We start from the raw sequence: 72,089 nt of genomic DNA on the forward strand, positions 1-72,089 counted from the left end.
GCAAAACTATAGTAGTGTGGGACTTCAAACTCCCTGTCTCTGAACTTGATAAATCTAACCTCAAAATAAAAAAGAAAGAAGTTAAGGTGAATAGAATTCTGGAAAAGGTAGATACAATAGAACTCTACAGAAAACTGAATGGGGATAGAAAGGAATATACATTTTGCTAAGCAGCCCATGGCACATACACAAAAACTGGCCTATTATATAATAGGGCATAAAAACCTCACAATACAGTGCAGAAAGGCATAAATAGTAAACGCATTCTTTTCAGATCATGATGTAATAAAAATTATATGGAATAAAGGTTCATAGAAAGATCAAAAATTAACTGGAAATTAAACAATCAAATCCTAAAGAATGAGTGGGTCAAATAGCAAATTATAGAAATAATCAGTGACTTCTTTCAACAGAATGACAATAATGAGACCACCTACCAAAACTTATGGGATGCAGTGAAAGCAGTTCTTAGGGGAAGTTTTATATCTCTGAATGCTTATAGGAATAAAATAGAGAAAGAGATCAATGAATTGGGCATGCAACTAACAAAAGCTAGAAAAAGAACAAATTGAAAATCTCCAATTAAATACCAAAGTAGAAATACTGAAAACCGAAGGAGAGATCAATGAAATTGAAATTAAAAAAAAACTATTGAAGTAATGAATAGAAACAAAAAGTTGATTTTATGAAAAAAATCCCATAAAGCTGATAAAACTTTGGTCAATCTGATTAAAAAAAGAAGAAAACCTAATTGCCAGTATCAAAAATGAAAAGGATAAATTCATCTCCAATGAAGAGGAAATTAAAACAATACTTAGAATTACTTTGCCCAACTGTATGCCCATATATTTGACAATCTTAGTGAAATGTATGAATATTTACAAAAATATAAATTGAACAGATGAATAGAAGAGGAAGTAAAACATTTAAACCCATCTCAGAAAAAAGAAATTGAACAAGCCATCAATGAAATCCTTAGGAAAACATCTCCAGGGTCAAACCTATTTGCAAGCAAATTCTATCAAATATTGAAAGAACAATTAATTCCCATACTATATAGAATATTTGGGAAAATTGGCTAAGAAAGAATGCTATCAAATTCTTCTTACAATACAAATATGGTTCTGATACCTAAGCTGGGGAGAGCCAAAATAGAGATAGAAAATTATAGACCAATTTCCCTAATGAATATAGACGCAAAAATTTTAAGTAAGATTTTAGCAAAAAGATTGTAGTAACTTATCACAGGAATAATACACTTTGATCAAGTAGGTTTTATATCAGGAATGCAGGACTGGTTAAATATTAGGAAAATTATCAGTATAATTGATCATATCAACACCAAAACTAACAGAAGCCATATGATTATCTCAATAGATGCAGAAAAAGCTTTTGACAAAATACAGTTCCCATTCCTATTGAAAACAGTGGAGAGCATAGGAATAAATGGAGTCTTCCTTAAAATAATAAGTATAATTTACCTAAAACCATCAGCAAATATTATATGTAATGGGGACAAACTAGATATATTTCCAATAAGACTGGGGGTGAAACAAGGATGTCCATTATCACCACTGTTATTCAATATGATATTAGAAACATTACCTTTAGCAATAAGTGAAGAAAACTAAATGGAAAGAATTGGAATAGGCAAAGAAGAAACTTTGTGTATGATATGGTGATATACTTAGAGAATCCTAGAGAATCAAGTAAAAAAAAATTCCTTTTAAAGTTACTGTAGAAATTATAAAATATATGGGAGTCTACCTGCAAAAACAAACCCAGGAATTACATAAACACAATTACAGAACAGTTTTCATACAAATAAAGTCATATCTAAATAATTGAAAAGGCATCAGGTGCTCATGGGTAGGCTGAACTGATATAATAGAAATGACAATTCTACCTAAAGTAATTTACTTATTTGGTGCCGTAACAATCAAACTACCAAAGAACTATTTTGTAGATTTAGAGAAAGTATCAAAATTCATCGGGATAAACAAAAGTTCCAGAACAACAAGGAAATTAATGAAAAGAAATGCTTGGGAAGGTGACCTAACCATACCAGATCTTAAATTGTATCATCAAATTGAAATCATCAAAACCACTTGGTATTGGCTAAGAAATAGAGGAATAGATCAGTGGAATAGTTTGGGTGCATATGACACAGTAGTCAATGACTATAGCAGTCTACTCTTTAATAAACCCAAGGAACCCAGTTTCTGAGATAAGATTTCACTTTTTGACAAAAACTGCTGGGAAACAGAAGAAGCTGGGCATAGCACTGGTACCATATGCTAGAATAAAGTCCAAATGGGTACATGATCTACATGTAAAGGCTGATACTATAAATAAGTTAGGGGATCAAGGAATAGTGTATTTTCAGAATTATGGAGAATGGAGGAATTTAAGAACAAACAAAGGATAGAGAACATTATGACATTCAAAAAAGGATAATTTTGATTATATTAAATTGAAAAGCTTTTGCACAAGCCAAAGCCACCAAGATTAGGAGGGATGCAGAAAACTGAGAAAGAATTTTGGCAACAAGTGTCTGTGATAAAGGCCTCATTTCTACAATATACAGAGAACTGAGTCAAATTTCCAAGAATACAAGTCACTCTCCAATTGATAAATGGTCAAAGGATATGAAAAGACAGTTTTCAGAGGAAGAAATTAAAGCTACGTATAGTCATATGAAAAAATGCTCTCAATCACTATTGATTAGAGAGGGATGCAAATCCAAACAACTCTGACATACCACATCACACTTATCAGATTGGCTAACATGGCAAATGTTAAGAAAATGATAAATGTTGGAGAAGATGTGGGAGAGTTGGAACACTAATACATTGTTGATAGAGCTATGAGCTGATCTAACAATTCTGGAAAGCAAGTTGTAACTATGCCCAAAGGGCTACAAAAATGTGCATATCCTTTGACCCAGCAATTTTGCTTCTTGGACTGTATCCCAAAGAGATCATAAAAATGGGAAAGGTCTCACATGTACAAAAATATTTATAGCAGCTCTTTTTGTGGTGACCAAGAATCAGAAATCGAGGGAATGCCCAACTATTGGGGATTAACTGAGCAAGTTGTGGTGTATGAATATAACAGAATACTTTTGTGCTATAAGAAATGATGAACAGGCAGACTACGGATAGATTTATATGAACTAATGCTGAGTGAAATGAGCAGAACTAAGAGAACATTATACATAGTAACAGCCATGTTGTATGAGGACTATTTTTGATAGTCTTAGTCCTCAAAGGCAAGGACCTAAAATATTTTCAAAGGGCTCGTGGTGCAAATGCCATCCACATCCAGAGAAAGAACTATGGAGTCCGAATGCAGAATGAAGAAAACTCTTTTCTCTTTTGTTATGTTTTTTTTTTTTTTTTAGTTTTACTCGTGCTTTCTCCATTTGTTTTAATTCTTCTATGCAGCATGACTAATGTGAAAATGTATTAAGAAGAGTGTATGTGTGGATCCCATATAAGATTGCATGCCATCTTGGGGAGGGAGGTGGGAGGGAGAGGGAGAAAATATAAAACTTATGGAAGTGATTTTTGAACATTGAAAATAAATAAATTTGATAAAAAAAAGCAGAATAGGCTAAATGGAAAAAGAAATGTTAAAGCTCACCAAAGACAATAACTCCTCAAAAAAATTACACTTGGAAAAGTGGAAGCTAATGACAGATTTCAATAAACAATAAAACAAAATCAAAGTAATGAAAAGATATAAGAAAAAGTGAAGTATCTCAATGGAAAAAATGACACATATGGAAAACAGATCAAGGAGAGATAACTAGGAACTATGACACCTGAAAGCCATGATCAGAAAAAGAGCCTAGACAACATATTTAACAAAATTAGTAGGAAAAAATGATCAGTTATCCTAGAACCAGATGGTAAAATAAAAATTGAAGTAATTCACCAATCACCTCCTGAAAGAGATCTGAAAATGAGAATGTAGGAATGGGAAATAGGAAAATAGCTAAGTTCCACATCTCCCAGTTCAAGGAGAAAATGTTACAAGCAGACAGAAACAATTCAAACATTGTGGAGCCACTTTCAAGGTAACACAAGAGTTAACAGGTTCTACATTAAGGGATCACAGGGTTTGGAATTTGATATTTAAGAGGGCAACATAGCCAAGACACCTACTCAGCAAAATGATTATGGCACTTTAGGAGAACAATGGATATTTAATGAAATAGAGGACTTTTAAGTATTCCTGATGAAAAGACCAGAGCTGAATGGAAACTTGCCTTTCAAATACAAGACTGAAGAGAAGCCTGAAAAGGTAAATAGTGAAGAGAAGTCATAAGGGATTCAATAAGGTTAAACTGTTTACATTCCTACATAAGAAGATGATACTCATACCTAATAAGAACTTTCTCATTATTTGGGAAGTTCCCAGGAATATGCTTACACAGAGGCCTGGATGTGAGTTAAATATGATGGAATGATAGTTTGAATATAAATAAAAGTATGTTTTCTTCCTTAGAAATATTTGAAAACTGTCTCTTTTATTAAAGGTTCATTTTTTTCTTTCATAGAATTATAGTGCACTTTTCAGCGTAGTTCTTCTGTTGTATAGTTCTTTATCTTTTGAACACAATACCTCATTCCATGGTACCTGTTTTTTCATATAGCTAGCATAACATAAGAAAAAAAAGGAGAAATAATAAAGCTAAAATAGTAAGATATCTTAATTTACCATATTCTGGATAAATCTAACCAAAAATAAAATAATTTGAGAGCTTAACAGAATTTTAGGAAAATTAAATTGATGATTATTGAGTGTAAAAAGAGTTATATGTATTTCTCAGTTATATATGACAGTTTTTTACAAAAATTACCATAAAATTTCACAAAAATGCAAAGAACACAGAACTACTATTACTTTACTGATTACAATATAATAAATTGTACAACAGGCCACTGAAAAAAATATTAACTTCAAGTGGAGACTACATATCCTAATCCTGAAGAATCGGTAGGTTAAAACACATCAGCAGGAAGATAGATATTTTAATTAACAAAAGAGAGAAATAATAGATAAATGAATTGGCTAGACAACTGCAAATGCTGGGAAACCAACAAATTAAAAATCTCAATTAAACACAAAAAATCCCAAGGCATAAAACAAAATTGGAAATAACAACATAAATTCTATTGTTAATAAATAAAACTATGAACTGTTTTTTAAAAATAAAATATACATAGCATTAGGTAATTTGATTACAAAACAACAAGAAGAAAGCCAAATTGCCACTAATGAAAATAAAAGAGAATTTAAAACAAAAATAAAAGAAATAAAGGATATTATTTGAAATATTTTTGTCTAACTGTATGCCAATAAAACAGGCAACTTAAATGAAATAAATGAATATTTACAAAATATAAAATACCAGATTAAAACCAAATATATAAATATTAACAAGCCAATGCACAGTAAGAAGTTGAACTTAAAAAGAAAACATTATCATAACCAGATGTATTATCAAGTGCATTATGTCAAACAAGCAAAGCATGAATACTTGCAATAGTATCTAAACTGCAAAATTAGCAATAAAAGACATCCTACCAAATTTCTTCTATTACACAATTATGATATCTCTCTCTCTCTCTATGTATATATATATATATATATATATATATATATATATATATATATATACATATATATATACAAACACATATGTATGTGTGTTGAGAAAAAGTCAGAATAGAAAAACAAAACTATAGACCTATAGAATGAATGAGATTTGATGCAATAATTTTAAATAAAATATTACCAGAGGCCAAAACAACTTATCATGAAGGTTGTACACTACGACCATGTTGAATTTTTCCAGAAATTTAGAGTTGGTTCAATACTAGTCAAATTAAAAACTGTCATATTAAAAGCAAAATCAAAATAAATTACATTATTATATAAACAAATGCAGAAAAAGCTTTTAACAAAATGCAATATCCAGTTCTATTAGAAAAACACACACTAGAAAATATAATGCATCTCTTTCTAAAAAAGGTAAGTGGTGTATATGTAAAATTAAGAGCTACCTTTATATGTAATGGAGGTAAAATAGAATTCTTTCCAATAAAATCAGGCGCAAAACAAAAATGTCTATTTTTACCAATTTTATTTCACCTAATATAAATATTAACTATAACAATAAGATAAGCAAAATAAATTGGGCTAAGTATAGAAGTAATAATTATCACTTTTTTTTCTTATGACTCACCATTTGCTTTATTGTACAAAATAGTGAATGATCATACCCTGGCTGGGGAAAAACAAACAAACAGTAGTTTAAAGTTTAAACAAACCCTTCCCTCCTGAAGCATATATTTTGAAGGCTTGGGACTAGCAGCTTTAGCCCCAGCATCTTTGGGTTTGGATGCATCCTTGGAATTATTGGGCTTAGGATTTGGTGACCTTGGTGTCAAGACTTGGTGGCCTTGGGGTTAGATTTGGTAGTGTTGAGATCAGATTTACTGATTAGTAAATCAGTAGATACTTTATCAGATTTACTGATCTTGGTGGCAGACTTGGTGAACTTGGGGGTCAGTGGGCTTGGCAGCCTTGGGGTTAATGGTTCTGGCAAACCTTGAGTCATGCTTTGTGATTTTGGGCCCTTGATGTTTGGTGCCATCCCTAGGACCTGAACACTTGGTGGCCATTTTATGGCTAGCATGCCAGACACTGGTCTTGGGGAACTTGGGGCTGAGGAGCATAGCCTTGGAGGCCTTGGTGCTCAGGGCCTTGATGGCATGGGTGTTGTTGGCCTGTATCTTCTTCAGCCCCTTCCTATTAGGTTTCTTGGCAAAAGCACATATTTCTCAGAAACTTGGTGCCAACCCCTTTCAGAGACTCATATCTGTGTGACCTAGGTTTCTTGATGCCATTTCTGTGCCATTTTCATAATTGGTTGTGAGTAGAAGGGTTCTTAGATTTAACCATCTTTATACAATAGCCTGCACTAACAGGCATTCTACCAGGTGGAAGAGACCAAAGGCAAGATTATCTCTTTTTATAGATGATGTGATGATATGCTTGAACTCAAAATTCACTAAAAATTCAATTGAAGCAATAACCTCACCAAACTTCCAGGATATAAAACAAATCATCACTATTTCTATATAATACCAATAAAATCCAGCAGGAAAAGATAAAAAGAGGAATTCCACTGAAAATTTCTACAAAGTATACAAAATGTTTGGGAATCTAACATTCAATATATACATAAGAACTACTAAATCTCCAGGCATCCTGATGAATATCAGACCACTGGACCCAGATGACTTAGGAGATGAAAGTGAGATTGGCCCTCCCTCATCCAAATGAAAATCAACTCCAAACCATGTCATCATCTTGATGTCATGGTCCTTTTTGAGAATGAAGGACAAACACAACCTCTGAGTGAGTAGCAGTTCTTCTCCTTTCCTCTCGCTCTCCTTCTCCCTCTCCACTGGTGTTCTGCCCAGGGGAAGGTAAACTCCATGACCAAAAACTGCCTTTTTTTCCTTTGGGTTTACTGGCTACATTTCTTGTTCAAAGGTCAAGCCTTAAACCCAATTCACTCTGGAGCTCATGAACTGGACAAGTCCCCACCCATCTAGCACAGAGTGAACATAATAACAAAATATTCTTTTTCCCAGGATCCCTGAGGGTCTTCCCCTCCCAGTTCGATTTTTTTTTTCTGATTAAAAGGGCCATCCCTTGAGTAACTTAAAGAAGTCTGTTCATTGAATGGGTGTATTTCACTCAAAGTGAGAATGTGGTATGACCTTAGCCTGAAAGGACCAGGGTCTCACATTGCATCATGGACCATCTCCAGTCTTCCTGATGCATATCAGGTCACTGAACCCAGATGGCTGAGGAGAAGAAAGTGAGCTTGTTGACCTTACACAGCCCTTCCTCACTCAGATCAAAGTCAACTGCAAGTCATGTCATCATTTTGATGTCATGGTCCTCTTCAGGAACAAAGAACAAACACAACATATACATAAGAACTACAAAATGCAACTATAACTATATTAAATAAAACTGTCTTTGGAAATAAAGAACTAAATAATTAAAACTGTTAATTTCTCATTAGAATGATCAGTCAACATAATAAAATGATATTACCTAAATGAATTTTCTTATTCAGTGGCATACCAACAAAACTACTAAGGAATTTGTAGAATTTGAAAAAATAATGAAATTTAACTAAAGGCATTAAAAAGTCAAGAACATGTAGAGAGAAAATGAGAGAAAAAAAACAGGAATACAACAGGACTGGCACTGACAGATCTCAAGCTATAATATGAAATAGAAATTCTCAAAATAGTTTGGTAGTGATAAAAAAATAGAACCATTATCCAGCAGAATAAATTAACTATACAGTACACAAAAACAAATGTAGGTACTACCCTGGTATTTGATAAGCACCAGTACCCCAGCTCCTCACACAAGGAAACACTATTTGCCAAAAACAACTGGGAAAATGGACAATAGTATGGAAGAAATTAGATGCGGTTATTCTATACATTATTCAAAACTAAATTCCCAGTAGGTATATTATCTGTATAAAAAGTCCACGAGGGAAAAATTATCTAAGGATGGGAGAAAAGTTCAATAAAACAAGAGAGAGAGAATCGCAAAAGATAAAATATTTATTTTTGGTGAAGGTATAATAAAAGTTTTTGCACAAGCAAATTGAATAAAAGATAAGATTAAAAGGGAAACAACTGACAAAGAAATTGATATCAAATTTCACTGATAAAGAGCTCATTCCACAATATATAGGGAACTGATTTAAATTTATAAGAATAAAAGCCATATTTTAAATGATAAATGTTCTAAGCATATGAACAGACCATTCCCAAGGGAAGAAACCGAGGCTATCTATAGCTGTGGAAAAAATGCTACAAATCACTTCTAATTGGAGGAATGCAAATTTACACTTTTGAGATTACATTTTACCCTGCCCCCTCAATTGGCAAAGATGACAAAAAAGGAAAATGATAAATTTTGGAAGGACTATGGGAAAACAGGCTCATTGATGAACTGTTGGTTGACCTGTGAATGGGCACAACCATTTAGGAAAGCAAGTTGAAGTTATTCACAAAAAACCTGGGGATGCTACAGATATGGGATGCACTTTCAAATGAGGTCACTTTTATTTCCTTGCTTAACTTTGTTATAAGAGAGTGAGTATAATGAGTGTGTATAATGTTTGAATCATTGAAATGTAAAAACAAAACACATCAATAAAAACAAAAATGAATGAAATTTGGATATGGAAAGAAGATATAGATGACTAAGAGAATGGTTGATTGAAATAAGGAAATAGAACTGAAGATGTATATGTATGTGTGTCTGTGTTCTGTTCCATTTTTATTTTGTTAGTTTCAGTAGGTTTAACTAATTACAATACAGTGTGAGCATTTTGTACCACTCTTCATTTCCCAAGTGTGGTTTCTAATGGTCTGGTGATGAGATGCTATTATAAATATAATTGGAATTTTGCCCCAGGGCACCACTGGGGATGGGGTACTTTCTGTTGAGGGGGAAAGGGTGCTGCTTACTTTCTCCATAGAGACAGTGTTTCTTATCCCTGTGTTGTACAGTGTGATACTGTTTCATCATTTTGTACCATCTTGGGGGATCTGTCATTAGGTTACCAATCTACTGTTGTTCCTTTCCTGGACCTGGTATCTTTCCCCAAATGCCTTAGGTATTAGAAATAGGTCACTCTGGAGGATGAGCTGCGAACTTTCATGGTGTACCTGCATCTGTGATCTATCTACATACTTTATCACTGTCACCTTTACTCCCACTAAACTATCTTGTTTGCTGTCGCCAACAATTTAGTTAATTGAATGAAGAATTTCTGAAGCTCTAGCTGCCATGTTCTCTCTTTTGTCCAACAGTTGCATTACAGATTTGAGAAATGGTATCCCACCTGCTTGTAATTTGGTGTTTCTTCAGGGGCCTTTGAATGGTCTTGAGGAGTGAAATCAGAGTGAAAATGATCCTGGAGTATCCTCCAAGTCAAAGGTAACAGTGGATAAAGGTAACAGTCTGCTTTTTTGGTACTTGTCCTGGACATCTAGAGGATTCTGGGAGTCTTCAGGTTCCAATACTAAATATGTAGCCTAGGTAAGGGAAAGGTGGGGTTAAAACTTATCCAGCACAACCTCAAAGAGGAATGATGACTGCTAAGATGCCTCCCCTCCTAAGTGACACTAACTTTGATGTACTCCTCCTAATTAACTTTTAGCTGAAGCTGTTCTCTCTTAATGATTCTTACACATTCATTCCTCAGTATTTAACCTGTTTCCTTTTGTGTAACTGTTTACAAGGTCCATTTCCATCACTGAATATTTATGTTTAAGATTATTCTCACTCAGGTACATATATTCACACATTTCTAAGCTATATTTTCATGTTACCATCCAGTCTGTTCAGAATAATGTGTACATTCTGTCCTTCACCAGATAAATGGTTTTATTTCTCATGCGTGGCGCACTTGTGCCTGAAACAGTATTCCAAATAAATGCTGTTGCTATTTCTTCTGGTTTTGGGCAGCATCCAAATTGACTACTCTGTCACTCAACTACAAAGGCACCCAAAATAAGTTGCTGGAATCTCTGTCTCATCCTTTGGCAGTCACTGCTACATCTGCTAAGTAAGTGTGGTAGGTCTTGTGGAATTGGGAGGCCTTCCATTGGGGCTGTGATGAGAGGAGAGCCGGTGTCTTATTTTTAGCATCAAAATTAATTTTTGTAATCAGATGATTACTGTTTCTTAAAACCTTGTTTATATTCTTAGCAAAACGCAAGGAAATTGTGGACCCGCTATATATTTACACAAAGCTAGGAATATGTATACAGAAGCAACTTAATTTTTCAATATCTGTTTATGGAAACATCCCAAACTCTCTTTTTTCACTTTCAGACATTTGCTATGGACTAACTTCAAATACATTTTCTTTTCCCACAAAACCACTAGAGCTTTGATTTAAAGACAATAAGATATGAAGATTGTGGTAGGGGAAATGGGCTCTGGCTTTTCTTCCCTAACCTCCTACTCTGTTTCCCTTCATCCCATATAGAAGAGATTTTTCTTTATTCCATTAATAATAATAGTGAGAATTTATAAACTGCTTTAAGCTTTTCTCACAACAATAATGTCACAGGGTGGGGAACCTGTGGCCTTAAGGCCACATTTGGCCATCTAGATCCCCAAGTGAAGAAAGGACCTCACTTAAGTACTTAGAGGGTCACATGTAGCCTCAAGGCTGCATGTCCCCCACCCCTGATTGTAGGCAGTACAACCAGAGCACTATATTTCACACTATTAAAGAGGAGGAAACTGAAATGGCAAGAGGTTAAGTGCTTTCTGTAATATCACAGAGGAAGTCAGAGACCTGGTGTTCTCATGTGTCCTAACAGATTTAAAGCTGGGATAGAACTTAGAAATGATCTAGTTTAACATCTGTTAGGTATTTTCCAATTCCTTAATTTTCTATTTTTACCTGCCTTGTGAAGAGACTTTATAAATGTTTATGCATGTAGATCCTTTTCATTTTCTTTTAAATCTAGAAAAGAAAGTGATTTGATTTATTTAAGCTTAATAGTGGCATAGTCAGATCAAAGGACATGCACATTTTAATAACTTTTTGGACAAAATCCAAAATTGTTTTTTTTCAGAAAAGTTTGAACTTTTGCACAACTCCTCCAGTAGGAGACTAAAGTACATATTTTCCCACAGACCCTCCAACATTTGTCATTTTCTTCTTTTGTCATCCTTGCCATTCTGATAAATATGAGGTGGAACCCAAAAGTTGCTTTCTTTTGCAATTTTCTGATTTCAGTGAATGTGTTAACGTGGTTATAATATATTTTTGTAGCTATTCATATACTTCCTCTAAATTATCAGCTTTTTAAGCTTTAAGTGGGCAAAATAGTTCACAAAATTTTTAATTTTAATTTCAATTGCAAATCCTTTGTTGTTCATTTTTCAATTCCATTTGTTTATTTTTCCCTCTTTTAAAAATAGGGTTTGCCAAATGCTTATCTATTTTTATTAGGGTTTTGAAAAACTATGTCATAGTTTTATTAATGAAATCAATGTTTTCATCCTTTTAAATTTTATCCTCCTCTTTAATGTTCATAATACCTATTTTGTTATTTAGTTGAGCATTGTAGACTTGCTTTTACTCCAGATATTTCGTTTGCAAATTCAATCCTTGGTTTATTTTTTCTCTCTTTTGTTGATTAATCTGCTTAGAGATAGAAATTTTTCCCTCAGAGCTACTTCAGCTGAATTCTATAAGTTTTTGTATGTTGACTAATTATTGTCATTTTTTGGAGGTAAAAATTTTCTATTAGTTTCATGAGTTGTTCTTTGACCTACCAATTCTTTAAAATTTTGTTATTTAGACTAATTTTTTTGTTATATTAAGGGCCGTTTATTGAATATAATTTTATTGCACTGATTAGTAAGTGTTTTATATTTTTCTTTTTATATATATTTGGAGAGGCCTTTTTACCTCAATACATGATCATTTTTGAAAAGTGGTGTCATGTACAGCTGAGAATTATGTAAATTCTTTCTACTCCCATTCATTAGAGATATCACTAAAGATAGATTATAATTTTGAATATTTCTCAGCAGCAACCACTGTGATAACTGCTTTACAAATACTATCTCATTTGTTCCTTACAACAACCTTATGATATACATGCTATTATTTTCCCAGTTTTATAATTGAACAGACTGAGGAAAGGAAGGGTTAATTAATTTAACTAAAGTCCCATACCTAGTAAGTATCTGAGGGCACATTTGAACTCAGTTCAGCCAGACTACAGGCTCAGTGTTTAATCTACTGTGCCATCACCGTTCTCTTAAAGTTCTCTTCAGGTCTTTGATTTCTTTGTTCTTTTTCTTTTAGTTAGATTTGTCTATGTCTGAAAGTGGTACATTAAGGTCTGACATTCTTATAATTTTACTATTTGGTTGTCCTTCCATTTCAATGAATTTTTTCTTTTAGTATTTAGATGTTGTGTTATTAGGTGCATCTGTATTAAATATTGATATTGATTACTCTGAGAAGAATGTAATTTCTCTGCTTATCTCTTTATCTCTACCATATTTATTATATCCTTATCTGAAATCATTTTTTTAATTTCAGCTGAACTATATTTCTTATAAACAACTTTGCTCAGATTCTGTTTTCTATTCCATTGTTTAATAGATGAGGTTATCTCATTAACACTCAGAATTATGATTGTTAGTTATGAATCGTATTCCATCCTGTCGTCTTGTACTTTTCCCTCTCTGTACCACTTCCTTCCTTTTTTATAAATGAAAAGTTTGTATAAGACACTTGCCTGACACTTGTTACCGTATAAATGAAACAACTTGTTTCTTCTCCGTTGTACTTTTTCTCTTTTCCTTATTTTACCTTTTTCATAGTTTCTTCTTTTTTATTTAATTCTCCCTTCACATTTCCCTCCAAAATTTGAATTGTCCAAGAGTGAAATAGACTGCTTAGGTTCCCCTCAAATTAAGTCATCAAGCTTATATTAAGTACCTATTTTGTTTAAGGCTAAAATGGTTCCTATCCTCAAGGAGCTTATAGTCTTGTGGGGGAAGACAATATGCAAATAACTAGGCACAAACAAGATATTTTTTAGAAATTCTGGAGATAATTTCAGGTACAAATAACTAACATTAAAGAGGACCATGAAAGACTTCTTGCAGAAGATGAGATTTTAGCTGAGACTTGAAGGAACTGATGGAAGCAAGGAGGTAGAAATTAGGAGAGAGTTTTCCAGGACTGAGGGACAGCTGGTGAGGGCACTCTAGACCAGAAGATAGAGTATTTTAGGTGAGAAATAACAAGGAGACCAGGATCACTTGAATACATGGAGAAGAGTAAGGTGTAATGAAAAGATTGAAAAGGTAAGAAGGGGCACATTTATGAAAGACTTTTCTTTTTGGATATATTCAAATAAAGGCTGGATAACTACTTGTCATTGATGTTATAGATTCAATTCTTTGTCAGTTACACATTGGACAAGATGTCCGCTGTTGTCTCTTCCAGTTCTGAGGTCCTGTGATTCTTTATTTTTTTATTACATAATTGACAAAACAGCTGAGGAACAAAGGATAATAAATGAGGAACTATTAGCAAAGTTGTAAATAAATTTATTAATTGGTATAGCCTTTAGGGCAAGAGTTATATAGCATAGTCTATTTTTCACACCTAGTACAATGTTCGGTATATAGTAGGAAGTCACTAAATGTTTGTTGATTATAATAAAATAAGGACTGTCCAAGAGTAAAATAATAGGAGGAAGGAGGAATCTGGAAGCTTGAAAATCCATGATTGGGTGTGATTAAACTGCTAATTCATTTGGAGTTGGATTTGGATTGGGTAATTTAGGAGTCATATACTTTTGTTCTGAGTTATGCAGATAATAGGGACAGTCCTCTGCTTGACATTTTTCTGGAGACTTGACCTATGGCATGCCAGTATGTTTTACTGAAAATAAAAGATCATTCTGGTAACATTTTGCATATTCTTACATTTTTTATGGCATATAACCTCCAATTAGCCTAAAAAAGGATCATTAAGACTAAATATGTGTACATTTCCATTAGTGTCAAATTGACTTATGATATATATATATATATATATATATATATATATATATATATATATATATATATATATATATATATATATATTACACACACACACACACATATGAGAAAAAGGCTAAGTTTAAGTATGTAAAGGGGAAACAGCAAGGGTCTGCATATAGAGACAAAATTATTATACTCTGGTATGCCTTCCAGCTTTATCATAGAAACAGTATTCATCTTTTATTCTGGGGGTCTCCGTATATCAGATGTTATGTTAGAAAAGCTTTTGTTTTCATAATTAGAGGAACGTGAAAGATTAGCAAGGGAAATGAAAGATGTATGTACCGTTTTGCAAGATCTTGTACCAACATAAATTCTTCTGACAGGCATCATATATTATAGATGTTCAATAAATATTTGCTGAAGGATCAAAGATTAGGGTCTGAAAGGAACCTTAGAGTTGGTCATGTCTTTTGAAGAGGAAACTGAGATTAAGGAAGGTTAAGTGATTTACCCAAGGTCTCCCAGTTAATTAATGGGAAAACTGGGATTTGCTTCTGGACCTCTGAATTTGACATTAATTCCATTGCATTATACTGTTCCTCTGCACGTTGGAAGTTGAAAGAATGCACAAATGAATCACAAGGATTATTGTTCACATGACACACTACAAATAAGTTAATGTTTGCAACATGCTTGAAAAACATTAAAACATTGTGGAAACATATATTGTGGTTATTATTATTGCTATTGTTACCTCTTTCTCCTCAGTGAGTTCCTTTGACCAGTCTTTGGACAGTTTTTCTATTCTCAGATTCTCAAGTTATCTGGGATATAATTAATTTAGTAGTTCCTTTTAGTGACATAGATTGTAAACCATCCATGCCTGCCCATCTTGTGTCATTCTTAGCCATGTTCTCCTAAAAATCCACCACAAGGGGGCTAACCAGTACATTGGCAGATTTCCTTTCTTTTACCTCACATTTCAGTGGGCCCAGTAGAGCATCCTGGTTGTCCAAGGTCCTTCAATCATGCTGTATGACAATCTTTTCTTCTCTTCCTGCCATAAAACCTCTTGATGACTTTCTGGACTCATGTTTTCTTTAGAGTTCCTTGGTGGTTACATGGCATGACCTGCTTACACCTACCATGCAATTCTTCATGCTTGCCTTCCTTGTGAGGATCATCTTTAGTTCTTCAGAGACAATGATCTTTCCTGTCTTACTTCCATAAAACAATATCTATAACACATTAGTGTGGGAAAGATGGGCCTTTGCTTTCATGAGAAATTTAATTTCAGTGAAAGAGCTTAGCAACTTCCTGAAAGCAATCTAAATCACTTTCCTTTTCTTGTTCCATTCTGCACCCAGATAGTTGTCCATCATCTTTGTTGATATACACACACAAACCCATACCCATACACCCACACATATATACACATACATATATACACACACACATATATACATATACTTAGCATATGTATATGCATAAGTATATTTGTGTATATATAAGTATTTGTAAAATATAGATAATATCTATATACATATATAGTATGCAAGCATATATGCTGAATGTAAGTATATATGCTATGTATAAATATTTATGCATATATAATACACATATTATATGTGTAAGCATGTATGTATATATGTAGGTATACTGCATATAAACATGCATGACAAATATACACATTTACACACATTATATACTTAGACAAGCTTTCTTTGACCTCGTCAGGTTTCATCATGGTGGGCGCATAGCCACTGATGATGTTGGCATTGCATTTTCCTGCAAGTGGCAATTGCATTGTCATGAGCTTGTCATTCACTCCTTTTGGCAGACATACCAGCTTATTGACTAGATTAGTTTTGATTGCAAAACCTATGCCAGCTTCACGGTGCTCTGCTTCACTGTGCCCACTCCAGAAAAAGATGTATCCAGCTCCAACTTCAGTAAGCTAGCCTTCATTTGCTAGCCTTGTTTAACTCGGGGCTGCTATTTGGTTGTGATACCTGTTGAGTTCTCTTGCAACAAGAGCAGTTCGTCTTTCAGGTCTACTAGATTTTGTGCTGTCTACAAGTGTGCATGCGTTCCATGTGCCAGTAGTGAGTGGAATCATTGTTACCGATGTTTTTGTACATTTTTTTTTGTGTGTTTCAGTTGCATGGTGGGATTCCCTGCCTGCTGCAGTAATCAGGCCAGGGTTGGATAGCAAACAATTTTTAGGGCACCTTTTGTAGTCCCCTTCCTCACACCATGAGGTGAGCAGCGTGCTCCTTAAAAGGCTACTCAGACACCCAGGGGGCTGCCAAGTCCTACTGCTGCTTCCAGTAAGAAACTACCCTATGGCCTGGGCCTCCTGTGTGGAGGGTTGTGACTACAGTTCCCAGTGTATCTACTCCTGCTACTTCATCACTTGCCTGTCACCAAAGGACTTTGAGGCACAATAGTAAAATGGAATGGGTGATGTCTTTAATTCGTGCATAAATTGAATTTAAGTGAGGCAGAGTTGCACGAAGTCATCAGCCTCACTCTCTCCTTCAGAGTCATCATGGTCCAGTGGCAGGACTGAGTCAAGATGACAGGCGATGGCTCAGGATGCAGTGGATACCCTTGGCATCTTCAGTGTCTAACCAAGCTCTAAGTGTTCCACATGGCCTGCTTCAGCTGCCTTCATGGCCATTGGAACAAATTGTTCTCATTTGCCCATTCTACCACAGGTAGTCTTCACATGTTTGGGGTAGACACTAATTCACCCACTAATTCACCAATGGGTTTGAGTCCCCTTGCTTACCCTCAACCTGGTCTGACCTATCTGTTGAAATGGTTTACCGAGGTAGGGCCGCTGCGCATACTGCAACTTTTTGGAGCCACAGATGAGAATTGGGTGGAACAGGTGGACACCAAAGGTGGAAAGAGCCCTCAAAAGGGGGAGGGAGTGTTGGTGCATGATTTTCTGTTTGCAGATGATTATACACTCGCTGCAGCCTCTGAGGTTGAGATGCAGTTCTTTGCTGCCTGTGCTAATTTTGGCCTAATAATTAACACCAAGAAAACACAGGTGTTCCATCAGCCACCACTACACCATCCATATGTAGAACCATCAGTTACAACAAATGGAGAAGTTCTGAATGCTGTGAATAAGTTCACTTACCTTGGTAGTGTACTTTCCAAGGATGTTCACATTGACAATGAGATTTTCATGCACATTGCCAGAACTAACTCAGTGTTTGGGAGGCTCTGAAGAAAAGAATGGAAGAGAAGAGGTATTAGACTGACTACCATACTGAAGGTCTACAGAGCCATTGTGCTAACCTCATTGTTGTATGCCTATGAAACATGGACAGTCTACCAGCACCATGATAGGAAACTGAATCATTTCCGTTTGAATCTGAGGATCACCTGGCAGGATAAGGTACCAGACATGGAGGTCCTTGCTCAAACTAAACTGCCAAGCATTCAAACTATGCTTCAGAGAGTGCAACTCTGATGAGTTGGCCTCATTGTTTGAATGCAAAATGTATGCTCGTCAAAAAGACTATTTTATGAAGAACCTACATAGGGCAGGTGATCACATGGTGGTCAGAAGAAGCAATACAAGGACACTCTCAAAGTCACTCTCAAGATCTTTGGATTTGATTGTGTGACATGGGAAACACTGGCACAGTACTGCTCAGCATGAAATGCCCACATCAAAAAAGGTGCAAAGTAGAATTGAAACAGAACAAAGGAAATGTAGAATACACAAATATGGAGTAAACACTCCAAATGTTCACATGGACTATCTATGCCCAGTCTGTGGTAGAGAATTCCAAGCTTGTATTGGCCTGATCAGCCAATTTGTACATATTGAAACTTCACTTTATTAAGGTGATATCATTTTGGTCCTCTTTGAGAATGAAGGGCAACAACCAGACAAGCTCTACAGGTAATCATCTGAACGTATGGGGAAACTGAGCAATAGGCATTCTTTATCAACTTTGTTTTTCCCATGTAGATGGATAGGACAAATACCTTTGTGTGTTTACTGCTCTTTGTTGGGAGGTTCTGCAATATTTGGAGGTTTAATGTAGTCAGAACCTTGTCGTCTGAAAATGGGACCATCTATAGAGAATCCATCTTCAACTTGGACTCTGTACTGTATCTCTTCTATCACATTAACAAATACTTTAATTTCCCCTGTTTTAGGCCTTGATTGATGTTAACTCTCATTGTGTCCTCATATAGATCTATTTTTGTTATTATATCTTTGGAAGGGAACAAGCATTTATTAAGTATCTACTATGTTGTCATCACTAAGGAAATCATCAATTCATGTACAAATGACTCTAATAAATGATTTATATAGTTGGAATAGTAAGTATACAGGGCTGTAGTTGTTGATTTTTTCTAGTATTAAGTTTGTGATTTTTTTCTATGCCTTTAACATTTTCTCCTTCTTCAGATACCTTTGTTCAATCCATCAATATCTTCTAGTTATATCACCTACAGCACAGATCAACTTTTTAAATACTTGATCCAGCTGAGTTGCATTCTCCATCTTTGTTGTTTTTGCTTCTATTCTAAACACCCTGGGGACTGTGAGGTTAGGTTCCAGGTGTGATAGTTCTAATATCCTATTTGTTGAAATATTTCTTTCAGTAAATGCTTCCACGTTTTTGTGTTTAGTCTTTCTGTTTTCATCCTTAAATGCAACTGGCATTTGAAAATGTGAAATGGAGATAAGAATGGTAATGTTATATTATGAAAGGCATTTTGTCTGGAACAGTGGAGGTGATAGTCCCACCGTATTCTTCCCTGGTCACACCAAGTCTAAGGTGGTGCTCACTTCTGCTCACAACATTTTATGGAAGACATTCATAAGTTGACTAGTTCAGAATGCGGTGACCAGGATATCATGCTATAAGAGAATTGTTTAAAGGAATTGAACATGATTAGCTATTAGAAAAGGAATCTTATGGGGAATATGATAGATCACTTTAAATTTATGAGCAGCTTTTTTTTGTGGAAAATGGATTAAACTTATTTTACCTGTTCTTAGAAGACAGAGCTATAACAAAGGGTAAAAGTCACAGAGACAAATGTTTCTTGGATATAAAGAAAAATATTCTAATAATCTACCTGTCCAAAAATAGAATGGGCTTCCTTGGTAAGCAAACCTTCCCTTATTGGAAATGTTCAGTCAGGAACTGGATGAACACTTGTTGATGATATTATTGAGGGGATTCTTGTGCATATGAGGGTAACATTAGATGGCCTCTGAGGTTTCTTTCAACTCAAAGACTCTGTCATCATTTTAACCTCTTTGACCCTTATTTTCCTAATCTGCAAGTGAGAAGGATGACAAAGGTAATCTGCAAGGTTTCTTTGTTCTCATGTCATGGAATTTTAATTCTGTGATTCGAAAATGTCAGAGTGAAAGAAGACTGGTATCCAACCTAGAAGGAAGTAATAACATCAGAATGGACTGCCAGAACCACCATTTTGTAGCTATTTTATGTTTTACATTATATATATACATATATATATACACACATATATACACATATATACATATATACGTATATATGTGTGTGTGTGTGTACACACATATGTATATATGTATGTAAATATACACATACACATTAAGCTGTTGGGAATGGTTGTAGACAACATGCCTTCCAATGGCAAAAATATATAGCTCTCTAAATCCTTGAACTCATTCAAAATAATTCTATCCCTAGGTCTACCAGAGTGATATGTTGGAGGTCATCCAGCTTGGGATCAAGTGAGATAAATTCCCAATGAGAAGATCTATTATTCATAATCCTTCACATTTTCCAGTTGATACAGAAAATTCTTACGAAATATTCCACAGATTAATTATCATCCACTTCTCTTATTCAGTTGGGATTTTCTTTACCATCTATACAGAGGATGAAATCAACCAGTCATGAGGAAGCACAGTAGAGTAGACAAATAAAGATTATTTACCTGTAAAACAAACAATATAGTTCTGATGGTAAAAGGAAGCAAAGCTTATTTTACTGATAAATGGGAAGACAGACAAATTCTTTCTAAAAGAATCTTGAAATTAAATCCATCACACAATATTTATTGAGTACCTACCTACTAGGCACAAAATATCTACTCTCTGAAATGACAACCTCCCTGTGCCTCAGTTTCTTAAGCATGAAATGTAGGAGTTAGACAAAATGGATTCCAGCATTATCATTCTGAGTCTATGCTTGAGATATGCTAGAATTCAGATTGATTTATTATTGGTCTTCAGATTTCGAGATAATGTTCTTTAATAGTTTTTTTAAATAATGTTTCCACAGAAATTCAGGTGACAGAGCTCCATTTACTCTAAATGTATCCTGCTGACATGGAGGTATATTCCCAGACCCCTCTTTCACCAATGAAACACATTTCTCTCTCTCTTCTCTTGTCTATTTATAAGCCAAATACTTCACAGAAGAAAAAGAAATCTGGTCAGATTCCAACCTGGACATTTGGTGAACATAGATTAAAATTGTAATTGTCAGCATAATTGGGGTGTTTAAATTCACTAGCAAAGCAGGTCTTTTTAATCTTTCTCTCTTATTCTAGAGGCAGTTTTGAAAGGAATAGAGAGACCTTTGATAAAATCTCATAAACTTCACAGAAATAAGAACAGCTTTAAATTCAATGTAGAGAATAAAAATAGTTGACCTGAACATAGCACCTTAACATTTGCAAAGCAAGCTACGTATATTATCTCATTTGAACTTCACAATAGTCCTGAAAAGTAGAAGTTATTATCATCCCCATTGCTGTAACAGCAAGGACCCTGGAATACACAGGAGGGCCTCCTATACAGGTTCTTAGATCTGTTTTTCTAAAAGGAAAACAACTTTTGAGGGGTCAACAATCACTTTAATCAAACACACATACCAATAGAGAAAATACAAGCAGAGAAATAAAGACCAACAGTCAGGGCTTTCAACTGTCCTATCATAAGCAATGCATGTATCACAGATCAACAGACCAATCCATGTCTCACCATTACATATATACATAGTTACCAGAGAGAGAAGGACCAACATGTGAGTTTTCAAAGCCATGGGGCTCCTTTGCAGCTACCAGAGTCTCTTCTGGCCAAACAAACACTTCCAGTGAGTAAGCCCCAAAGTAAAACCTCACTTCAATGTATTTATACACTTTTCAGAGTCAGAGGGAAGGACCTTTTGAGCCAGTGCTTTAGTAGAAATTAGCAAAAGGTACTGAGGTCTATTAGTGGGCAGAGAAGATCTTTTTCCCCTATCCACCATTAACATTACAATTGTACATATAGTGAAATTAGGACTGAGAGAGATTAAATGACTTATAGAAGGTCACACAGAGAATAATTGGAGAGGATAGGATTTGATCTCAAACCTGCTTGACCTAGTCTAATATGCTTTACACTATACCGTGTCAGAAAACAATGGATTGGGAGTTAGGCGGTTTAGTTAGTAGTCTGATCTCTCTCACTAAATGTGAAATGGTATAAAATGTTAGAGTTGGAAGGGTCATTCGAGATCATCTCGTTCAATTATCCCCCATTCTCAGCAAAACATAATAAAACAAACCTTTACTTGATCAATCCATCTGCACTATCGTCCTATTTCTCCCTTCTCTATCTTGGCTAAACATTTTTAGAAGCTATTTACAATTGATGCCTCCACCTTCCCTACTCTCATTCTCTTTTTCACTCTGTGATCTGGTTTCCAACTTCAAGGTTCAACTGAAATTGCTCTTTCCAAAGTTACCAATGATATCTTAAGTGCCAAACTGAATGGCCTTTTCTCAATCCTCATCTTGTTTGACATCTCTAGAGCCTTTGATACTATCAATCACTTTCTTTCTCTATACTCTTTTATTTCTAGGTTTCCATAACATTGCCCTTTCTTGGTTGTCCTCCTACCTGTCTGACTTCCTCCTGAATTCTCTTTTATTGCGTCTTTATCCAGGAGTGTCCTCCTACTCTTTGTCTTGGATCCTCTGTTCTTTTGTCACACTATTTCTCTTAGTAATTTAATGAGTTTCCATGGATTCAATTGTCATAGATATGCAGGTGATTCTCAGATCTATTTTTTCAGACATAACATTTCTCCAATCTCATGGGTCTAACAGCCTTTTAGACATTTCAACCTGTATGTCCTATAGATATCGCAAACTGTCCAAAATTAAATACATTATTTTTCTCCATCCTCTTAGCTTTCCGTTTACTCTTGAGATTATTATCATCTTCACAATTGCTTAGGCTCACAATCTAGGTTATGTCTTCAACACCTCACTCTTCCTCACCCTTCCTATCTAATTAGTAGCCAAGTCCTTTTAATTCTGTCTCCATAATATCTCTTATATACACCCCTTCTCTTTTCTGACATTGCTTCTACCCTGGTGCAAGCCCTCCTCAGCTCATGCCTGGATTATTGCAATATACTTTTGACTGATCAAGTTTCTCCTCACTCCAATCTTTCCTTTGCTCAGCTGTCAAAATGATCTTCCTGAAGTGTAGATTCCTAATGTCTTTTTCCTCTCATTTAATAAACTTCAGTGGTGCTCTTTTATCTCCAAGGCTATATATGGGAACATGCTATGAAGAGCTTTGAATGCCATACAGGATTATATATATATGATCCCCTCTACCTTTCCAGTCTTCTTACACTTTGCTTCCCTTCATGTAGTGATCTAATGAGTCTGGTCTCTCAGTTCCTCACACAAGACACTACATCTCTAGACTGTGAATTTTCATCTACTGTCCCCCATGTCTTACATTTTGCCACCTCATCTCTGTTTCCTGGGTGCTCTTGTTTCTTTTCAGACTCATTGAAAAACTTTCTTTTTGCCAGAGGCCGTTCTTGATCCCTCTTAATACTAGTGTCTCATGTCTATTGATACGTTCTATATCCCCTGTATATAGCTTATTTGTACTAAGATAAATGAAAATCTGAGAGAGTTTCTGGGTAATTAGTAATTGATTTATTAATTAGGCTAGCTGATAATCAAGAAATTGATGTTCAGTAGTTTCTCTTCATAACCAAAGACAAAATCATAGAAATCACTGAATGCTTAAATCCCTTAGGAAAAGGCGGTGCCTCTAACAGGTGAAAATTAGCCCTGATTAGTGAACAATCAATGAGAGGATGGATGTATTAATGAAGATGTAGGTTAAAAGTCTTCAGCTCTTCCTGAAGAGAACTTGGCTTGATCATGTAACTCAGCTGCCTCCAGCAATTTGTACAAAGAAATCCATCTCTATCAACACTACTCTGGTTTGTTTTCTGCTTTATAAACTAGGTTATCCTAGACCACAATGGGAGGAGATAGGGCTGCAAGGGCATAGACTTACTTCCCAAGGGCAAGAATCCATTCAGATTAGATTTTATTTGTAAGGTTTTCTAGTTGGTCTGGATCCCACCCAAGATTGCAGAGTATGAACCTTGAGGATTTGGGCAATTTCATCTATTAGCAATGTCCTTCAGAGACTGACTGATGCATCTACAGGGACTGGTCCCTTAATGAGGAAATAGAAAGGAAAAACTTCAATCCTAATTTAATGATTGGTTATTAATATGACAGAAAAATAGTCACTTCTTTCATCACATAGTTATTTGAATGTTGTTTCCTTCATTTGAATGTGGACTCTTTGAGAGCAATGCTTATTGACTTCAATTTCCTCATTTTATTAATGAGTTCAAAGAAATGAGATTCCAGGATCATAGATTAAAAGCTGAAAGGACCTAAAAATCATGTCATCTTACTCCTCTCCCTCAATTTGTAGATGAGGAAACTGAGGTCAGAGAGAGATTAAGTGGCAAAGCTAAAGGTCTTTTGACTCCAAATCCACAACTCTTTCTAATGCAGCATATCTCAATTTTGCAGATGAAAAATTCACCACAGAGAGGTGAATTGACTTTTCCCAGGTCAGATGGCAAATCAATAGATGAACTGAAATCAGGACTTCTGACGAACCGGTTCTACCACTCACACTACCCAGCTGCCTGCTTTCTCTTTCTTTCAGTTCTGACTGCTGTCAGCAATTTCCTCTCAGCTTTGCTCCACCCTTCCTGCACCACCCACTCAGCAAACTCCTCCCACCAAAGGTTCCATGTGACTCAGACTTCCATGTGACCCAAGCAGGACACATGGGTCTATTAATGAATGGGAAAGATCTTCCCATTTAAATTACCATTACATTCTTTTAATTACCTTTACAGTTCTATAGCACACGAAATACAGTGGTCAGGATGGAACTGCTCCTCATAGCTACTAGTCTTCCTAGAATGAAAGGACCTTGAGAGAAGGGACAATTTAAATTACATTTTTATATCTCCAGTACCCAGGACAGCTTTAAGAAATACCTCTCCAATTGAACTGAACTGAATTGAAGCATTTCCACAGTGGAAATTCATGTTATTAAGAGAGGACAAGTTTTTCTGAAGTCTTTACTGAACCCTCAGATCAGGTCATAGGATTTATGATTTATGAACCCTTTGGTATGTCCCAAATCATGTACTACTTAGGGACAAAAGTGGATTCAATGACCAAGTCTTTTGATTTCTCTTGTATTCTGTCAACCAAACAACTAATCAAGCAATTAATCAATAAACATTTATTATGTGCCTGTTCTGGGAATTTAGAATCAAAACAAAAACAATCCTTGACATCAAGGATATTACTTTTTGTTCTTTAGACCTATGGTATATAAATGATACTGGGGAAATTCCCTCTATCACTCTAGGCCAGCATTTAGAGAGTTGCCTAGAGAGTACTATGAGTGACTTGACTGTAGACAGTATATGTCAGAAATAGGATTTAAATCCATTTAGGATCCAAGGCTGGATCTCTATCTACTATACCATAGCTGTCTCTAAGGATCTTATATCTTATTGCAGGAAACATTATATATGCATATTAGTGTATATAAAAAGTACATATTAATTGGAGGGTGCATAAAATCTTATTTTGGAGTGGTTAGAACAGAAAAATTTCTCATGTAAGAGGTTGTATTCCTTCTTCCTATTGGGAAGAAAAAATAAACATTCTACTTGGTGAAAGATGATATATAAATAAACATCTTTCAAAAATCAAGATATTCTACTTCTTCAAGAAGACATCACTGTTGACCAGTTAGTTATCTCCATCACAGAAACAAAAATATTTCCAGGCTGACTCAGATTACTTCTCTAAGAGGATCTCAGCAATTCTCTAGTCAGGAACCAATGTGCCATTCTGACAGAACTAATTCAAATAAGTGATGAGTGTTCTTTAAATGTTTAGCTTATATGAATAACATAGTGATGTGAGTTCCTGTCTAGATAGAACAGATATGTTTGCTCCCTTCAACACAAAGTTGCCAATAGAGATTACATATAATAGGGTAAATTTGCTCAGCAGCTTGTCTGGGAATAGGGTTGTATCTCCCAACACCCCACCCCCTGACTACCTTCCCTATGTAGTAATTCTTTGGGTCTCAAAGTAAAAGAAAGGGCAGCTTTTAAGTAACAACTCCCTAAAGGCTGTGGATGTGATGGGGACTCGTGGTTTGCCAACTTAAATTTCCCTGTCTCTTAAAGGTTCCAGAGAAATATGAGGGCCCCAGAGAACTGCCCAAGGGAATGGAGATTACCAAGAGTGCATTACTAATCAGAGAGGAAGAGGGATGACAGTGAATGTTAAGGATGTTTCTGTGTTATTTACTCACAAACATTTTCCTGCGAGGCAGAGGGTTGAATAGCTAGAGATGAGAGACTAAGTGCCTTAGTATGTGGGTAATTCTCCTTCCCTGACAACTGTCAAAGGCAGTTTGTTATTGATATTTGAGAAGCAAGCCATCAGAGTTGTACACCTAAGCCTTTAGGATAGTTATCTGTAGTTTGCCTGTTTTCTATTGCTGCCAACGGCATTTACCATGGTTGCATCTTTTCTTAAGTACAGCTCTCATTGAAGTAGTGCTTTAGTCAGTCAGACAAATATTTATTAAACACCTACTATATGCCAGGCACTCTGTTAGGTGCTGAAGTCAGAAAGGAAAAAATAATAGCTCACAATCTAATGAGGAAGAGAATATATAAACAACTATTAGAAACAAACCATAGACAGGATAAATTGGAATTTATATGCAGAAGGAAGGTATGTGTGTTCATCCTTTGTTACTGAAGACCATGCCATCAGAGAAATGGTGACATGACTTGCGCTTGACTTTGTTTTGAGTGAGGGAGGGCTGTGCAGGTCACCAGCCTCACTTCTCCTCCAGAACCATCTGAATCCAGTGACCAGATATTCATCAGGATGACTGGAGATGACCCAGGATGAGGCAATTGGGGTTAAGTGACTTGCCCAAGGTCACACAGCTAGTGACTGTCAAGTGTCTGAGGTGAGATTTGAACTCAAGTCCTCCTGACTTCTGCACTGGTGTGCTATCCACTGCACCACCTAACTGCCCCAGAAGGAAGGTACTAGAATTAAGCAAACTCAGGAGAGATTTTCTGTAGAAGGTGGGATGTTAACCAGAGCTTGAAGAAAGGCAGGGGAGCCAGAAGGTAGAAATGAGAACTCTAAAATTCAAAAGTTTTTTCACATAGTTGATAACACTAAATTTGCAGCCAGAAGACACCAGTTTAATTCTTACTTCTGACATATAACCTGAGTGACCATTGACAAGGCACTTTCTCTTGTCAGTTAGCAAGCATTTATTAAACACCTACTATGTGCCACACAATATGTTAAGTACTGGGAATCAACAAGAATAATAACAACAGCTGCTACTACTACTACTACAGCCATTACTACTTCTTCCCCATGTATACACCACTCTAAGATTTACAAAGCATTTTACAGAAAATACAACAAAAATAGACCCTGCCATCAGAGTGCATATTCTAATAAGGAGACAACATGTAAATAACTAAGAACATACAAGATTAATACAGAACAGAGAACCTCAATGTCCTTGTTTGTAATGAGGGATTAGATTGGATGATTTTTAAGGTCTATTCTACATCTCTGTATCTGACATCATGATTCCTTGATCATCGGAGCTTATTTTATTTCTTCCTTTCTACAACCCTTTGAAGGAGATAGAGAAGTTCAGGCACAATTATTCTATAAATGAGGCAACTGAGGCTGTGAGAAATCTCCACGTAGTCCATGGGTAGTCCAAAATATATTTCTTGCCATAGTATAGGCATATTTTAAAGCATATGCTCTTCTGTAAAGTTTCTAAGTGTTTATTTCTCCACAGATTCAAACTTGCATTCATATACAACAATAAAGCAAAAAAAATCAATATCTTGAAAATTGGCTGAGCAATGATTATTGATCCAGAAAGGAGAGCCACAAAATATTTTTCCTTTTTGTAACATCAAGTAGGGTTTGATGGTGGAATCTGAAAGTCTGTGGGGCCTTATCTTCCATTAGAGGAATCAGAAGAACAAAAATAAAAACGTGGGGTGGACATTCTGGAACAATATTTCTCACACTAGGAGTAAGAATATTCCAGGAGTCTATAGGGAAGTTCTGAGAGAATTTGGGAGATCAGATATATAAGTGACTGTTTTGTGACAGTGACAGTAGTCATATGGTGCTTGGGTGGAGTAAATCAGCATCTTCTACTTCTTATATGCTTGTTTATCTCTCTCTCTCTCTCTCTCTCTCTCTCTCTCTCTCTCTCTCTCTTTCTCTCTCTCTCTCTCTCTCTCTCTCCCCCTCTCCCCTCTACCCCCTGTCTCTGTCTCTTTCTCCTACTTCCTCTTTTATTAACATCTATTAAAGTTCCTAAGGAAATGGATATGGAGGAAAATATGATTAAAGGAAACTCTAGAGCCCTCAAGGTGGTAGAAAATAGAGATCAAGTATAATTTAGATTTTGATTCTCTTGTTAAAACATTCTAATATGCACACAGGCATAACTTATAATTTAATAGCCATTGATCAGTCAAATGTTTATAAAGTGTATATTATTGCCAGGCACTGGAAATTCCAACACAATAGTAAAAAGAACTCCTATCCTCAAGGAACTTAGACTCTATTGAGGAGAAGAAAGAAGTCCAGAGGTAAATAAATAGAGGATGCATCAAAAAATGTGCATAGAAGCTGTGTGGAATGATGGAGAGAGTTCTGTGCTTGGGGCCAAAAAGATCTGTGTTCAATTCTTGTCACTAATACTAGCTCTGTGACCCTGTATAAAAATCTATGTATCTCAAGCAACTCTCTTGATTCTTCCATAGATCAGAGAAGGGTTTTGAACTTTACTGGTAGAAGAAGTTCCCAGGTTGAGATCTGACAAAAGCATTTATCCTTTGGTATTTGCATAATTAGCATGCTTAGGTCTTGTTTACAGTTCGTGTACCTTCTGAAATATAGCAAGTAGAGAATCCTACCAATTCACAATTGCTAAGGATTCATGAAGATAATTTCATGCAGTTTCCTGGCTTTTCCACTGAAGTGACATTCTAAGTTTGAGGGAAAAAGAATGTGATAAAAAGAATAAATAAAAAAGCTGGCAAGAAGGTCCATTCCAGTAAGTCTATCAATCTCTAGACTGTGGGAACCACTTACCTTATCTCAACAAGTCTCTTTCTTGACTCAGAAACTCATGTTAATAAAGTATTAGAATGATCCAGGATAAAAACAGAAATATGGAATGCAAAGAAGCCCCTTAAATATCTAAGTGCTTCTAGTCTGCAACTCTGGTGAAAACAGGAGCCCCTGGGACTTCTGAAAGAGCTGAAATTTGATGAATCAAAATCAAAGCTTGGTGACTATCTCATAGCTCTGTGGTAGTGAGGTGTCAAATATGTAGTGTGTCAGTCATTTTTCACGTTATCATTGGATTTGGTGTCAGGCTGTATCAGTAAGCACCCCAACATACACAGGGGGACCTGCTATCACAGGTTCTTAGATCTGCATTCATAAAAGGAAAGGAACCTTTTGAAGGGTTAACAATCACTTTAATCAAGCACATGTATCATTCCTTTAACCAAGTACATATATCATTCAGTTTGTTCAGGGAGTCAGCACCCTGAATTTCAAAGAAAATACAGAGAAATCAAAAGTTAACAGGCACGACTTCCTCTGTCTGAATTCAACAGACATTTGGGGGTCCAGCTGCCTGACCATAGTTACCAGAGAGGGAAGCATAGCATCTGGATTTTCAAAGCCAAGTGGCCTCTTTAGTGGCTTCCCAGAGTCCTCATCTGGCACTCAAAACTTCTTGCCAAAAACTAAGCCCCAACATAAAACATCACCCTCAGAGTATTTATACCTTTTTTAGAGCCAGAGGGCATCCCAACCCTTGAGAACCAGCTCCTCATTAACAAAAGCTATAGATGTTCCTACAAATCTTCCCTAATCAAACTTTCCTTAATGGGCAGGCCCACTAATGAGTGGGGAAGATCTTTAATCACATTAAGAATACAAATACATATGCTGTTTGTAGTTAAATAAACTCTTGTTTCTTTACTCCTAGTGAAGACTCTTGGTTGATAAAGGCAAGATTCAATAAGGCAATTGACTATATTAAAACAAAAAACAGCAAAAGATCCTATTTTGATTGTTGTTACAAAGGCCTTCTTATGTGTATCAAAAAACATATATTATGTGCTTCCTGCATGCCAGTTACCATGCTTAGCACTGGGACTAAAATGATACAAAGTGTCTGCTCTTAAGAAGCTCTCATTTTAATGGGGGAGACAATATAGGAGTAATTAGATACATACAAAATATGTAGAGTATACAGGAGGTAATCTCATCAACAGAAGGGCATGGGGAAAGCTTCCTACAGAAGGTAGTAGTTGAGTTGAATCTTGAAAGAATTCAGAGCAACTCAGAGGAGGAGGTGAGGGAGGGAAAAGTATTCCAGACATGGGGAACAGTAAGGCAAAGGAATGGAGATAGGACACAGGAGACCTGTTGTGTTTGAGAAACTGCAAATAGGCCAGTGTAGCTGGATCACAGAATACACTGAGGGGAAGCAAGTGTAAGAAGATTGGGAAGATAGGAAAGGGTGAATTAATCTCCTTTTAGGCCCAATATAGTTCATGGTATTAGAAATAGCCAGATCAGCAGCTTTGCTCCTTAGCTTAATGTTCTCAGCACACAGCATGAAGAAATTTCATCAAAGTGCATTATTGCACATCTAGATGACATGTAGGGATTATCGTTTGCAATTTGGTGTCAACCAGAAATCTGAACCAATTTAAGCAGAATGAGAAATAGCTCATATGAGCATCTACTCAGTTGCACATCAGTCAGCTGAGGTCCCCAACTTCGAGATGACAGGGTGGAGGATTGTCATGGAGGCAGCAACTCCTCTGCATGCCAATCTTCTTCAGCTGTCAAAAAGAGAGTGCCATTTGTTACTGTGTCTGTCAGAGCTGACACTGAAAATCAACAAATGGGTAGCACTGATCTCTACAGCCATCTTTCCAGTTGTAGGATCATATTCCACCCATGCTTTTTAAAAAGCTTCTCAAGTACATGCTCAGAAAAAACTCTAAGCAAATGTTGATTGCACAGAATTCACCTTCAGTGACAATGAATGCTAAGTACGGGAGTATAATTGGGCAATAAAACAGTCTTCATCCCTTACACAGTGAATTTTGATTATGAGTATCACCTTGGGAAAGGGTGATTTGATCTTGTCATCCAATGAACATTCATTTTCACAGAATCTCCATTAGAAGGAATCTCAGTGGTCACCTAGCCCACTAAGGGGAATGAACCTGGAAAAAAAAAATCCCCTTTCAATATACCTGAAAAGTGATGATGTAGTTTTTGCTTAGCTACCTCCATTGAGGTGAAACTACTTACCTCCTCCATTCTACTTTCCAATAGCTATCATAGTTATGAAGTTTGTCTGTCTTCCTTTTCATCTCTTTGGAGCTTCTGATGGATATCGGGAATAGAATAGGCTATGGCCCTGGAAGACCAAAAGTAGGCTAACCAGAAGTCTAACCGTTTGGGTCTAATGGGCCTTCAAGGCCCATATTTCTAGAAGTCTTTGCTCATAAAGATCAGATTGAATGGAACCTTTGGCAGGCTGAAGAGGTGGTCAAAATAAGTGACCAATAGGATGCTGGAGCTCTAAGTTGTCCAAAACATTGTCTCATTATACTACTTTAGAAAAGCAGTTACTTACCTGTTACTAAGCCATGGTTGCTACTGAGGAATAGCAGCAATGATCCATAGAGGATCATAAATTCACCCTTTGTCCAGAGTTGCTTGTTAGGAGTTGGGTGATGCAACAGTCCTTCTAATAAGATGAATGAAACACAGGAGGGTGCTATTGCTAAATGCAAAAAAAATCACATTTCTCTGAATTCTTCAGGTGTTAATGCCTTTCACAAATAAGTGGTAACAATACTAGATACTGAGACCTCAAGTTCCAGCCCTGCAATCTTGCCCTTTCCACTTATTCAGAGACACCTGAGGAATGCAATTTTTTTTCCTGGTTTGTTGATGGCCCCATTCATTACAAGAAAGCTATACATGGCACTGGATTTCAGCAGCCAAGAGACTGGGAATCCTGCATGTGTGTGTGTATTTTGTCCTTCATTGCTGAAAAAGACCATGCCATCAGAGAAATAATGACTTGCACTTGACTCTTGTTTTTGAGTGAGGGAGGGCTGTGCAGGTCACCAGCCTCACTTCTCCTCCAGAGCCATCTGAATCCAGTGACCAGACATTCATCAGGATGACTGGAGATGACCCAGGATGAGGCAATTGGAGTTAAGTGACTTGACCAGGGTCACACAGCTAGTGACTGCCAAGTGTCTGAGGTGAGATTTGAACTCAGGTCCTCCTGACTCCTTCACTGGTGCTCTATCCACTGCACCACCTAGCTGCCCAAGGGGAGTCCTGCAAAGTTAAGGTTGACATTTAGGCATTCTCTGTGCTGAACATTGCAGAAGAAACCAAGATATGACAATACATAGCTCAGATAAATACTGAACTCTTAAGTCCCAGCTTCAAGTCTCCCCCAAACCAGCAGATAGCATCACTCCCTGCTCTGCCCAAGTGAGACTTAAAGCTATGGTTAATCATTATTTGAATTTACTTTGAGCTGCTGCCTGATGCACTAATAAATAATGTTTATGATGGTTCCATATGTGAAAAGAAACCTGTAGATTAAAGTTCAGCAGGCAGATTTTGACTCAATAACATGTTGAGATTTAAGTATAATGCTGATGAAGATTCTTTTTCATAGAAGATTTATTTGCTGAGTGTAGCCACTGGGTAGGTAGGGGAGAAGAGCTGTGTCTGGTTTCTAAAATGTTGTTTTGGAAATATATCAATTTAACTTCAAGAAGAAGATGACTTTTGTTTTATCCTGCCAGTTTTCTATCACTCATGGGTACTTTGTTATTTTGCCAATGTGGGAAACTCCACTCATCTCTACTCCAGTAGATCATAACCCAACTATGACTCAGTAGCTAAGTCACAGGGATTTGCTTTATTTGGAATGTAAGGACCATGAGGACATGGAATGCTTTTTTTTAATCTTTGTATCTCTCCAGTATAGTTCCTGGTAGACAGCAGTTGCTTAATAAATATCTATAGATTGATTTATGGATAGAGGGCCCATTAAGATTAATTGACTTCCTCAGATCATATAGCTGTTATATGTCAAAGACAGCATTTAAAGCCAGTTATTATTCCTGACTTAATACCCAGCAACCATATTCCTTCTATGTCATTGCTCATAGTCCTAAAAAATGAAAACAACAAACAAAAAACCCAACTTTTTGCTTCCTATCAACACTTCCCTCTAGTATTATAGTTGGGGGAAATGGATTGATTACCAAATGTTTCATGTTAAGAGAAATAATAGGTTCACATCATATAGGCAGAAAGAGGTCACTTGTCCAAACATTGCTTTAGCTCAACATACATCTCAGCTACATTTTAAAAATAGCAAATAATTTCCCTCCTCAAGTTCTACCATAATTCATTCTATTGTACATTCACACATATGTGTACACACACACATACACACACACACACACACTTATTTATTTATTTTAAAATATATAATTTACTTATTTTTCAGTTCTCAACATTCACTTTGACAAGAATTTGAATTTAAAATTTTCTCCCCATCTCTCCCCACCTCCCACCCCAGGACAGAATGCACCCATCCACCCCTTTCTCTGGTCTGTCCTCCCTTCTATTACTCCACCTTTTTCCGTCCCCTTTCCCTCTATTTTCCTGTAGGGCAAAATAGATTTCTATACCCCATTGTCTGTATATCTTATTTTCCAGTTGCATGCTAAACCAATTTTTAACCCTCATTATTAAAGTTTGAGTTCCATAATCTCTCATTTACTCCCTCCCCACCCACCCTCATTAAGAAAACGAGCAATTCAAAATAGGTCATACATATGTGACCATGCAAAACACTTCCACAATAGTTATGTTGTGAAGGACTAGCCATATTTCCCTCTGTCCTGTCTTGCCCTACATTTATTCCATTCTCTCCCTTGACCTGTCCTCCCACAATAAAGTTTGCTTCTGATTATGCCTTTCTCCAATTTACTGCCCCTTCTATTATCTTCCCTCTCCTATCCCCTTCACCTTTGCCTTCCTGCAGGGTAAAGAAGATTTCCATATCCAATTGACTGAGTGTTATTTCCTCCTTAAGCCAAATCCCAGGAAAGTAAGGTTCATTTATTTTCTTTCAACTCTCCCCTCTTCCCCTCCATTGTAAAAGCTCTTTTTTGCGTCTTTTATGTGAGATGATTTGTTACATTCTACCTCTCCCTTTTGCTTACTCCTAGTACATACCAGTCAATGGTAAATTTTATTTTTTAGGTATTCTCCCTTCACATTCAACTCACCCTTCACCCTCTGTCTATATATATTTATATAAATACACACATACATCCATGTACACATACAAACTTACATATATATAATATACACATACACACATACTTTCACATACCCTACATATGTATATATATATATATATATATATATATATATATATATATATATATATATATATATATATATGTATGTATATATGTATACACACACATACACATATATATTCCCTCTAGCTACCCTAATACTGAATAAGGTCTCATGAGTTACAAATAACATCTTTCCATGTAGGAATGTAAACAGTTCAACTTTAATGAGTTCCTTAAGGCTTCTTTCCTGTTTATCTTTTCATGTTTGTCTTGATTCTTGTATTTGAGAGTCAAATTTTCTATTCAGTTCTGGTCTTTTCAACAAGCATGCTTGGAAATCCTCTATTTCATTGAAATTCTGTTTTTTCCCTGAAGTATTATACTTGATTTTGCTGGGTAGGTGATTCTTGGTTTAATCCTATCTCCATTGACCTCCACAATATCATATTCTAAGCCTTTTGATCCCTTGGTATAGAAACTGCTAAATCCTGTGTTATCCTGATTGTATTTCCACAATACTTGAATTGTTTCTTTCTGGCTGCTTGTAATATTTTCTCCTTCACTTGGGAACTCTGGAATTTGGCTACAATATTCCCAGGAATTTTCCTATTGGGATCTATGTTAGCTGGTGATCAGTGAATTCTTTCCATTTCTATTTTACCTTCTGGTTCTAGACTGTCAGGGCAGGTTTCCTTGATAATTTCTTGAAAGATGATGTTTATGCTGTTTTTTTTATCGTGGTTTTCAGGTAGATCAATAATTTTTAAGTTATTTCTCCTGGATCTATTTTCCAAGTCAGTTGTTTTTCTAATGAGATATTTCAAATTGTCTTCTATTTTTTCATTCTTTTGCTTTTGTTTTATAATTTCTTAGTTTCTCATAAAGTCATTAGCTTTCATGTGCTCCATTCTAATTTTAAAGAACTCTTTTCCTCAGTGAGCTTTTGAGCCTCTTTTTCCACTTGACCAGTTGGGCTTTTTAAAGCATTCTTCTCCTCGTTAGCTTTTTGGACCTCTTTTGCCATTTGGGCTAGTCCATTTTTAAAGGTGTTATTTTCTTCAGCATGTTTTTGGGTCTCCTTTAGACCCTTTTGGGTTTCCTGTTGACTCACTTTTCAAAATTTTCTTGCATCGCTCTCATTTCTCTTCCCAATTTTTCCTCTACCTGTATTATTTTATTTTCAAAATCCTTTTTGAACTCTTCCTTGGCCCGAGAGCATTGAATATCTTCTTTGGAGACTTTGGATATAAAAGCCTTTACCTTACTGTCTTCCTCTTATTGCATGCTTTGCTCTTCCTCATCTGAAAGGATGAAAGAAAATGCCTTTCTATAGTTTTATTTTTCCCCTTTGTGGGCAATTTCCTAGCCAGTTACTTGACTTTTGAGTCCTTTGTCAAGTGTAGGGTTTTTTACCCTAGGTTTCAGAGCTGTGCAGCTGTTCTGTGAGATATCTCTAGGGACCTGTAAGTTCTCAGTTCCTCTAAGGTGGCACAATCAAGGGAGAGGAGTTTACTCCTCTCCTGGCCTGTGCTCTGGTCTGTGAGCAACCACAAGCACTCTTTTCTGCTCTAGAACTACATGTAGAGTTCCCTCTCCATATCAGCTATCCCATGCCAGTACTCTTCCTCATCCCAGGACCACCATTCAGGACTGAGACCCATATCAGCTGCAGGATTCCCATAGGGTCTTTAAGTTGAGGGATCCAAATGTGGAAACTGGTGCTGCAGTGACTACTGCTGCCCTGGGACCAGGGCTAGGGCTAGACCTCGCTACCCTCTCACCCAAGGGAAAGAGCTGTCTTACTAACCTTTGATGCCGTCCTTGGCATTTGTGGGTTGATAAATCTGGGAACCACAGCGGCTACCCATGATTCCATGCCCTGAAACCTGCTCCAGTCCTGTCTGTGCTGTGCGGTGCCCCCAAAGTTGGGCTGTGCACCACTCTGAGCTTGGTGTGATAGATGTTTCCTGTCTGCCTTCCAGGTTGTCTTGAGCTAGAAATCTGTTTCATCCTGTCATATTGTGGCTTCTGCTGCACTAGAATTTGTTTAGCCATTTTTTACAGATATTTTATGGGCTATAGGAGGAGAGTTAAAGGAGGTCCATCCTTCTACTCCACTATCTTGACTCCTAGACATATATATTTAACACAACAGAATCATTTCCATGCAATAGAAACTGATAGAATAAGTAACAGTCTTCATACGCAGTTCACAACCTCTCAGGAAAAAAGAACTGTCTTTGATTATCAGTCCTTTCGAGCTGAAGTTCATTATTTTTTATTTAATTCTGTTGCCTTCTGATATTTTTTTCCTTTAATTTGTTGTAGTCATGTGTATTGTTTTTCTGGTTGTATTTTCTTTATTCTACTTTGCATCAAATTCTAAAAGTTTTTGCAGGGTTCTCTGAATCTTCACATTTGCTGTTTCTTACAGCTGAAAAATTTTTGCAGATGAGTTCTTTGCGTCTAACTGAATTCACTGTTACTGTGAATTTAATCCACTTTTTTCTTGTTCCGATGTCTGTTAGATTAGAGGATAAGTGCTAATCATTCTCCTTGAGAGGATTATTTTTTAAATGCCATTTCTCCTGAATTATGTGTAAAATCAACTTGTAAGATTTAAAAAAAAGTTTTGTGTTGCAAATTCTATCCCCTCTCACCATGGGGGTAAGCAATTTGATATAGGTTATTTGTGTTCAATCATTGAAACCATTTCCATATGAGTCATTTTGTATTAGAACACTCAAAGAAGAAATAATGAATGAGAAAATGAAAGAAAGGAAACAGAAAAATAGTATGCTCCAGACATTAGTTTTTTCTCTGGAGGTGGATAACATTTTTCATCATGAGTCCTTTGGTATTGTCTTGGATCATTGTCTTAATCAGGGAGTTGAGTCTTTCATAGTTCTTCATTGTACAATGTGACTGTTGAGAAGGGAGTACCTTCCAGGTATTTGAATGGCCAGTGCAAGGCATGGGAAGAAGAGATGGAGTTCAAGTATTGTTAATTTGGACAATTTGGTTAGCTCAAAGAATCAGAAAAATGGAATAACATACAAATAAAAAATAAGATTGGCTTCAAGTTGTGAAAGATTTCAAATTTTATTTTATTCTAGAGGCAATAGAGAGTGACTAGAATTTATCATGTAGGGGAGTTCCATGGTCAGATCTGTACTGAAGGAAATACTTTGGCTGAAGTGTTTAGGACAGACTGTGAGAGACATGAAGTAAGGACACTAGTTAGGAGGCTGTTATAATATTTTAGGTGAGAAGCGATGAGGTCTGAACTAAGGAAGTGGTTGGATACAAGAGATGTTGTGAAGATAGAAATGACAAAATTTTCCAATTGATTAGAAATGTGTGGTGAGGAGTCAAGAATAATTCTGAGGTTCCAGGTCAGGGACATGGACATAGGGATACCTTCTATAGAAATAAGTATGTTTGGGGAAAAGGGTTGGGTTTTGGGGAAAGATAGTGAGTTCTGTTTTGTATGTGTTAGAGTTGTCTCAGGACCCCCAATTTGAAACATTGCAGTTTGTGATATGAGACTGAAACTCAGAGGAGGGAGCAGGGCTAGATATATAGATCTTTGAATTATCTTTATAAAAATAATAATTAAGTTCTTGGAAGCTGAAGAACTCATTAAATGACAGTGTACATATATATATATATACACATATTATATATACATATTATATATACATATTATGTGTATGTATATATATGTGTGTGTGTGTGTGTGTGTATATATATATATATATATATATAAGAGCCTATGATAGGCCATCGGTGTATACCCACTGTAAAGGAAATTGATGCATATAAGAAAAGAACAAAGGAAACTTAGAAATGGTTAGATAGGTAATAATATGAAAAGAGAATTGTCACATAAATCCGTGGAGAAGAAAATATCAGAGAGCAAAGAAGATGGTCATAAGAGTCAAATGGAAGAGGGAAAAAGACAAGGATCAAGAAAAGACTGGAAAGACATGTATGACAAGCTGAGGCAAGAGAGACTGGCAAGAAAGGGCCCCAATAACTTCCAAATTTTTGTGACAGTGACATTCAGTAGCAGGGAGATGACGAGGTCTTGGAGAGAGATAAACAGAGAGCTAAGATGGCAGAGTTGAATCCAAGCAATAGGGCTGCATGGAGTAAAGCAACAGGACATCAAAAGAAGAAAGAGCCTGGTACAGCTGGAAATCACATGGATGAAAATGAGAGGAGAGGCCAGCCAAAGAGCAACAAGGCACAGAGTCCCAGCGGAAAAGAGCAAAGTTGAAATGTGTCCCTGGCTTAATGCCTCATCTGAATCAGTCCAGTAAGTCATGTTGGCTGTACATGTTGGGACTGACTGAACACTCTAGTGAATACTGAGTTCTTTCTCCATATGGGATGGCACATAAATCAAGAATACTCTGTAGGACCCCACAGAAGGCAGAGCTTCTTTGGGAATCCTTTCTTCTTTGCCTTCCCTAGAGATCTGGGTGTTCCAACCTGGGGAATACTCTAAGTACAGAGAACTGTCAATATCCCTAGGAAAGATTGCCTCTACCAAGGTGCTTTGAGGGCCAAATTACATAACATATAATAATTTAACAAATAACATACAGGAAACATAAAGACTACATCAAGTCTTCTGAATCCAAGCCCACTGTTCATTACTATATACTACATTGCTTCATAACAATAAAGCTGTTGTAGGGGTCATAGTAAAGTGATCATGAACAAGTTTAGCTTCACTCAGGCTCAGTTTGCTCATCTATAAAATGGGCATAACAATACAAGTAGTGGTACTTCATAAGTTGCTACTAGGTCAAAATCAGAAAATACTTCTAAATCACTCTGAAAACCTTAAATCCTTATGTAAAATCAATTATTATTATGGTCATTTAAGAATGATGTTTTCTAGATGAAATTTTAGCTAATAGTGTTATGTAGGGTTGAATAAGAAGTCCATATACTAAACCTCCATATGTATGTTACTTTCATTTAAATGGCATTTTCTCTGTATTTGAATATAATAGTACAGTATTTCTTAGTGGACTTAATTTTTTTCCCATAGGAAATCAATAAGGCTTGGAAGATTTTCTCAAGGCTGCCTCTTTTTTTTCCCTTAAAGGAAATTCCACAGCTTAAAATTGTATATTTATTTAAGATTTACTTCAAAGTATATACTGGCTTCCATGGCAGCAGTATATTCTGAAATATATATTAGAAATACTAATAATGAGGGTATTATCAAAAACTGTAGTACATCTATTTCTTTTAAGACATAAATAAAACATTTATTTAAAATGTGCATTTAAAATATTAAATGTGTTAAATTTATTACATTTATTGCCTTATTTTAATAGTTGTAAAACACCTATTATATTTTTTACCTACCTCTTATTTACATAGTTTTGTATTCTATCAAAATTCATCTGGAATTGATTTGTTCTTCTTAAGGCTATTCTGATTCTATAATAAAAATGTAATGTAATATTCCCTTCTGAACTTTCCAAGGAAGAGACAGGAGCAAGATGAGTCAGGGCTTCCATCTAAAAGCCCTCCATGGAATGGACCATGCAATTGCCAAGGCAACCTCATGACTGACCTAATGAATGAAACAGCATTTATTAAGTGCTTACTATGTGCAAAGCACTGTGCTAAGTAGTAGGGATAAAAATAGACAGTAAACATTTATTAAGCAGCTATTGTATGCCAGACATTGTACTACCCAGTGGAGAAAAGCAAGACAGCCTCACCTCTAGAGGAACTGATGAAGTAGGTTTTAGCTAACAAGTCAGATGGAAAGACCCAACAGTCCTTAGGGTACTGCAACAAAACAGATAGTAATGTATCTTCTTCAGTGTCATTTCTTTTTTTTCTTTTTTTTCAGTTTATTTTTAGTATTCAACATTCATAAGATTTTAATTTCTAAATATTCCTCCTCCCTCCCCTTACCCCTCCCCAAGACACTAAGCATTATGATACAGGCTATACATGTACAGTCCTATTAAACATATTTCCACATTAGTCATGTGGTGAAAGAAGAATCTGAACAAAAGGGGAAAACCATGAGAGAAAAACAACAATAAAAAAATAAACTAGTATGCTTTGACCTGCACTGATACTCCACAGTGGATAGCCTTTTCCATCATAAGTCTTTTGGAATTGTTTTAGATCATTGTACTGCTGAGAGGAGTACTATCTATCACTATCACTATCTATCACAGTTGATCATGACACAATGTTACTTATACCATGTACAATATTCTTCTGGTTCTGCTCTCTTCACTCAGCATCAGTTCATGTTATTTTTTCCAGGTTTTTCTGAAATCCACCTGTTCATCATTTCTTATAGCATAAAAGTATTCTATTCTATTCATATGCCACAACTTGTTCAATCATTCCCCAATTGATGGACATCCCCTTAATTTCCAATTTTTTGCCACCACACAAAGAGATGCTATAAGTATTTTTGTACATGTGGGTCCTTTTCCCTTTTTTAATGATCCCTTTTGATGCAGACCTAAAATTAGTATTGGTGGATCAAAGGGTAGGCACAGTTTTATAACCCTTTGAGAATGGTTCCAAACTTACAATTGATTTTTATGACTATTTAAATAAAGCTAGACTTCTACCTGATCACTGTTCAATATGGGAGTCTATCTATGGATTAGGGTTTTTTCCCACAGGGGGTTCCTGGTAAGCCAGATAAATGATACCATGGAATACCAGAAGTGAAAGAAACCTTAAAGGTCATACAGATAACCCACTTCTCCCTTCATTTTACAGACTAAAAAAACAAAAACAAATTTGAGGTGAGGGGTTGTATGTTTTACCAAAGTTCACATATCTTGTTAAAAACAGAACTGGAGAAAAGAGCCCAGTTTCCTGATCCAAGCCCAATGTAATTCTATTATACCCTGCATCCTACATGTGGTCTCTTTTTATTCTATTTGTTCATTTATTTATTTATTTAACTTTTCAACATTCATTTCCACAAAATTTTGGGTTCCAAATTTTCTCCCCATTTCTCCCCTCCCTCCACCCCAAAATGCTGAGCATTCTAATTGCCCCTATCACCAATCTGCCCTCTCTTCTAACATCCCTCCGTTCCTTATCCCCATCTTCTCTTTTGTCCTGTAGGGCAAAAAAACTTTCTATACCCCATTACCTGTATTTCTATTTCCTAGTTGCAAGAACAATACTCAACAGTTGTTCCTAAAACTTTGAGTTCCAACTTCTCCTCATCCTTCTTTCCCCACCCATTCCCTTTGGGAAGGCAGGCAATTCAATATAGGCCATATCTGTGTAGTTTTGCAAATGACTTCCATAATAGTCATGTTGTGTAAGACTAACAATAATTCCCTCCATCCTATTCTGTCCCCCATTGCTTCTATTCTCTCTTTTGATCCTGTCCCTCTCCAAGAGTGCTGACTTTAATTTGCTCCCTCCTTCCACTGCCCTCCCTTCCATCATCCCCCCCACCCTGCTTAGCTTCTTCTCCCCCACTTTCCTGTATTGTAAGATAGGTTTTCATACCAAAATGAGTGTGCATTTTATTCCTTCCTTTAATCGAATGTGATGAGAGTAAGCTTCATGTTTTTTTTTCTCACCTCCCCTCTTTTTCCCTCCACTGAAAAGTCTTTTACTTGCCTCTTTTCTGAGAGATAATTTGCCCCATTCCATTTCTCCCTTTCTCCTCCCAATATATTTCTCTCTCACTGCTTAATTGCATTTTTTAAGATATGATCCCATCTTATTCAATTCACCCTGTGCTCTCTGTTTCTGTGTGTGTGTGTGTGTGTGTGTGTGTGTGTAATCCCACCAACTACCCAGATACTGAAAAAAGTTTCAAGAGTTACAAATAACTGTATTTCTATGTAGGAATGTAAATAGTTCCACTTTAGTAAGTCCCCTATGATTTCTCTTTGCTATTTACCTTTTCATACTTCTCTTGATTCTTGTGTTTGAAGGTCAAATTATTTTTTCAGCTCTGGTCTTTTCATCAAGAATGCTTGAAAGTCCTCTATTTCATTAAAAAAACCATTTTTTTCCCCCTGAAGTATTAAACTCAGTTTTGCTGGGTAGGTGATTCTTGGTTTTAGTCCTAGTTCCTTTGACCTGTGGAATATCATATTCCACACCCTTCGATCCCTTAATGTAGAAGCTGCTAGATCTTGTGTTATCCTGATTGTATTTCCACAATACTTGAATTGTTTCTTTCTAGCTGCTTGTAATATTTTCTCCTTGACCTGGGAACTCTGGAATTTGGCCACAATGTTCCTAGGAGTTTCTCTTTTTGGATCTCTTTCAGGAGGTGATCGATGGATTCCTTCAATATTTATTTGGCCCCCTGGTTCTAGAATATCAAGGCAGTTTTCCTTGATAATTTCATGAAAGATGATGTCTAGGCTCTTTTTTTGATCATGGCTTTCAGGTAGTCCCAAAATTTTTAAATTGTCTCTCCTGGATCTATTTTCCAGTTCAGTTGTTTTTTCCAATGAGATATTTCACATTATCTTCCATTTTTTCATTCTTTTGGTTTTGTTTTGTGATTTCTTGGTTTCTCATAAAGTCATTAGCCTCCATCTTTTCCATTCTAATTTTGAAAGAACTATTTTCTTCAGTGAGCTTTTGAACCTCCTTTTCCATCTGGCTAATTCTGCTTTTTAAAGCATTCATTTCCTCATTGGCTTTTTGAACCTCTTTTGCCAATTGAGTTAGGCTATTTTTCAAGGTGTTATTTTCTTCAGCGTTTTTCTGGGTCTCCTTTAGCAAGGTGTTGACCTGCTTTTTATGCTTTTCTTGCATCTCTCTCATTTCTTTTCCCAGTTTTTCCTCTACCTCTCTTCGATTTTCAAAATCCTTTTTCAGCTCTTCCATGGTCTGAGACCATTGAATATTTATTTTGGACGTTTGTGATACAGAAGCCTTGACTTTTACATCTTTCCCTGATGGTAAGCATTTTTCTTCCTCATTCAGAGGAGATATCTGTTCACCAAGAAAGTAACCTTCTATGGTCTTATTTTTTTTTCCTTTTTTTGGCCATTTTCCCAACCAGTTATCTGGATTTTATGTCCTTTGTCAAGAGTAGGGTACACTCTGGGGACCTGTAAGATATCGGTTCCTCCAAGGTGGCACAATCAAGTGTGTACTGGTCTAGGTGCAGGGAAGGATTTTGTGCCCAAAGTCTTAGCAGAGTTTCCTCTCCACAGCCACGTGGCCTCCAATTCTGCCAACTCAGCACTGGGGGGATGGGATTCAGTCAAGCTATGGGGGCAGGGCCACCATTCAGTGCGAGACAAAGACCAACTCCCTCAGTTCCCCCAGGGGTTTTTACGATCCAGTAATGGTCTCAGGCTGCTGTAGGGGCTGCCTTGAGATCTGCTGCCACATGCCCAATGTGGCCTCTGTGGGCTGCTGCCTGAGACCAGAGCTATGGGAAGGCCCTTCTCTCTTCGTGGCCAGCTGAAAATACCCTGTCACTGACCTTTGGCACCTGTAGGTTGAGGCATCTGAGGACCCGCTGCTGCTACTGGAGATTCTGCCCCCGAGGTGTCCTCCTCCCAGAGTCTTGTCACACAGCATGGCCAAGTCTGGGCTGGGCTCTGCTCTGAGTCAGGTGCAACCAACCTTTCCTATGGGCCTTTCAGGTCACCCTGGGCTGGAAATCTCCTCCACTCTGTTGTTCTCCACTTCTGCTGCTCCAAAATTTGTTGAGAGTCTCTCTCTACAGGTATTATATGGCCTGTGTGGGGAGAGCCTGAATTTTTTTGCCTTTCTGCTCCACCATCTTGGCTCTACCCCTCCTGTGGTCTCTTTTTTAAAATTTGGTTTATTTGTTTTCAGTTTTCTACAATCATTTCAATAAGTCTTAGAATTTCTCCTCCCTTTCCCCTCCCTCCCTGAGATGGCATGAAATCTTCTATGGATTCTACACATATCAGTGTCATTTCTATTAACAAAAATATATCCTTTTATGATGCTGAACCATGTGACAGTACCAACAACTTTGACAGTGAGAACTTTCCTTTCCAGATCTTTAGTAACTGTGGTTGCATAAGAGGAAGGGCTGTAGCACCTGCGGAAACAGGTAAAATCTCCGCCAAAGTTGCTGACTTTGATAATGGCTTCAGGGTCTGGAATGGAAGGAGTGACAGTTGTCTGGGGCTGGGTGCTGACAGTCTACTTCACATAGATAGAATCATCTGCAGGGGTAACAGTCCCCATGATGAGTTTCAAGAAGGAGATAGAAGATACAATCTAATGAAACAGAAGGATATGGTATTACCATGGAGCAATGAAAGGGGAGCTGAATAAAAAGGGGTAGAAATCATGTCCAAGTTCCAGAAGTACAAAAAGGGCATCAAAACAATAGCCAATACCTCAAATCCAAAGAAAAAATAGACAAATATGGTCTAAGCAACTGGATATCCTAAAAGATTTTAGCACATAAAATTACAGGACTAGAAATTAAAGACTTGGATTTCAGAGGCCCTCTAGGTCAAACCCCTCATTTTACAAATGAGGAAACTGAAACCTTAGGGGAAAAAAAAATCTTGGTCAAAAAAAATCACTTGGCCAAGTAGCAGCAGAATAGAAAAGAAAAATATATTTTTTGGGATGTCTCTTCTCTCTGAGACCACAGTGACACCTTTTTCAGACTAAGATTGAGGCTCCAGCTATTGATTCCGGCATGAGTTTCAACTCCCTGCCTTCGTTAGTTTTACTCATATTGGGAGCAGTAAGTTCATAAAGAAGAAAATATGTGACTGGTTGTTTCTTAGTACATAAACTACTACACCAGATAATCCTGTTGGCTTTTAGAATGTTTTATTAGATTAAAAATTCCATCAGGGCAGAAGCTGTCTTACTTTATATTTTATAGTAAGTAACTACTGTATTGAAGGAAGAAGGATATGGCTAAAGAAGAAAATAATATGGTGGGGGAATATGATAGCTTTCTTCAAATATCTGTAAGATTTCCACTCAAAATAAGCCTTAGGTTTTTCATGTTTACCCCTAAAGCAGGGATTTCTGCTCTTCCTTTTTGTGTCATGGATCTCTTAGAGAATCTGGTGAAGTCTGTAGAACCCTTCTTAAGATAATGTTAAAATGCATAAAATACAATATATAGGACAATAAAGGAAATCAATTATGTTGATACACAATTCTCATTGTTTATAAAGACTTATAAACACCAGGTTAAGAACCCCTGCTCTAGACAGAAGAACTAGGAACAATGAGTAGAAATTAGAAAGATTCAAATTTAGGTCTTGTTGAAGAAAATAGCTTCTTAACAATTAGTAATATCAAACAGTTGAATAAACTCTTTTAGGAGGTAGAGAATTCTCCCTGGTTGGAATTTTTCAAGGAGACTGGATGCTTGCTTGACAAGGGTATCTTACAGCAGATTCTTGTGTTATGTACAGTTTGAAGTAGATTACTTCTGAGTTCCTTCTCATAATACTGTGATCCAGTAGAATCCATAATTATCCCTGTACTTCATTCAGTCACAGAATAACCATGTCCCAAAATGTTAGAGCTGGAAAAGAACTTAGATGCCATCTTGTCCAACTCATGCTTGAACAGGAATCTCTTTTACAATGTAATTTACAAGCACCCATTCAGTTCCTACAGTATACAAGTTAATACACTCAGTTCTGGTGGCATGAAGATCTGTGATAGTTCTTCAATGTTATTTTCCTCCTCAAATTATTTTGTATATGTGCAGACATGCAGTGATTGGCCAACATGGCTAGAATGTTCTTCTCTGTTTCTTAATCCCTATTTCTCCTAATACTTGACTTAAATGTTATGTTTTAAGTGAAACCTTATTAGATTACTCCAGCTGCTGATGCCCTTCCCTTGAAATTACTTTGTATTTATCATATGTATATTTAGTGCATACTTGTTGATGTACTTGCAGTCTCCTTTAGTAGAATGTAAATACCTTGAGGCCAAGGGCTGTGTATATACACATACATAGATACACGTACACACACACATATGCACATACGTGTGTTTATGTATCTCTGTATGTATATATTTGTATGTATGTGTAGATATGTGTGTATGTGTATCTCAGCACAATATCTGGCATACAGTAGGTACTTAATGAATGCTTGATAATTGATTATCCATTTACATGTTGTCCCATAATTTTACAAAGATTGTTGTCAAAGGAGATTTTTCAGAAGACAGAGTTGCATTTGAGATTTCATGGGGCTTTTGCAAAAAAAACAAACAAACAAACAAAAAAAACAAGCAACATTTCTCTATATCATTTTCATTTTTGTGACCCTTCTAAAGTAGGAGTCATTGTTAGAACAAATGCTGTGATTTCCTCTTAGGGGTCCTTTCCTCATCCTAAAACTGCACCCACATAAAAGTCTCACTCATGTTGTTCTACTGACCCCTTCAAATCCTGACATTACTGTTTTTATTTGATAAAAATGAGTTACAGTATCAGTGAAACCTTTGTTTGTAACAGCTTCACAATCTGCTGTTTCCCTCCCAAGAATCTTCCTTGGTTGTCTTTGAGTTGTTGCAGCAACCAGTATTCTAAGGATTTCTTCTCCAGTTTAAAGAAATCCCATGATTACAATCATTCTTTCCAGCCTTGTGGTCCATAAAACATAATGTGATTACCATGAAATCCTTAAATCATGTCCCAAAACTAAACAATAAAAGTCCCATTAACACAGAAGCTATTTCATCCAGCAGTTCACAGACCATTTTTCTTTGGCCATCTCCAGCTATCTGTCATAGTACCGAAGTTGTCAAAACTAGTCTGGAAAAAGAAGTTAATCATCTGGCTTCCCCGCAGAAGATTTCCATGTCCCTTTCAGTTGTGATATGTACAAACCAAGTTCTCTACTTCAGACAACTCTAGTCTCTTTTTAAGTCTGTTCCCCAACATAGTTCACAAAATGAACAAAAAGCAGTTCCTTTGCTTAGGTATAGTCAAGCATCCCAATAGCATGCAACTTTCTAATGACCACTTCCTTCCCTCCGGTATATCCTAGTCCTATTTCCTTTAGCCAGTTGCCTTGTTCCTCATGGAACTTTCTTAGGAATAGGGTGTAGAGTCTTGCCTGGAAGTAGAGTCCTCACTTTTCTTGCCTCTAATATGTGAGATACACATACTCACTTATCTACACATACACACATATACGTACATACAGATATGCATACACACACATACACATATGTATGTGTGTGTATGCATATCTGTATGTATATATACACAAACACACACATATCAGTCAGGAAAAATCCCTTTACAATCATGGTGGAGTGCTCCTTCAAACTTAGAGGAAACTTGAACTTCTTGCCAAGACTTAGCCTATTAAATTAATCCATTCCGTTGTTTTGTAATCCTCCTCACAACACCCATCACCTCAGAATATTGTTTCAGGACTAGAAAACCAGATTCTAGGATGTCTTGAAAGTAGCCTGTAGAATTCTCCAATTGGCACTTGAAAATAAAATATCCATAAATATTATTTGAGATACTTTCCTGTCCCTCTACATTTGGTTCTCACCACCAGTACCTAGAATAACCATTCCCTCAACTTATTCCATTGCATTCTGTATGTGAGTGTCAAAGTTATCCACATTGCCTGGTGCCTGATTCCCCAATCTGATGGCCTATCATGGATGTATTGAGAAACCAACAAGAGAGATTATGAAATTGAAGGAAGACCACTTTTAAGTGAAACTACCTTTTCCTACCAGTCCATCCCATATGCCACTTATAATCCATTTAATTTGCAAATAATGAAATATATCCAATTAGAATCATATCAAAACCCAATAGCCATCCCATAATAATTTCCAGCCTACTACATCTACATGAAGTGAAACTCTAAGGCATGTAAATAATTCCAACTACTAAATCCAAAATGTAAAATACAGAAGCAATATACTTGGTAGTTGGTCATTCAGCCTCAAACTTAAAAACTAATGGTTTTTGAAAAAACTAATTTTATTTTTGGATAATTTTAATAAGTAGAAAGTTTCTAGTTACTCTAATAAATGAAATTCCTCTTTGTGTCTATATGCAAAATTATATAATCATTTTCATGATGACTACTTCAGTATTTGATAGAGGGTGTCATCTATCCATTGATGCAGATGACAATCTCTCTATGCCCCATTAGTCAGTCTGGGTATTGCTATAGTCAAATTGCATAATTTAGTTCAATAGGCTTTTAAAAATACTTTATTTTCCCCCAATTACATGTCAAATAAATTTAAACTTTCATTTAAAAAAAGTTTGAGCTCCAAATTCTCTACCCTCCTCCATCCCCATTCCTCTTCCTTATACGGTAAGTAATCTGATCCAGGTTATACATAGGCAATCATATAAAACATATTTCCATATTAGTCATTTTTTGGGAGAAAATTCAACCTGAAAGAAAGTAAAAGGAAGAAGGAAAGAAAAAGAAAAACACTGTGTTTTGGTCTACATTCAGACTCCATCAATTCTTTCTCAGATAGCATATTTCATCATGAGTATTGTCTTGGGCTATTGTGTTGCTGAGAAGAGCTAAGTCATTCACAGTTGTTTATAGTATAATATTGCTATTACTATGTACAATATTCTCCTTGTTCTTACTTCTCTCTGCATCCTAAGTCTTCCCAGGTTTTTTCTGAAATCATCCTGTTCTTCATTTCTTATAGCACAATAGTATTCCATTACAATCATATACCACAACTTGTTCAGCCATTCCCCAATTTATAGGCATCCTGTAAATTTCCTATCCTTTGCCACCACAAAAAGGGTTATCGTTAATATCCTTGTAAAAATTGGTACTCCCCCTTTACTAAAATCTCTTAGCGATACAGACCTAGTAGTGATATTGCTAGATTAAAGAATATATAAACTTTTATAGCCCTTTGGGCATGCCTCCAAATTGCTTCCTAGAATGGTTGGATCAGTTCACAATGTCACTGACAGTGCATTGGTACTCCAACAATCCCACACCCCCTCCAACATTTAGCATTTTTTCTTTTTGTTGTTATTATATTAGTTAATCTAATAGGTGTGAGGTGGTACCTCAGAGTCATTTTAATTTGCATTTCTCCAATGAATAGTGATTTTCAGAGGTTTTTCTTTCATATGACTATACATAGCCATATGATTCTTTGTTAAAAAACTACCTGTTCATATCCGTTGGCCATTTATTAATTGGGGAGTGACTTATTCTAATAAATTTGACTCAGCTCTCTGTATATTCAAGAGTCACTTGCTGTAAAATCTACTTCACATCTCCAGCTTTCTGCTTTCCTTCCAATCTTGGTTGCTTTGATTGTGTTTGTGCAAAACCTTTCTTAATTTAATATGATTAAAATTATCCAGTTTATATTTTATAATGCTTTATATGTTTTGTTTGGTCCTAAATTCTTTCCTTATCTATAGATTTAACAGGTAAACTATTCCATGTTCCCCTAATTTGCTTATGGTATCACCCTTTATATCTAAATCATGTACCCATTTTGATATTATCTGGGCATGATATGAGTGTGAGATGTTGGTTTACACCTCATTTTGGCTATGCTGTTTTCCAGCTTTCCCAGGAGTTCTTTGTCAAATAGTGAGTTCTTGACCCAAAATTTGGATCTTTGGATTTATCAAAAACTAAATCACTATGACCATTTATTACTTTGTGTTGTATACCTAATCTATTTCACTGATTCACCACTGTACTTCTTAGTCAATAACAGATTGTGTTGGTTATTACCCTTTATAATACAATTTGAGTTTTGGTAAGACTAGGCCACCTTCCATCACATTTTTCCCCAATGATTTTCTTGATATTCTTGACTTTGTTCTTCCAGATGATTTTTGTTATTTTTTTCTAGCTCTATAAAATAATTTTTTGGTAGTTTGATTGTTATGGCACTGAATACATAGAATAATTTAGGCAGAATTGTCATTTTTATTATATTAGCTCAGCCTTCCCATGACTTTTGCTTAGATCTGACTTTATTTGTGTAAAAGTTGTTTTTTACTCATTCAGCCAGTCAAGAGGCCTAAAAGAAAGAAGGCCAAGGGGAAGAAGGTGGCTCTGACCCTTGCTGTAGTAAAGAAGCAGGAGGCCAAGAAAATGATCAATCCTTTGTTTGAGAAGTGACCCAAGAACTTTGGCATTGGTCAGGATATCCAGAACAAAAGTGACCTTACTTGATTTGTCAAATAACCTTGGTACACAGACTGCAGCATCAAAGGTCTGTCCTTTATAAGAGTTTGACAGTCCCACCAGCAATTAACCAATTCACCCAGGCTTTGGATCCTCAGACAGCTACTCAGCTACTTAAAATGACTCACAAGTATAGACTGGAGCCAAAGCAAGATAAGAAGCAAAGGCTGCTGGCTCCAGCTGAACAAAAGGCTACAGGCAAAGGAGACCTCCCCACTAAGAGACCACCAGTCCTCAGAGCAAGTATTAACACTGCCACTACCCTGGTGGAAAACAATTAAACACAGTTGGTAGTGATTGCACATGGACCTCATTGAGCTAGTGGTCTTCCTACCTGCCTTGTGCCAGAAAATGGGAGTTCCTTACTGTATTATTAAAGATAAAGCCAGACTAGGTCTCTTAGTTCACAGAAAGACCTTCACAAGCATTGCCTTCATATAGGTTAACCCTGAAGATAAGGGAGCTCTGGCTAAGTTGGTAGAAGCCATCAAAACCAATTACAATGACAGATATGAGATCTATCATCACTGTGGTGGCATTGTTCTGGGAGCAAAATCAGTGACTCATATTGCCAAGCTGGAAAAGGCAAAAGCTAAGGAACTTGCAACCAAATTGGGTTAAATGTATATTTGATTTTTTCCTACATAAAAATAAAAATTTAAACAAAAAGAAAAATGTTTTTTAATTGTGTTCATATAGTTCCTGAGTTTGTCTTAGGTAGATTCTGAAGTATTTTACATCGTCTACCATTATTTTTAAACAGAATTTCTCTTTCTATCTCTCACTGCTGGGTTTTTATTGGCAATACATAGAAATGATGCTGATTTATGTGAGTTTATTTTATATCCTACAACTTTGCTAAAGTTGCTAATTATTTTGACTAACTTTTTAGTTAGTTCTCTAGAATTCTCTAAATACATAATTGTATCATCTGCAAATAATGATAGTTTTTTCCTCACTGCCTATTCTAATTTCTTCAGTTTCTTTTTCTTCTCATTGCTTAGTTAAAATTTCTAATGCAATTTTGAAACATCTTTGCTTCTCTCCAAATCTTATTGGGAAAGTTTCTAGCTTATCCCCATTACAAATAATCCTTGCTGATTGTTTTAGAGAAATACTACTTAACACTTTAAGAAAAATTTCGTTTATTCTTGTGCTTTCTAGTGTTTTTCATAGGAATGTGTTGTAGTTTGTCAAAAACTTTTTCTACATCTATTGAGATAATTACATGATTTCTATTGGTTTTGTTATTGATATGCTCAGTTATGCTGATAGCTTTGCCTGGTCATAGTAGATGATCCTTGTGATATATTGCTTTAATTCTTTGCTAGTATTTTATTCAAAATTTTGCATCAATATTCATTAGGGAAATTGGTCTGTAGTCTTCCTTCTCTGTTTTTGCTCTTCCTGGTTTAAGTATCAGCACCATATTTTTACCTTAAAAGGACTTTGGTAGGACTCTTTCTTCACATATTTTTCCAAATAGTTTATATGGTATTGGGATTAATTGTTTAAACATTTATGGTCCTGTGGATTTTTTTAGGGAGTCCATAGATTGTTTCTTCATTTTTTTCTAAGATGTAGCTATTTAACTATTCTCTTTCCTCTTTTGTTAATCTAAGCAATTTATATTTTATAACCAAAAGGCCTTTATTAAGCACTTATGTTCCAGATGACACTATGCTAAGTGCTGAGAATCAAATGTAAAAGTGCAATTATTTCTTGCCTTCAAAGTGTTTTGATTCTATGCAGTGATATTTTTTGCCAGTTCTCTGGTGATGAGTAACTTAGACTTAGTTAGGATGGTCCTTGGAGGATAGACACTTAGTCTTTCACTAAGATCAAATCCATGGTTATAACAGTTTGTTTTGTTGTATCATGATACAATATATTAGCATTATATAATGTCATGTTATATTATGCTAATTTTTTAGAATTCCAATGTGTTCCATTGGCAGAGTTTTTGGTAACCAAAGGTAAAATAATGGATAAAAATATAGAAGCTCACCAAGAATTCTATTTTGTCTTAAAAAAGGGAAAATTTCTTGTCAAATATACCCAAAAGAAATTATACACTATGTTAGGGAGGGTTGTCTATCCAGGGTTCATAGATTATCATTTTGCTTACAAAAGATCACTCTGGAAACATAGTGACCTCCAAAAGAGATTCATACATATTTACATAGGTTATACTTAGCATTTGCAAATTCAAGTGTTTAAATTTATTCTGGCCCTCTGGTGGGAAAGTCTCTCCTTAGGCTATGGACATCAGTGAAGACTCTTAAGAAGAAGTATATTCATTTGGGACAATATAAATTTGAGAGGGGAAGGGATAGTATCAGGACAGGGTACAATACAAATGTAAGTCAGTCATTCTGGGAGAGTAGACTTCATATCTCTGCAGCTGTTTAGGGGGAAGGCAGGTCCTTATGAGGAGCTCTGATGGGGTGCTATTATGAAAAACTGCAAGGCAAAACATGGGATTTGCTTCCAGGAACAGGATTCACTTTCTTTATTCCCACCCCTACCCCTGTTCTGATTTTGGCACCTTGTGCAAAGTTCTATTCATTCCATCTTCTTGACATCTTTGTCAATGACCTTGAATTCCACTTTTGGATTTGAAAATGGGTCATTGTTCAACTTTGAAAGAATCAGGTTTGGTTTTTTTTGGCAGAAGTCATGTTTGTATACAAATAACATGCAATTAACAGAGTTCACTTTTCATACATTTGTTCTTCCAAGTTCAGAGGACACATAAGGAAAATGTGCATCAGTGGTAATAAAACACCTGGTGCCAGACCAACGTCTGCTTCTCACAGTCGTATAGAATAGAATGAGTCTGACTGTATTTCTTTTGTCTTTCTTTTTGTTTATGAATTGTTACTTTCAGGTTGATTGCAATCCCAATATCCTGTGGACTGGCAGTAAAGAGTCATTTAATTAGAGTTGGTATTGTCAATTTTCATTCTCATAGAAAAATAGGTTTTTAGTTTTTTGAATTTGAGTTTCCCCCAAAATCCTTCATGTACTATTTCAAAGAAAATTAAATGAAAGCCTCATTTTTTCTCATTTGTCCATGTGTATGTGATACCTTATAGGAAAATGTTAATGTTCTGATGAATTGAAGGCAAGGAACATGAGGAAAAAAACTATTTAGTCTGCTTGAGAAGATTTTGATGAATTCTGTTTATCAAAATATATACTTTATCTTTTAGGCTTTTCAGTTTAATTCTAAACAAAAAAAGATGGTTTCTTATTTCAAGCTAAGGTATGTCTTAAAATGAAAGAGAAAATCAAATGATTTTTGAAAACAAAAGTATTTTGATATTATTAAATATATATAAGTAGCACATGTACCTACTACCTCACTATAACAGGACTAAGAATAGGGTGAATTTAAGTTGCTTCTCTCCTTTTCTTTCCTCTCTTCCTAAATACAGGAAGATTTTAGTTACTGGGATTCCAATATGATTATAAGGTAGAGCATGACAAAAACTGAGCCCCACACAGGTAATAAGGATTTAAGGCCAGATGTGAATTCAAGTCTTGACTCCAGGCCTGGTACTCTATCCATAATACCACCTAGTTGCCCTTATATTAATTGTAGATCCTTAGACTAGTCACTTAAGCTTGGAGGCTTAATTTCCTCATCTGTAAATTAGACATAACATTATTCATACTATTTACCTTATTGTGGTATTATAAAGATCAAATAAGATATCGTATGTGAAAGTTCTTTGTAACCATATACTTACCAGTCTGGTTATGTCTTGGTGTTGTTCACAAATCTCAAGCACCTTGCTTATGAGTTACCCAAGTTTATCATCTACTTATTTTAAGTTACAGAGAGCTGATACAGACATATAGCAGTTCAGTGTGTGAACCAAGAAAGGAACTCAACTCTTCTTAATGTCAAATATAGGAATCTAATTATAAGACAATATGGAAAAGTGGAATGAGTGTTGAACTTGTAGTTAAAAGGATCTGGGCTCAAATACTGTTTCAGACTCTTAATAGCTCTGTGACCTTGGGATATTTATTTTTCTTCTCTGAGCTTCAGTTTCCTCTTCTGTAAAATGGGTGTAATAATACCTATCAGATCAAGCTTATAGAGTTATTGTGGGGATGAAATGAGATAATGAATGGAAACTCTTTGTAACTCTTTAAATAGTTATTTAGATGTCAAGTAATATTATTATTATTCTGTGCTAGGCTGTCTCATATAATCATATAACAGGATATAAATGTCAGCTCTTCTGTTTTTGATGTTATTATGATTTCACTCTCGAGTGACCAAAAACTAATTCACACCAATATATTAATGACCTAAAGTGTTAATTATTTTTCTTTTCATCCCCCTAGTTGACCAAAAACTAATTCTCACTGAAGTCTTAATAACTCAATGTGTTATTTTCCCAGGGTTATTTGGATTGTCAAAGAGAGCCTAGTGGGGAGGGACTGCTTAATTCCAAAGGGTGAATTTCCAATGGAGGAATTTCAGGCACTGTGTCCCCTGAGTGGGAGAGAATATTTTGTCCAGTGGAACTTTAACGATATTCCTCAAACTATACTTTTGGTGTAATATAAGGTATAACTACTTATTGCTGAGCCAGAAGAATTAATGTAGTGGACATCAGGAAAGATCTGTTGAGAAGACAATGACCAGGCAGAATTCCAAAGGACTTATAATGAAATCTGTTATTCACTTCCTAATGGATTCAGATGCAGTTTGAAATTTGTTTTCTTCCACCCCTCCCCTTCCCTTCCCTCTCCTCTTTCCTTACCTTTCTATGGCCAATGTAAAAATCTGTTTTGCATCACTTTATGTATTGGTACTGTTTTGTTTTTCTTGCCTTCTCAAAGGGGAGGGGAAGGAAAGTTAGGGAGAGATAAAATTTGGAATTGAACATAAATGAAATTTTAAAAAGTGCATCTCATTATTTAATAAAAAGTCATTTTTATAACAAAAATGTCTTGAGAAGACTAGCAAACAGTGTTAATTAGTTATAGTCTAGGTATGTCAAAATCAGGATATGTTTTCTGGATGAAGGATGAAGGTGTTAATTATTTGGAGAGGCTATGGAGAGATAATGGAGAGAAACTCCTTAGACTAGTGAAGATCAAGACCTACTTTGAAGTTTTTACTCTAAGAGAGTTGTTGTGGGAAACAAGAAATTAAATGTCTTGTGCATGGTCACATAGCCAGTATGTGTCAGAAATAAGACTTGATCCCAGGTCTTCTGGCTTTAAAGTCATCTTTTTCCACTAAGCCATCATGCCACTCATCTTCTGAATACTAAAGAATGATTTACTTTGGCATTACAAAATTAACATCTTCCCAAGGGACTATTCCTCCTTCCAAACAAAGATAAACTCAGTACTCTGGCAATCTTCAAACCTACTGATGAATAATTTTTATGATTACATAGATGGTAATGAATAAATGAACAAATGAATGAATGAATGAGAAACTTGAGAGAGTCGAACAACATCAAGGCATCTGGAATGGGATATTTGATCATATTAGCTAGATTTGCCCAGAGTTACTAGCTGGCACTTATAGCTTTAGGCCCTTACTGAGAATATGTTATGATTAACTGAAAATAACACACAAAAACTACAGCAGGCATGCTCAAAAGATTCATGATGAAAGAATCTAGGAGTCAGCCCTTTGGTTGCTCCCATGCACAAGATGAAAGAAAAGCCCTTTAGTGGATGAGCATAAAAATTCTAGATATAGAATCTTTTTGGAAAGAGGGAATGATGAGGGAAGGAATGGCTTCCTAGTTAGCTTATAGATTAGTAACTAACAGGACAACGTGAATATACTACTGGTGAGGAGGGAAAAAGATTCCTGGGCTATATTAAGAACTAAGTGAGCCATGACAGTCTGGAATTGCCATTCAGAATGTTGCTGAACTAGAATTAAGAGCTGAAAAGTGTGAGGCATCTCTATTTATAAGTGTTGGAGTGAGGGTAGGGAGCTGAGACTCCTTGGGGGAGAAGGTGGATAGAGTGAAGGGCCACTGATCTTCAAAGAAATCCTCAACTCCAATCAATTACAGGGACTTCACCTATGACTATTGTGAATTTTGGGGAGGACTGTGATGGTCCTTCTATGGTAAGGGAGGAAGGAATTACAATCACTAGAAGATGGGCTATAACTTTCATCTTTCCAATTAGGATGAGATGAAAGTCTCTTTAAAGAAACCTGTGCTCTCTCTTCCTTCGTTGCAGAAAAGGGGAATTCTGGATGTGAAGTGTTGCTTACTCTGCCTTATCTGGTTAGTATGCTAGTTGGGTTGGGAGGATTATTATTTTTCTTTTTTTTAGCTATTTACTTTGGGAACAAAGAAAAAAGGAGTTGGAGGAAGGAAATATTTGGAAGTAAAAGATATAAAGATCAGAATCAAGGATAAAAATTGAAACAAAAATGATAAAACCTGAATTATATTCCATGTACTGGTTGCCTGTAATGTATGCAGGAGAACAGAATACAACTCTAATCCAATTGAATAAGCATTTATTAAGCACCTTTTTTCAGAGGCTCTCGTATGAAGGAACCAGGCACACTGGGGAATTTTCTCACTTTTCTTGGCTTGTATACTTCCATCTGGGAGCGTAGGAAAATCCTCTTGGTCCCCTGTCGTAATACTCACAGATTCCCAAATTGTAAGCATACATTTCACACATTATTGACAAAAAGCTTATTTAAAAAGCAGAAAAAAACAAAAGAGGTCCTCAAATAAACAACCAACCATCTCAAAGATCTATACAAATCCCTAGACTCAATTATATCTAAAATATAAGGCCTTTCTTGATGGAATATTCAAATTTTTCTTTGTCCAGTTCTCTTTGCTAGTCAAAGAGGATGCAATAAAGGTAATTAACAGGCCCCTGATTTCTTCACCTTCCTGACAACTTTCATAAACTCCTAATTACACACTAGGGATGTCCCCATAGTTTAATAGGCAAGATGAAGATGAATTCCTATGGTCTTTTCTCTTTCAGTGTCTTCTGTCCACATACAATATAATCACAGAATCTACAAAGTGTTCTTACTTTCTCTGATGTCACTAATCATCTCTTCTTGGTCTCTCTTGATTTTTTCTACTCTCCCCTCCACCAATTTCCAGCCCCACTCAGTTCAATTCAGCACACAATTATTAAGGCAGTGTGCAAGAAATTGTGCTAAACACTAAGAATACAAAAGATTAAAAGCAGTTCTTACTCTTTTTTATTATTTTATTTTCAGTGTTCTACAATCACTACCATATAACTTATATGTTTTTTCCCTCCCTCCCTTCTTTTCCTCCTCCTTTCACTGAGCATCAGATCATATAAGTTTTTCCAGGCCCCTCTAAAGTCTTCCTGTTCATCATATCTTATAGCACAATAGTATTCCATTACATTCATATACCATAATTTATTCAGACATTCCCCAATTGATGGGCATTCCCTTGATTTCCAGGTTTTTGCCACTACAAAGAGAGCTGCTGTAAACATTTTGGTACATGTGGGACCCTTTCCCGTTTCTATGATCTCTTGGGGATACAGTCCTAGAAGCAATATTTCTGGATCAAAAGGTATGGACATTTTTGTAGCATTTTGAGCATAGTTCCAAATTGCTCTCCAGAATGGTTGGATCACCTCACAGCTTCACCAACAATGAATTAGTGTTACAACTCTCCCACATTTTTTCCATCATTTATCATCTTCCTGTTTTGTTATGTTAGCCAATCTGATAAGTGTGATGTGGTACCTCAGAGCTGTTTTGATTTGCATCTCTCTAATCAATAGTGATTTAGAGCATTTTTTCATAAGCCTATATATATATATATATTTAATTTCTTCCTCTGAAAACTGCCTGTTCATATCCTTTGACCATTTATCAATTGGGGAATGACATATTCTTGTACATTTGACTCAGTTCTCAATATATTTTAGAAATGAGGCCTTTATTACAGACACCAGCTGCAAAAATTCTTCCCCAGTTTTCTGTTTCCCTCCTAATCTTGGTTGCTTTGGGTTTGGTTGCCCAAAAAATATCCATTTTTCACTTCGTAATGCTTTCTATCTCTTGTTTAGTCAAAAATTCTTTCCTTCTCCATAAATCTGAAAATACACTATTCCTTTCTTGACTAATTTGTTTATAGTGTCAATCTTTATACCTAGATCATGTACCCATCTGGACTTTATTCATGTGTACGGTGTCAGGCATAGGTCTATACCTAGTTTCCACCACACTGTTATCCAGTTTTCCCAGCAGTTTATCTCAGAAGCTGGGGTCCTTGGGTTCATCAAACAGTAGACTGCTATATTCATTGATTACTGTGTCTTGAGTACCTAGCCTATTCCACTGGCCTACCCTTCTGTTTCTTAGCCAGGACCAAGTGGTTTTGATAATTGTTGCTATATAATACAATTTGAGATCTGGTAGAGCTAGGACACCTTTCCTAGCATTTCTTTTCATTAGTCTCCTTGACATTCTGGAATGTTTGTTTTTCCAGATGAATTTTGATATTGCTTTTTCCAACTCTAGAAAATAATTATCTAATAGTTTAATTGGTATGGCACCCATGAGCAACTGATGTTTTTCCACTTACTTAGATCTGACTTTATTTGTGGAAAAAAATGTTGTAAATGTGTTTATATAGTCCATGGATTTGTTTTGGAAGGTAGACTTCCAAATATTTTATAGTGTCTACCCTAGCTTTTAATGGGATTTCTCTTTCTATCTCTTGCACTTGGGCTTTGTTAGTAACATAGAGAAATGCAGAAGATTTGTGTGAGTTTATTTTGTAACTAGAAACTTTACCAAAGTTGTTTATTATTTCAAGTAATTTTTTTACTAGAATCTCTGGGATTATCTAAGTATATCATCATATCATCTGCAAAGAGTGATAACTTAATATCTTCTTGCCTATGCTAATTCCTTCCATTTGTTTATCTTGCCTAATTGCTACAGCTAACATTTATAGAACCATACTGAATAATAGTGGTGATAATGGACATTCTTCTTCCACCCCTGATCTTATTGGAAATGCATCTAGCTTATCTCCATTGCATATAGTGCTTGCTGAAGGTTTTAGGTAGATATTGCTTGTTATTTTATGGAAAGTTCCCTTTATTTCTATGCTCTCCAGTGTTTTTAATAGGAATGGGTGTTGCATTTTGTCAAAAGATTTTTCTGCATCTATTGAGATAATCATGTGGTTTCTGTTAGGTTTGTTGTTGATATGATCAATAATGCTAATAATTTTCCTAGCAATGAACCAGCCCTGCATTCCTGGTATAAATCCTACCTGATCATAATATATTACTCTTGTGATATGTTGCTGTGTTATTTTTGCTAAAATCTTATTTAAAATTTTTGCATCTATATTCGTTAGAGAAATTGGTCTATAATTTTCTTTCTCTGTTCTGGCTCTTACTGGTTTAGATATCAAAACCGTATTTGTATCATAAAAAGAATTTGGGAGGACTCCTTCTTCCCCAATTTTCCCAAATAGTCTATATAGTATTGAAATTAACTGTTCTTTAAATGTTTGATAGAATTCACTTGTAAATCCATTCGGCCCGGAGATTTTTTCCTAGGGAGTTCATTGATGGCTTGTTCAATTTCTTTTTCTGAGATGGGGTTATTTAAGTATTCAACTTTTTCTTCTGTTAATCTGGGAAATTTACATTTTTTAAAATAATAGTCCATCTCTTTTAGATTGCTGAATTTTTGAGCTTAAAGTTGGGCAAAGTAATTTCTAATTATTGTTTTAATTTCCTCCTCATTGGAAGTGAGTTCACCCCTTTCATTTTTGATATTGTTAATTTGGCTTTTTCTTTCTTTTTTAATCAAATTGGCCAGAGGTTTATCAATTTTATTGTTTTTTTTTCATAAAACCAACTCTTAGTTTTATTTATTAGTTCAATAGTTTTCTTAATTTCAGTTTTGTTAATCTCTCCTGTGACTTTCAATACTTCTAATTTGGTATTTGCTTAGTAATTTTCAATTTGTTCTTTTTCGAATTTTTTCAGCTGCATGCCCAATTTATTGATCTCTTTCTCTATTTTATTCATGTAGGCACTCAAAGATATATAACTTCCTCAAGAACTGCTTTTGCAGTATCCCATACAATTTGGTAGGTTGTCTCATTATTGTCATTCTCTGGAATGAAGTTGTTGATTATTTCCATAATTTGTCGTTTAACCCACTCATTCTTTAGGATTAGATTGTTTAATTTCCAGTTATCTATGTGTCTGAGGTCAGACTGGAAGGTTGATGGAAAAGATCTATTCCTTGGGGATGCGGGAGCATACAGCACACAGTGCAGTGTGTCCCTGCCTTGGAAGGGCTAAGCAGGAAAGCCCCAGCATGGTCTGAGGCAGCAGCAGCACTGTGGAATCTCAAGGAAAACACCCCAGGACTGGAGTCCAATTGAACTGAGTGAATGAGAACTGTGGAGACCCAGGTATCTGCAGCATCTTCTCCTGAGACTATCAGATGGCAGATTAAATGTCTGTAAGTCAGCTACTTGAACTTCCAGGAGCAAAATGACAGAGTGATCAGTAAATGCTCTCTCCCCTTCCCCTTATTGACCTTGAAAGAACCCGAAAATATTTCCCGAAAAGTCCTGGAACAGCAGGATCAGCAGAAGGGACAAACAGTCTCATAGCGCTTGAGGCTAGGAAAATCTTGCTGTGGTGGAGGACTGGAGCTGTCCCAGACAGCCCCACCTCAGTGAACCAGGAGGAGACTTGGAGGTCTGGGGAGGGGGTGGGGGTGGAATCTCACAACCACCAGCAGCAGTTCTTACCCTTAAGGGGCTTACATTCTAGTGAGAGGGTTCAAAATGTTCACAGATAAATGAATGGAAGGTAATTTAAAGAGCACTGACAGCTGGGTGTTGGCAGGGTAAGATGTGGAGTTACTTCAGGAGTGAAGCAATGTCTGAATGGAAAAAGATAGACTTTGAGAAGTAGAGATAAGGAGGAAATACATTCCAGGCATGGGTGATAACTCCAGGTTTGAGTCCTCTGGCAGTGACCATTTTCTCCCCAGTTGCCTTACCGTCAGTACCAGGGACCCTTCAGTTCATAAATCCTAACCATGACACCCTGATGTTATGATTGGTCAATAACCCAGAGAGGTTCCCATGATGCTTCATTTTCTTTGGTTCTCTTTGTGGCAGCTGCCTAGCGGCCAAATACATACCCTGTACCCTACTTCCTCCTTCTGAAATTGCAACCAAATTATTGTCATTGTTATCTGAAAAGGTGTGCCAATCTCCTTAAATATAACTTTTGATTGCTTATCCTTTGCAAGGTACCTTGGGATTTGTGGGCTAGATTTTTTTCTCTTCTCTACTTATTTATTCTGTCTTTGTTTTTTATTTTTGTTTTCAAAGAAGTGGGATAGCTCTTTTTTCTCATGTAGTTTTCACTTAGGATTTCTTGAAATAAAAGCTCTGGAAAACCAGACTTTGATAAAGCCCATTGGTATTCAAATGGAATTACTAGACTTTGCCTTTAAATTCAAATCATTCTGTTTCTCAAAATTGCCCAATAATAGGTCTCAGCTCAAGCCTCACTTGCTGATTGTGTGGGTTTTGACAGCTCAAAGTGAGCATAAATAGCAATTGTTTCTGTTCTGGTCAGATACTCTGAAGGTCTTTCCCTCCCAGTTGATTCTTTTGTGAAGGAACCTTACGCCATCTTTTGCCTCAGTTCTTACTTAGCCTTTAATTACTGAATGGGTGTTACCTCAGACAAACTGAGACCTGGGAAGACCTTAGCTTAAAAAGGCCAAGGTCTCTGACTGCATCCAGGGCTATCATCCTGACCCAAGTCTTGCCCTTGTACTTCAGTGATTCTAGAAGAGAAAGTGAAGCTGAGGATTACTACACCTCTGCTGATGAGGTTCAGACTCTGGGAACTTCCTTGAGCTCCCCTGAAATCTCCTCACTTAACCTGGCTTTTCATCCTCAAATTGAGCTCTCCTTGTATCTCCCCACAGAGCCTGGCTTTTCATACTCAAATCTGTGACCATTGTCTGTTGTGTCTTGATTGCCCTACCTGCTTCCCACATAGGCACCTCCTAGTCTGAAGTTTGTTGATTCTCCTCAAGACCTTTCCTAAACCCCTCCTCCCATCACCCTGGACTATCAGACCCCCCCCCCCCCCCCCCCAGATCCCTCCTATACTCTTTTCTGTATTTAAGTCCCACCTTGCCTCCATGAAGGCGCTCAGATGCAATCCAGCTCAGACTCTGTCTAGCTGGGATTCTATCTGGCCCGCTTATGCATACAAGCGTCACAAATACTTAGGCTCCTTAAGAGGCAACCCAATTAGGCGAATCCTTAATAAACTTTGTTTTCTTTGTCTTTAAGAAGGCTTAAGTTGAATTCATTCGAGCATGACCCAGACTCGGTATTTTGGGGTCCCCATTACCCCTCAACCTCTTCACTGCCTCACACAAATCCAAAGACATTGCCCTCATGATGTCATTCGTCCTCTTTGAGAATGAAGGATAATCAAAAACTGCAACAGTCAGTCTCCTTTTCTATGAATTCACTTATCTCTATGAATCTCCAAATCAAAAGATACCAATTTCATCTCTACTTCCTTTTTTAAAAAAAAAATTTTCTTACTAACAGAATGTATCCTACTTGAGGGTACGTATTACCTTAAAAATATTCCTATTCTGAACCTAGGCAGTGTTTGATATATAGCAAATGAATATATAACAAACATTAATATTAATATATTAATATAAAGCAAATGAATACTTTTTCATCCATTCCTTCTTGCATTTATGCATGAATATACTTACATGTCAAGTCAAGAAACATTCATTAAATGATTACTATGTGCCAGGAACTGTGCTAAATTCTGGGAACACAAAAAACAAGCAGAAAAGTAGGCCTTGCTCTCCAGGGCAAAAAAAGCCAAGAGAGCAGGGGGGAGAGTAGCAGTGTGGAGATGTGGTAGAGAAATTGCCACCTGGAGAATTATTATATGGATAACCTTGCCACCATTTATAAAGGATGGGAGGATGGAGTTTCAAGGAGAGACCATTCAATCAGAGGAATGAACCATGGGGCTGGAGATTACTTCCAGTGTCAGAAATCCAAGGGTGAGGTGAAGTTCAGTGTTGAAGAGGTTGCTGTGGGATGATAGAGAAAGTCTGGAGAGCCTGGAGTACAGAACCTGGAGACAAATATAATAGTAATAACTTTTACCAATATTTATATAGTGCTTGCTGTGTGCTATGGGCACTGTGCTAAGTACCTTACAACTATGACCTTATTTGGTCTTCACAAGAACTCTGGGAGGTAGAGCTATTATTATTGCCATTTTATAGATGAGGAGGCAAATAGTCTAAGTAACCTGTTCAGGGTCACACAGCTAGTAAGTATCAGAGGCTGAATCTGAACTCAGATCTTCCTGCCTCTAAGCCTACTCTATGCCATGCCTCCTTGCTGCCAGCTTATTACTATTTTCTTAAATGATCATCGGGAGAATGGAGGGGGGAAGTAAAGGAAGATCCCAGTAGGACTATATTAGTAAAATTATGGGATTAGATCCAACCACTAGTCAGTACCTTTAGCATTCTTTTCTGACCCTTTGTTGCATCATGTATTATAATGTTAAATTTCAGTTTCATAGATTAATATTTTGACTGTTAACAAAAAACAGTGGTGAGCAATAAAGAGATGTTCAATAAACACATAATTATGGATTGATTGATTGCAAAAGCAATCCAGCTCAGATTGATCTTGTCTTCTCCTGAATTTTTTTAACCTGAATCCACAATTTAGTACTTCATGGTACTTTGTATGATAGTGTTTTCTAATTATTTCAGGTGAACAGAATCATAGAAAAAATAAAATTATGTTGCTTAGAAGGGGACTTAGAAGTCATCTTGTCTCATCAACTTATTTTACTGATTAAGAAACTATACATCCCATGGATGTAGCTTGTTCAAGATCATAGCTTGCCTCAACTAGAGGCAGACAGTGGGCTAAAACACAAATCTTCTCATTTTGGTACTATATATGCTACACTACAGGCAGCTAAATTGTGTAGTGGATAGAGTACTGGGCCTGAAATCAGGAAGATTCACCTTCCTGAGTTCAAATCTGATCTCAGACACTAGCAGTGTGACCCCAGGCAAGTAACTTAATTTTTTTTGCCTTAGTTTCCTCTCATGTAAAATGAGCTGGGAAAGTAACTGCCAAACCACTCCAGTATCTTTGCCAAGAAAATGCCAAATAGGTTGTCAAAGAGTCAGACATGATGGAAAATAACAGAACAAATGTTATACCAAACAACCTTTCCCAGACTTCCACAAACCAATCCAACTGAATTCAATTAGTATTTATGGAGCACCAACTATGCACAAGGCATTGTGGTAGGCCCTGGAACAATGAAGGCAAAAGGAAAGCAATCCCTGAACTAAAGGAGTTTAAAGTCTAATGGAAAAACATAATACATACACATACGTATATATGTAGACACTCACAAATACACACACACATAGACATGGACACACACACATGTATATATGTACACACATATTCATGTACATATATGTTCACACACATATATGCATATAGACATACGTGTGTATGTGTGTGCATATAACAGGGTGATGGGATGAACTTTTGATTTATTAGGTTGGGGTATTTTCCACACTACTCAAATTACTCACTTGGCCTCTGGTTGAAGAACATGCACTTTTCTGGAATTTCCCAGAATTTCCTGAGTGATCCCCATGACTGGGGTAGTTATGTCAAAGATTGTGTTTTATTGCATAGAGTGCTAGATTTGAGTCAGAAAGACCTGCACCTGAACTTTGCCACTAACACTTACTAACTGTGTGAATTGGCAAATCATTCAATATCTCTACACTTTAAATTTCTCATCTGGAAAATAAGGTAGATTGGATAAGATGACTTCCAAAGTCCCTTCCAGATTCTCATCTATGATCCAATGACTCCGTAATTGGCCCCTAAGTGTCACAAGGAACAGATTTTTCTGGAGGGAATTTTCCTCCTTATAGTTTATAAAAAGTTAGGGAGAAGCACCTCCACATATTTTGGGTGTCCTTTTTGTTGGGACTCTTTGCCAGCACCATCTTTGCCTTGAACATCCAGCAAAAAAGAAAAGGGATTTATCTTTTCCCTTCCCCAACCCCACCACGACTTAGATCCCAAGTTCATGGGAAACAATATGTTCTTGTCTAGGAGAGCCTGAACAACTGATTATCTTTGGGTTTCTGTCCATGGACACAGATCATCAAAAAGTGATCCTGAGCAAGAGGTGTTTCATGCCTTTTGTGGTGACCATGAGGGTAGCCCCAACTCAGGTGCTGGATGCACATTGGGAGGTAACTGCTATAACAGCAACTCTTCTTAGAGGAGAAGAGCAACATTCCAATGGTGATCCTAGAGCTGAAAAAAGAACCTAACAAAAACAAACAAAAATCAGTTGTGCTTTGGAACGAAATGGATCTGGATCTTGTGAGGTCCATGTGCTCAGACAATTCAGGTTTGAGGTGAAAGAAAATGTGAAATTATTATCTTAACCTTCTCACAAAGGGCCCCTACCTAGTTATTCATTCATTCATTTTTTTCAATAAATATTTATTATGTACCTACTGTGTGCCAGGCACTTTACTAAGCACTAGAGATATAAAAAGAGGCAAAAGACAGTCCTATCCTCAAGGGGTTTAATAGAAAAAACAACATGCAAACAAATATTTACATACCAAACAATATACAGGATAAATAGGAAATAGCTAACGGTGGGAGGGTATTGGAATTAAGAGGGGTTGGGGAAGGTTTCCTGAAAGGAGGAGGTGCAATTTTAGTTGAGATTTAAAGGAAGCTGGGGAATTCAATAATCAGAGTGTAGAATGCAGATTCCAGGCCTGGAGCTGAGAGATGGAATGTCTTGTTTGCAGACCATCCAGGAAGCCAGTGTCACTGGATTGAAGAATACCTACTGGGGGGGAGGGGCGGGGAAATATCAGATTGGAAAAGTAGGAGGGGGTTAGGTTATGAAGGACTTCTAATGCTATACAGAGCATTTTATAATTGTACCTGGAGGCGATGAAGCTCATGGGGGCAATGGGCTATTTGAATTATTTTATGTATAATGAATATAATCAGAGGTACCTCATCAGTTCTTGCTAGAGTATATGCCCTGGAGTCTCCCTGGACCTGTGGCCCTTTTTGTGATATATTTGTCCAGGTCTTTATCAGTGGGCTGTGCATACTGTCTCAGTGCTGAAAAACTTGGCGCTCTGAGGAGACTCAATAAACTCTGGGTGTTAACCCTGTTCCAACCCCCAGTACTACAGTAGATCTATAAGAGTGGAAAGAGGCTATGGTAAAGCTGAATTAGAGAAGATTATTGCTGAACCGGGAACAGCTGCCCACTCAGTGGAATGACTCAAGTTTCTGGCTCTCTGTTTTCCTCCCTCTCTCCTGAAAGTCATATGACGAGTGTCTCTATATGTCTCTGAGTCTCTGTCTTTCTCTGTCTCTCTTCCTGGCATTTCTTGAACATCATGAGAGAAGAAAAGTTACTTTCTTCCAAACAGGCAGAAATGGCCTGCTACTCACATCTGGCAGCCAAAGTAAGAGATTCAGCCTAGACTATAGTGTTTAAGTGCTTGATAATTTTGAAAAGAGCTTTCAGCTTGGTTTGCACATGAAGATGGTTCACACACAGAACTTACACATTCTAGGAAAATGTATTGGGGGATATTTGGAACTCAAAATGACCAGGCCATCAAAAGGCTATAGCATCAGTGATGGATCTTTAAGTACTTTATTTGTATGAAAGGTGTTCTTTTCCAGCCTGTAGGCTCCAAAGTTCCATGCCCCAGCTCCTGGAAGTATAACCTATTTGTCCAGGTCATAGATGGGGCAGTAAAATGACTTCCAAGGTTACCTTTTGTGTGTAGAAGAGACTTTGGATAGTTGATATCACTTCACCAATATCTCACATCCATGGATCCTGGTAGGATGATAAAGTGTTGTTTATCATCTCCATTCACAAATCTGAAATTTGGAATCTTTGAATATTAACATTGATTGAAGCATTGCTTGATAGGAAACAAACCTAGGTACAATGGATTATCATTCTAGCTTACCCTATAGATAAACTTGCAAATTTATTATTCAGTGCATAGATATTTAGGGCTCAAATATCTGGGTCAAGTTTATGTCAAGTTTATCTGTGCAATGACATGAACTGTATTATTTAACTCTAAAATTTTAGCTTTTCTGAGTCTTGAATTAACAATATGGGTCATTAGGCAGGTATAGTAAACTATAACTTCCTCAAGGAGCCTTTTTTGGTTTTAGTTCACATAGGAAAATCTTTATTTTTGCCTTTGTATCCTCAACATCTATCACAATTTCTGATGCACATTAGGTACTCAATGAATGCCTTTTAAATTTAACCTAATTGAATATAAGGCACTAAAAATGGCTTCAAGAGGAGAAGATAATAGCCCTGTTATGCTGTTTTGCTAAGCTTACACCTGTACTATTATGTTAAATTCTGAGCAAAACATTTTAGGAAAGACCAACAAGTTGGAGAGCATGCAAAACAAGGTAACCAATCAGGTGGAAAGACTGGAGAGGCTGAGGAGACAAGATAGCTAACTTCAAGTATTTGAAGAGATGCTATGTAAAGAAAGAAAAAAAAGAGCCAACCTTTGGTGTTTAGCTCTAGAAAGCAGACCTAACTACAATGGATAGAAACTTCAGGCTAGTAGAGTTAAGTTCCATGTAAGGGAAAGTTTCCTTCATTTTGAGCAATCCAGAGGTAGAATGAGATATCTGAGGAAGTAATAACTTCCCTCTTACTTGTCATCTTCAGATGAAGACTAGATGACCACTGAATGCCCACATGTTAAAGAGATCTGGTTTAGGAAGGTTTCTGAGGCACTTTCCTGTGATCAGATTCTGTGTTTCTATGCTTGGTAGAAGATCCCTGCCCTTATGGTGCTTAAGGTTGAATTATCTGCATACAGGGGGTCCCAAAAGTCTTAGAGCAATTTTAAATTATTATAGGTTAAATATGTAAGTTATTAAAACAAGCTACTATAAAGTAAATAAATAAACTATTAAAGTTGTAAATTGCCCTAAGACTTTTGGGACACTGTAGAATTTGAATGTACTTATAAAATAAGGCCAAGACGGCAGAAAAAATGGTATCAAGCAAAGGTATGTGGTTAGAATAAAAGGTCTTGTGATTAGATTGAGTGACTTCCATACAGTTCCACTGGTACATATATAGTATCAAGTGAATTAGAGGAAGGCCTCATCACATTTGGTGTAAGTCCTGTGGAGGATTTATTTGAGAAGCATTACCCAGGATGGTGACGCCAGCAGAGAGTGAGTCAGAGAGGTTTAGAAGATCTTAGCCAATGTGATATCTGCCCTAAATGTGCATAGAAAATCACACTGATGTCTTAGGAACAAATTAACCATCTCTAATAGCCTATGCTCAGTTGGTCTCATTATCAGCAAAGGAGAAAGAAACAATCTGTTCTATCCTTTTGCCCCTGGGCTTCTGCCACATGGGCTGAAGGGTGGAATTCTTTAGAACTGCTGTGTATATGGTAGATTTCTTCTCCATGTTACCTCGTGCTTTCCATTTGCTAATGTTACTGATCAGCAGTCATCCATCGATGAGAAGTAGAGTTCAGTCCCTTGGGAGACCATAAATGAAATCTTCCCCAAGAGGCCTATATACCAAGAGCATAATTACACATTGATCCACTCACAAGTCCTCATGTTAATCTTCATTTTCATTTCAGAGGCTTCCTGAGCCCAAGAGAAAATTTCCAAATTATGAGCAATATGGTTGAAGAAGGCTAGAGGTTTCCTAATTATTAGCAATATGGCAAAAGAGCATAACATCCCTGCAGATCACAGAATCACACAGTCAGAGTTAGAGGGATTTAGGTAATACTCAATTATTTTCATTTTACAGGTGAAAAAAATGAAACCCAGAGTAGTAGCGTTCAATTTAATTCAAATCCAGTTAAATTTAATTCAATTAAAAATCATTTATTAAACTCCTAATATGTACAAAGTATTATATAGGCCCTGGTGACACAAAGTCCAGATAAAAAAAATCATTGCTGCTCCTAAGTACCTTACTTTCCACTAGGGGTGGTGGGAGTAGTGGTAATGTTGAGGATAAGACATCTACATAGTTCCTTTTTAAGGACTGCAAAAAACTTTAGATACAATATTTCATTTAAACCTTACAACAATCCTATGAAGAAGATACTACAGGTATACACTACAGGTATTATTTTCCTATTTTACATATGAAGAAACTGAGACTGTGAGAGGTTAAGTGACTTGCCCAATGTTACATAACCAGAAAATATCTGGAGCAGAATTTTAAACCAAGGCTTCACCCAAATCTAATGCTCTTTCCATTTAAAAAACTCAAGAAGTTTTATTGCTCATTCACTGTTTTTCTTCTTTTGACCATCTCATTCCTCCTAAATTCACTTGTCCTATTATTTCGTCAATGTGCCATATTATGGTAGGATTCTTCATTAGATTCTTAAGAGGCTAGATATACCTAGACTGGTCCCCTCTAAAACACAGTGAGAAACTTCCAGCTTTTGTGCCTTGTTAGGAAACAGAGCTAGAGTAAATATACCAACATCCTCTTTCTTTAAGGTAGGAAATTTTCTGTTGTTTTCCTTAGTTGTTGAGTATTAAGGACAAAAGCAAAAAAAAAAAATAGGCATAAAATATTGGAAAAAAATTATAGAACTTCAAGCACCAGGTGTCTACAAAATGTTGAACCCAGAAAAATAAAAATTGCCCAACTCTCTAAAAGAATAACACTACTAAGTCCTTTAATAAAGCTTACCTCCTTTGTATAAAGTACTACAAACCTGCTTAAGATTATGTTAAAGTTTTCAGTTAGAAAAAATGGAAGTGTTTGAAAGAAATTCTAAAAAATATAGAGCTCTTAATAGGGGTTCTAGGAAGCTAGAGGTTCCTGGGTAATATGGTAATTACCCAGAAAGGCTTTGGCAAATGAATATTTATTGATTTGATTTGATTTCTGGAAGATCCTTTTAATGCTATAACTGCTTGACCTAAGGTGAGAAAGCAAACAGAGTTCAAAACTGGTTAGGGAGGATGAATCATTTCCTATACCCTCCTTTTATTTCTGGTAGGCCTGCTTTTTTTGTCTTTCCTTAGTAACGTTACATATAAACACCTGAAATAAGACCCTGGTGGAGATAGTCAGGACTTCGAACAAAATAGTTTGTTTCCAGACTGTCTGAAGCAATATTCTTGAGAAGTAGTAACCTCTGTGGAGAAATTAGACTGCCATCTAACTGTGCTACAACTATTATAGTTGCCAATGGTCCTCATCAATTAAAGACTCAGAAAAGAAAGGTTTTTTTGCCACCAAAAATTCTTGGCACTTTCAAATAGTTTAACATCAGAAAATGGTTTTTATTTGTGAAAAGGACATTAACGAAGAGCCATTATTATTTGCTTTGATACTGCTCCATAAGGACTACCCATTGGACTTGTAGATAAGACTTTCAGTATATGTTGTCTTGTATTCTCCATTAGAATGTGAGCTCCTGGACAGCAGGGACTGTCATACTTTTCTCTTGGTATCCCCAGCTCTTAGCACACTGCTTTGCACACAGTAAGTACGGAAGAAATGTTCCATTTATTCCTAGAAGCAAACAGAAGCAGCTTTAAACAATTATGGGAAACATTTGAGTCTCATGAGGTCAGCCTTTTTCTCCCACTTATATATAGGATGCAACTAGGAGCTGTATGTATGCTGTGTCAAATGTGATTAATTTGGTAAAGTATTTAACAAGACTAGATCCTTCACTGATGTCGTGACCTACTTGAATTTTAAACAGTTTAACTTAGACTCTTTATTTCAAAATTCACTAATGTGTTTGTAGAGTCATATAAGTCTGCTGTTAATCTCTTATTCAAAATGATAGGCACATAACATTTATTGAAGGTGGTGGTTGGGAGAGCCTTGAGACATAAATCATAATTCTTATTTCATGGAGAAAAACTATTGATATAGTTGAATGATAAAGTCAGTAGAATAGAAGAGAGAAGGTCCTTGAGTTCATGAATCCAAGGTTTAGAGAGGGCTAGGAGAACTTGGGCAGGGCCACAGGAGGAGGAGATAGAAGAGAAACAGAAGGATTCAAGTTGAAGTAGAAGGAGAAGGACTCAAAGAGAAGAAAAGTAAGATCAAAGTTAGT

General features: G+C 36.4%; 1 pseudogene; it reads left to right on the top strand.

Moving 5' to 3' along the window:
- The first annotated feature begins 6,707 nt into the window (after window positions 1-6,707).
- LOC140507736 (large ribosomal subunit protein eL8 pseudogene) lies at window positions 6,708-51,409 on the top strand (annotated as a pseudogene).
- The last annotated feature ends 20,680 nt before the right edge of the window (window positions 51,410-72,089 follow it).

Source organism: Notamacropus eugenii, chromosome 5 (assembly GCF_028372415.1).
Source record: "Notamacropus eugenii isolate mMacEug1 chromosome 5, mMacEug1.pri_v2, whole genome shotgun sequence".
Classification (NCBI taxonomy): domain Eukaryota; kingdom Metazoa; phylum Chordata; class Mammalia; order Diprotodontia; family Macropodidae; genus Notamacropus; species Notamacropus eugenii.